The following is a 72,089-nucleotide window of genomic DNA, read 5'->3' on the forward strand; positions in this document are numbered from 1 at the left end:
ATTTTATTCTTATACAATCATTGTGTGTGTGTGTGTGTTGTATGTGTTTAGTTTCCTTTTACTGCATCATATTGTCACTTATCTTCACTTATTTTTACAAGGTTCCCAGAGTTTCCATGTGTTAATATTCCAATATGATGATGATAATAATCCATACTGTCATCACAATGGCAATGATTAGATACAGGGCCTGTGGTTCCCTTTCTCTAAAACTATTCTCTGTTAGTCAGTTTTCTATTGCTGTGACCAAAATACCTGACAAGAACAACTTAGAGGAGGAAAAGTTTAGTTTGTGCTCATGGTTTCAAAGTTTCAGTCCATGACCAGGTAACTCCATTGCTGTGGGCCTGAGGTAAGGCAGACATTTTGGTGGAAGGGTGTGGTAGAGGAAAGCTTTTGGCTCATGGTGGCCAGGAAGCAGAGAAAGAAAGAGATGATGGGGGAGGGGGTGTGGAGGAACCAAGGATAAAATGTAATCCCCAAGGGCACACTCCCAATGACCTACTTCCTTTAGTCATGCCCCACCTACCTACAATTACTACCACTCATCCTTTCAAATTGTTAATTCACCAAAAGGATTAATCCACAGATTAGTTTATGGTTCTTATAATCTAATCATCACACCTATGAACATTCCTGCATTGTCTATCATAGTTGTTGGGGGACATCTCATATTCAAATCATAGCATTCCTTTTTTATCTTCAAATGACAGATTCTTTAGCCCTTGCTACTTTTAAGCCCTGCAGGGAGGGTAAGGAGCTAGAGGACATGAAGCTAGGTGTTGTAGAGAGGAAAGTACAATGATCCACTCTCCCAATAGATGCATAATGATATCTAAAGGCAGATGATGGGAGACTGGTGAGCAGTTGACCAAAGTGGCACAAGGAAAGTAAGGGAAGTCAGTGGATTAAACTTGGGATTATGAGTCTCTGAAGTCAGAAATGAGCATGGGAATGAAAGCAGTAAGAAAAATCAAGGGAAGAGAGAGGCTAGGACCTGATTGGTCCTTTCTACTTGGCTTCCTCTTTCCCTCTACACTGCTTCAACCTTCAAAACCAGTTGTAAGACTATTTAGCTCAAAGAGACATCTCAGCACATTTCAAAAGTCAGAATTCCAAGGCCAACATTTTTATTTCACAGATAAAAGATTTAGCCTGCAGGGAGATTTAGCCTGAATGAGAGGGTCAAGGAAATCAGTAATACAATATCCGTCCTTGTGTGGACAGAACAGTATCTGGAAGTCTGAGGGACACTGATGATGGCCTACAGAGGAGGCAAGTGGTTAGGAGAGATATGGGGATGGGGGTGGGGGGATAAAAGTGACAGAAACTGAAGTTGAACTTGTATTCTGTTAATTAACCAAACTGTGCATGGACTCATGACAGATTCTTAAGTCAGGCACAAACATTGTTCCTGGAAAACTATGAAAACACCAGGGTCAGAGCAGCACTGTTGTAGAGCAGCCAGGCAAGGGCTCATGTACGTGGAGCAGAAGGTGCCCCAGGAGATGGGTGGGAAGCAGGAGGCAAGGGATGGCCAAAGTGATGTGAAGGCACAGAGACATTGACCCCAAATTCCCCTTCTCCTCATTTTTTAACCTTCCAGTTCCTAATTACAAAGTATTTCAATGGGATTTCCAAACTGCAATCCAATAATTCCAATATTCCTGCACAAAGGGAAATATTTTAATGGGAAAAGTTATTTAAAAGGGAATTATTTAAAAAGGAAAAGTCAAAGATGAAACTCTTTTACTTTCTGTATTTCTATTATTTGAACTTTTATCATTTATATCTACTAAATTTAAATATGTAGACTAGAATTCATTTTCTCTCCTCTCAAGCATAGTGATTATGTAGCCCTCTACAGTACCTTCTAGCATGCCACCAACTATTGATGTGAGGCTCATTTTTAAAAATAATGAATAATAACCAGAAAATGAGTTCAGCTTGTTTTTGCCTTCATGTGAACATTACTGCAGTACATTTTAACATATTAATCACAAAGAAAAATCTAATTATTTAGTATTTGCCAGAAGCAACCAAAAGCATTTATGATCCTATTTTTCAAATCTCTCTTCGTTTTTTGTTCTATCTATATTTTTGTCAGGATTTTAAAGGAGTCAGACTTACATAGGTGTTTTTTAAATGATGCATAATTTTGGTTCCCACATATTCTTGTATTTTTTCTGGAGAAAAATCTACCAAGTTTGCAAAAAAATATTTCCTATATTGTTTACTTTGTATTGATTTATATGAGAACTATACTCTTCAAGGATTTAAAAAAATACAGTGTTTCTGCATTGAGATATACTTTTTTATTTGTTGTTTTTAGACATATATGACTGTAGAGTGTATTTCATCAATACATTATGATGGTGTCTTTATATGTGGTCATTTACAATGTTCATATTCATATAGAAAAAAATGATAAGGATCACAGAAAAATATTCAAATGAATAATAAATTTTCAATGTCCTTTAAAAAGAATACCTAAATATGATGCATGGGTCACAAATAAAAATCAATGAGAATTATCAGGAGACATTAAAAAGAAAATTCATAAGCCAAATTAATGACAATATTTTCAATAATTCTTATCAGATATTTAAACATAATTCAATTTTATTGTATGTCTTTCAAGGTCCTTAATACTATGGAGACCACAGAAAGTATAACATATATTTTTTTTCCCTCCTAATACTTACTATATCTTTAGAGAAACAAATCTAACAAGAAATAAGTCAAAGAAAACATAACACTGAATTCTATGCTATTAGGTCTAGTCATCAACATAAGATTAAATGACTTTCAGAGACAGTTTAAAAAAAAGACATAAAAATAATAATTTTCTCCTAAGAAACTGAATAAACCCTCAGAACTCTTCCAATAGATCTCCAGTCTTGTGTTCCAGAGGCACATCTGCTGGGTTGTTGTCTGCATCAACCGTGCATCCCATTTTCATCTCCTCTTCAATTTTTAAATGAGAAACATAAAATAAAAGAATCACAATAACATTAAAAATAAGAAATTTATCTATACAGTGCTACTATAGATCTAAGGTTGATTAACAAAAAAGTACCATTAGAATGAATTTTAGCTCCATGTAACAGATTCAAAGTAACAATGTTTTTCTAAAAATAGAAGTTTGTTTCACTCTAAACCCAAATCCCAAAGGTTTAAGAGCTTATGAATCTGCTCTATATGGTTTTCAGAGACCCAGGCTATCTCCAGTTTGCAGCCTACCATCTCCATGGGGGACTCTGTCCCCATGGTTCAAGCAGTCACAAGTCTAGGGAGTTTCAAGGGGTTTGAAAAAGAGATCCCACCTCCTGGTGGGTAGATTGACAAATAATTTAGGTATCTTTAATCTTCCACACTGTAAAGAAGGCTAAATACTGAAATTAGTTGAGTCTTGTCAGCATTATTCATGAAAACCCAAGACTTTTTAAAAAGTTTTACTTGGAGCAAGAAGACAAAGTAAGACACTATTTGATTGATTTGGATTAATGGCATGAATTAGTATGAATGACAGAAAGAAAGTAAAATATTTCAAATCCTATTTTGCATCCATCTTCCCTGTCAAGAAGAAATGCTAATTTTGGAGGCAAAATTAACAGTGATTTGAGGGAACTACAGCCCAAGTTAAGCAAACAGACACAGAGAGGAAGAATTTAACTGCTTTGAATGACATTTCCCCTATCTTGAATGACTCAACTTTTAAGGCTTTGTATGCAACCAACCAACATTTATTTAGCACATTATATGTGTTAAATAGACACTAGGGGTTAGAGAGAGAAAGAGAAAGGGAGGAGAGGAAGTGTGTTGTCTCAGACCTCAGAGATCTTAGAGGTTAATAGATACTGAGAGAACATGCAAATTTCCTGAGCAGTCAGTATATTTGATGTCTGAGGATCACACATAATAGAAACCAGGCTTAGCTGGATTGTTTAGAGATCAAGTTGATCCCAACAGAAATCGAAATTATACGGTCCACTTAGGAGAATGAAATTTCACAGTAATAAGTAGGTTTTAAAAGCACAAATAAAGGATATAAAAAATTACTAAATAACTACCTGTGTGGGAAAGGGTAAAGGGTTTTAGCTTATTTCAAGTGCAGTTTGATTCATGAAATAATAGAAGCAGAAAAACAAGCAATGAATTCCTAAATTACATTTAGATGTAAATAGAATCTGGAAATGGAAGAAGACAATCCTCCTCTTCTTGAATATGATCAGAACAGCCGTAACATAGTATTCAATGTCAAAGCCTCACATTAAGTTCATTGCCCATATCCTGGACAGATCTTTTGGAGGTGAACTTAGGAAAAGATGATAAGTTCAGAAAAGCACTACTTAAGAAGGGGATAAAATCTTTTTAGTCTGGGGGAAAGAAACTTTCCATCAGCCATGTTTATAATCTTCAAAGCTTAAAAAAGTTTTATGACTTTGACTAACATTAGGAGGAACTTTCTAATATTTAGAGCTATTTGATAAATAAATGTATTATTTATTTTAAAAAATCTATAGGTTTTAAGTCTCCTGATTAGTTCTCTTGTAGGTTAAACCAGAATAAATTTGACAAGGAGAGAAACAGAGACTAGAAAAAAAAATTGTAGAGATAAAACATTTAAAAATTGGTGCACTTCATAAGAACTGCAATGCAGATTGTCAGTGCTGAAGACTAGATCAGTGAATCTAAAAATGTAAGAATAGAAGCTATTGTAGAGAAAGTGATAAATGAAAACAAACTAACGGTCTATTGATAACCTCTAAGTCAATATCAAAGAGCAAAATATAAATGTAATTATAATGGAAAAGAGAGAAGGAAGATGGGAATAGAAAAAAATACTTAAATTAATAATGGCTAAAAATTTTCCAAATGTCTTAAAAAATAGTAAATCCAATCATCATAAAGCCAATGAATGTCAAGCTAAGAAACATGAGAAAGACCATATTATCATAATCATATTTCTAAAAATCAGTGACTTAAACTGACTGGAAAAAAGACACTATGCACAGAGGAGAAAAGACAATAGAAGTCTTACTAGGAGCTACTTGAATCAGGAGATGATACAGCAAGACTTTAAGTTTTGAAAAAAAACCAAAAACCCTACTGACTGAGAATTTTACACATACTGAAAAATGTCTTTCAAAATATGAAAGCAAAATATTTTTTCAGACAAAATCTGAGCAAATACATTGAAACTGAAAACTATGTGTTACCAAAGATTTGGATCTACATAGCAGAATTATAAATGAATGAGTAAATATGAAATTTCTGCATGTACACTAACATATATAGAAGTAAAATATAACAATGAAAGCACAAAGGATGGGAGGGGAGGTAGAAGTATATTGTTGTAAAGTTCTTAGATTATATGCCTAGTGATATAAAATTACTTGAACATACATTATGCTAAGTTGAATATATATATCATAAACCCTAAAGCAACAACTCAAAATATTAAATCAGACAGAAATGGATAATTGGCAATTAAGAGATGAAATAAGCTCTCTCTGTTTCCCATCTGCCTTGAATGGAGCAGCTTTTCTCCATCAGGCCCTTCTGCCATGATATTCAGCCTTACCACAGGCCCACAGCAGTGGAAATGGCAATCATGGTCTGAACGAATGATCCATGAGCACAAAATAACACAGAAACTGGTACTGAGAAGTATGGCTGTTGTTGTGATTAACCTGACCAGAATGAAGAAATGTTGATTTGTAAACAGAGGTTAATGGACAATTCTGGTGTGAGCTCAGAAGGCCAGTAGGGATGCAGACAATAAAGATTACTGATGAGATTTCAGAGGGAAATGGGGCCCTTGTTGGGAATTGGACTAGATGCCATTATGTTACTTTTGGGTCTACATTTTGCCCATGTACTAAGACTTTGTGTGAGGCTGAATTTAAAAGTGTTGCACTAATTAATCTGATAGAAGAAATTTCAAGGCAGCACAATATTCAGGTGGTGGCGTGGGTATTGCTACTGGATTTTAGCCAGATTTACTGTGAGAATTGGATCTGAAAGAAGAGAAGATTTTTAAAACTTGTAGTTTGATCAGAGAATCACAGGTAAAATCAGGACCAAGGAAGTTGTGGTTGTTGAAAAGATTACTGTCACTAAAGAGAAGCTAAGTGCTTTGCACAAAGACAATAGGAAAAATGTCTTCAGTAATCAACAAGATGACACCCTCTTCAGATTCAAGGATATAAAAATGGAAGCTCGTTTAAGAGAACTTGGGGGCAGCCTGCTCACCCCAGGAGGCCTGGAAAGTTGTTTTCTCAAGATTATTTCAGCATGTTCAGCTTCCCAGGCACTTAGAGGCCTCTATAGTTATGGTTCAAAAAGGTCTGGCTGCTGCCTGAGCTGGCAGCATACTTTGGTGACATCCACATGCTGTCTATCTAGCAATGAGGGATTCTGGAGTTAGGGGATCACAGAGGCTTCCACTAAGATTTCAAAGGAAGGCCCCAGAAGCCAGACAAAGTGTAGCAGGGACAGAATCCCTGTGGACAGCCCCCAAGAGGGAAATGCATGAAACTATGAGAAGGAATCCAAAGTTTCAGTGGAACATCTACTGAGGAAAGTTGCTGGCTGCAGACTGAACCAGTCTAAGAATCAAGCCATGTGAGCTCTAACCAGCAAAGCCATGGTAGAGTTGAAGGGCTGCCCAAGCCCTTTAGGATGCACATCTCATTGTCATGTGCCCCAGAAACTGTGATGTAGAGCTATAGGACTTGTTTGTCCAGCTGGATTTCAGTCTTCTAATCCTACCTTTCTCTATGCCCCTATTTCTCCCTTTTGAAATAGGAATATTTACTCAGTGTCAATATATGTTGGATATATGTAACTTGAATTTCATTTTTACAGGGGCTTACAGTTAAGAGTTTGCCTTGTGTCTGAGATGAGATTTTGGACTTGGACTTTTGGGAAATGCTGGAACTGGTTAAGACTGTGGGGACTCTTGGAGATGGACTAAATGTATTTCACATTGTGAGATGGGCCTGTGGTTGAAGATGGGAGCAGAATGTTATGGATTGGCTATGAGACACCCCCCACCCCCGCCAAAAGCTCATATGACAATGTAGGTGCAGAGGTGAAATGATTAGATTATGAGAACAGTAACCTAATCATTGGATTGATCCATTTGATGGATTAATAATTTGAATGAATTGCTAGGTGGTAACTATAAGCAGATAGGGTGTAGCTGGAGGAAGCAGGCCACTAGAGGTATTCCCTTGTGGACTACATTTTGTCCTTGGCTCTTTGTGCATGCAAGCATGAGAGAGTGCACTCTCTCTTCTCTTTTCTCATCCTCCTCCTCCTCCTCCTCCTCCTCCTCCTCCTTCTTCTTCTTCTTCTTCTTCTTCTTCTTCTCTCTCTCTCTCTCTCTCTCTCTCTCTCTCTCTCTCTCTCTCTCTCTCTCTCTCTCTCCTGGCTGCCTGAGCAGACCAGCTTTCTTCCACCCTGGCTTTATGCCATAATTCTCTGTCTCACCTCAGGTCCACAGCAATACAGACAACCATGGACTGAAACAATCAAATCATGAACCCCCAAATAAACTTTTCCTTCTCTAACTTGTTCTAATCAGGTATTTTGTTCTCATTGATGAATGGCTGATGAACACAAGTTTAAAAGTGAAATGAAAGCCCTGCTTATATAATAAGATGTTGCTTAAACTTTATTTGACCATGAACCATTGAGTTCAGAGGTTATTATTATGGTTTCTAATTTTAAACTAGAGTCTGCTTGTTTTATTCTTTATATATGTTTAAAAGGCTTACTTTGATTAAATCGAATAAGAGTTCTAAGTGGGAAAAAAAAGTAAAATAAAATCATAAGAAAAAGTGTTTACTTGATCCAAAAATACCCAGGAAATTAAAAACTTATTAGGTAAAACAAACAAACAAACAAAAACAAATAGCAAGATGGTAGATACAAACCCAACCATAAAATAATTATATTAAATTTAAATGGAATAAAACTCTGATTAAATTAAGGTGATTGATTTAAACTTCAATTGAAAGTCAGAAATCATAACATTAGATAAAAATAAGGTACAGCTATGGGTTGTCTGTAAGAAGTCAACTTATAAAGAGAGATAGAATCAATATAAAAGGGTAGAAAAGGAAAACCATAAAGACACTAATCAAAGCAAAATAGAAATGACTATATTGATATCATCCAAATTAGATTTCAAGAAAAAGACTTATAACTGAGTTAAAGATATTTCATAATGATTAAGGTGTCTATTCACCAAAAGAATATAGCAATCTTGGCCTAAAGTCATGGTAATTAGTTGTAGTTCAAGCAACTGGGGTGACCGAGGCAAAGGATCAGAAATTTGAGACTAGCCTGACCAACTTATTAAAAAATAAAAGAAATAAAAGAAAAAAGAACTCGGGGTGTAACTCAGTGGTAGAGCACCTCTGTGTTCAATCTCCAGTAATAGGGAGAGAGAGAAAAAAAAAGAGGAAGAGAAAGAGAAAAAAATAGAATATAACAATCTTAACTAAGTATAAACCTAATAACAAGAAACTTATATAACAGAAAACTTTACCAACAAAATTAGACATTTTAACACTCCATTCTCAGAATGTATAGAATAGGCAGACAGAAATTTTATTATAATTACAAAAGACCTCAAAAAACTATCAATGAACCTGACTTAGTCTTTGATTTTTGAATATTAAAACAACTTTGCATTCCTGGGATATGGATTTCTCATGATGTTGATTCCTTTGTATAATTCCTAGATTTGATTTGCTAAACCAAATTTTCTTAAGAATTTCTACTCTACCTGAAAATAGAAATGTATAGATTCTTCTCAAGTGTATGTGGAATACTCACCAAGATAGAACATATTCTGGGGAATAATACAAGTTTCAGTAATTTCAAATGTATTGAAATGTAGGTCAATAAATAAAATTAAACTAAAAATAACAGAAAATACCTTTAAAATACCCCCAAATGTTTGGAAATTAAGCCACATACTTCTAAATAACTCTTAGGTCAAGGAAAACATAAGAAAAGAATTTTAAAATACTGTTTAATTGAATAAAAATTAAAAACAAATGTATTAAAGTTCATGGAATATAGATAAAACAGTGCTCAGAAATAAATGTATACTATTAAATTCTTACATTAGAAAAGAAGACAGACCAAGCTCAATGAAATAAACTTCCTCCAAAACTAAAATGAAAAGAGCAAATTAACCCCATTGCAAGCAGAAGGAAGAATATAATAAAGGCTAGAAAAAAATTGGTGAATAGAAAACCAAAAAGTAATACAGGAAGTCAGCAAAGATAGAAGATAGATCTTTGGAAAGATAACAGAAATTGCTAATCCTCCAATTAGAATTGAAAGTGGGGAGAGGGAGGGAGGGGGGATAGAGAAATTACTAATGTCAGGAATCAAGGAGGGACGTCACTAAAGATTATACAGACATTAAAAGAATAATAAGATGTTATAAACACTCTTGTGTCCATGAAATCAAGACTTCTGAAATAAACAAATACTTAAATTACATGAGCTACAAAAGCTCACTGAAGAAACAGGTAACTTGAGTAACTCTCTACATATTGAATAACTTGAATTCATAGTTTAAAAACCTTTCTGTAGAGAAAACTTGAGGTTCAGATGGCTTCCCCAACCAGTCCTATGGAAAGTAGGTTAATGGTTGGAACCTGGGGAGATTGTAGGAGACGGACTGTGGACGGTCTAAACCAGAAAAATCTCAAAAATGACTTCTAAAACATAACACTGAAGTTTCACTGCTTTTTTTTTTTTAAGTTTAAATTGAGTTAATTTGGCAGCATCATGGTTCCCAACCTTACCCAGCCACCTGGTTGCTTTGCCAAGTGCATTTTCAAAACCACTAGGCAATATGCTGAATAGTTTAGCAATTATAACTTTAAAATGTAGGTTATAGAGAAACAGAAATACTTTAGACTACAGCTGAGATACAGTATCCCAAGAACATATGTGAGATTCCCAGATGGCCCAGTCCCAAAGGAACATATGTAGACCTACACTTATTATGAACCGTCAGAAAGCCTTAAAGATTAATCAGTTTTCAGACACAGGGAGGGAGGGAGGGAGAAAGAGAGGCAGAGAGTATACTGAGCTCTAACTGTTCAATATGCCCCTTTAAAGCCCTATTTTCTGTATCTTAATGATTGCATGAGGATCAAAATTATTTTGCAGCTTGTGTTACACTCACTATGTGACTTTAAGGAACTAAAGTTTTTTTTTTTTGTTTCAGTGGGAGATTGAAGGGAATGTTTTCTCTAAAGTTTTGTGTTGAAAGGACTCTGAATTTAAATTCAAGGAATATGTAAGCAGATGAGTAAGAAAGACACTTCCGTGATCTTTCTTGATTTACCTTTTCTGGTGTAAATATCTTCCCTTATCTCTTGTTTCTTCAGGCCCTCCTAAAATTCTTTTTATTTTCATTATTCATCATGGTTTCAGTGATATATAACCTGTAGAAAATTCACTCTCTGAAATCTGAAATTAAAGTTATAAACATCTATTTTACCAAAAATCTGGCTGAAGGATGAGTCTTTGTTTTCCTAATTGATTCATTTTTCATATCTTAGCTACTCAAATAGATTTCATGTTTCTTATATTTCCGTATCATTTAGCACAATGCAGGGGACTGAATTAATTTAATTTTAAAAATCTTTTCCCCACATTTCAACATTTCTGAAATAGAGGTATTCCTTACAGTTCATATGTTTGTTTCATTTATTGTGATATTTTTAATTTTTTAGAAAAATCTTTAGCATTCTCTCTCTCTCTCTCTCTCTCTCTCTCTCTCTCTCTCTCTCTCTCTCTCTCTCTCTCAGTACCTGGGGATTGAACCTAGGGTGTTTGAAACAGGGCCTTGCTAAATTGCTTTGGGTATCCCTAAATTGCTGAGGCTGGTCTTGAATTTTCGATTCTTCTGCTTCAGCCTCCCCTGTGGCTGGGGTTACAGGATGTGCCACCATGCCCACCTAATGTCATATTTCTAACATTTTCTGTGAAATCTAACAAAATTGGTGAACATCTTAGAATTGAATAAAGAGTATTTTCTGACTATATTTGCCATTCTCGGCAAAAAATGTACAGTTCATCCTATATAGAGTCAAAAACTTTATATTCATGTTCTTTGCTAAGAAGACATTAGTAGGAATAAAATAAAAATAAAAAATAAAAATAGTAGTAGCAAGCAGGCACATTCCCATTGTACTAAGCAAGTTTTCTTCTCCATTCCTAACTTTCCATCTCTCCTGTACCTGGTGTCACTAAATGCCATAGCCAGACTATGTCTGATTTTTCTGAGGGGTTGGAAACCCCCAGATGATTGCCTGTCCAATCACCCACCCCAGTGATTATACAAGAGGGGACAAACTGAGAAGTTATTTTCTTGGCAAATTAAAATATTCTAAGGCTGTCATAAATAATAAGTAAAAAGATACAGAGCTCATATTTCACAAATTTCTGATATCCTCCTGAGAACCATAATATGTCATAAATGTATGTTGTCAGTGACACTAGTGTGGGCTAACTATATTACTTCAGGACTAGAAGGATCTTAATCAAAACTGAATATGCAGTGAATGAATCTCATGTTTATAAAGCCAGGGTATTTGCAACAATGACTTGTCATGTTCCATGCAACAACTTAAGGACAGCAGATTTTGAGCCCATCAAACCTGTCTCTGTGTCTATTTAATTACAGTTTTGCATGCTATATAACTGGAAAACTTTATACAAGACAGAACAAAAATCATACAAATGCCTGGGGGAAAATGTTATTCAATATTAAAAAGAAATCAGATTTGTCTAATCATCCATCATGTTGCCAGAATCGCACTGTGCAAATATATACTTAAGAATTCAATGTTTATTTCTTACTCTTCCTGTCAGGTCTTTTTTTTTTAACACTTCAGTTTTATTTAATATCCAAACAAATTCCACTGAAGTCTGTAGGCTAACCCAGAGTATAACCTACTATGATACTTCCCAGATTATCTCGAGGAAAAACAAATAAACTAACTGAGGAAGACTTGGAGATTTGCCCTAAAAACCTCCACCAAAGTGCTTTATGACTCAAAGAATAATTTTTTCCACTATCTGTATTTTCCTCTTCAGACGAAGCCCCAGTGGCATTTTTTGAGCAGTCCTGTGTGGATGCCTCATTCCTACTCTTTGCATTTGTAATGGGCAAAAATGTCAAGAAGCAATGCATAAAAAACAAAACAACAACAACAACAACAACAACAAAAAAAAACCTCACCAGCCGAGACCGAATAGTTAGCAATACCCAATTTGAAGATGACTCCCATCCTGCTTTCTATGTAATTAGGACCTGTTACTTTTTTCTCTAGCTTTTCCCCCTTATGTTCCTCCCCTTGGTAGAGTTAGAGAGGGGAATAAGACAGAAGGTTGTCTTCTGAGTATCCAATTAAGTACAGTATGTTGCATTTTGAAGATATTCCTGTCTGCTTTTGTCCAAAGTAAACATTAATCCAATTTAAGGAAATGAACAGTTACGTAAATTTTTAGTTTGGATTTTTTTTTTCCTAATTCAGATATCACAGGAAACTTTAAAAAAAAAAAAACAGGTGTAACTGTTGAGATAATAAATGCCTTATAGGGATTTTTCTACCTGGAATGTTTTGAAAGTAACTCATTGAAATATTAATGGATTCCGAGGAAATGAAAAGAGGGAAAAGAGCAGAGGAGATTTCCAGGTACCCCGTGGGGCCAGATGAAAACAACTTCCTAGTCCTCTGATGAGAAAGGCAGCAGCTTCTGTAGACATGGCAGGACACAGCTGGAGGCAGAGACGGACTCCAACACAGGGGCAGAGGAAGGATAGACAGGTCAGAAAGAGAAGCCTTCAGGGATCCGTCATCACCCCCCTAGAAACGGGGGTTAGCACAGTCACCTCTTGGCAGGGGATCTGGTGGGACCTCTGCTCCAGGATGAGAAATGGACACACTGAGTATTGGAACATCTATGGAAACAAGAACTTGACATGGAAAACTGAAGCTTAAGGTAGCCGGCAGGTTGTCCCTGGTGGTGACAGGAGAGTGAAAGCTTCCATGGTGTCAATGGCCTTCATGGATCAGGAGTCCCCTGTTTTAAGGCTGCTTGTTTTAACATTGTCTTAGGAGGGAAAGTTATTAAGGAAAAATTAAACAGCTCTTGAATTTTTCACCCATTTTTTTTTTGAGAAGTATTTGGCATTTTCAGAAGGTTACAGTCATTTGAGGACTTCATGCCTAATTTTTCACCATTACTAGAAATGAGGCTCCTTTTCCTGTTTCCATGTCCCTTTCTGCCTGTGACCCTACACACCTGAAAAAGAAAAAGAGTCCCCAGAATATCCTGGCAGGGGTTGAAGATGGTTGATAAAGAGGAAGTATAGTGGCCAAAATAGTGTGTGAAGGCTGTGGTCTGTTTAACCTGGGACCTCAAAAGTACAGTGGAAAATGCTTGGACCCAAGAATCTACCTGCTTTTGTTTTTCTTCATGCTCAGAGTAGAGCTCTTGCTAGAAATGGTGATGCACAAAAGCTAAGCTATGCAACAAACCTAAGTGCCCTCCAAAAGATGAAAGGATAAAGAAAATGTGATATATATATATATATATATATATATATATATATATATATATATAATGAAATATTACTCAGCCATAAAAAGAATAAACTTATGAATTTTGCTGATAAATGGATGAATCTGAGACTATCATGCTAGATGAAATAAGCCAATTTCAAAAAACCAAAAATGAAATGTTCTCTCAGATATATAGATGTCAACACACAACAAGGGGGAAAAGGGAAGAATAGAAATTCAGTGGAGTAGACAAAGGGGAATGAAGGGAAGGGAGGAAAAATAGGAATAGGAAAGATAGTAGAATGAATCAGACATAACTTTTCTATGTTCATAGGTGAATTATATAACCAGTGAAACTCCACATCATATACAACCATAAGAAGGGGATCTTAATTAGAGTAAGTTATACTCCATGTGTGTATAATATGCCAAAATACACTCTACTATCATGCATGTCTAAAAAGCACAAATAAAAAGGAAAAAAATGGTGATGCAGTGACACATGGATGCGAGTAGACTGGAACATGTATGTGTCACTGACTATAAGTAGTTGCTAGTCTTTAGCATCAGAGAACTTCAAGGAAAACCCAGGCACAGACTAAATATCCCATTCCATTGTTACCACTGTTGACCGGTGACGAGTTCTTGCTTCCCAATGTTGAAGAATAACACCAAAGAAGCACGCCGAGGAAAGGTCAGAGTAGAAATTAGAAGTTTTTTAAAGGACAGCAGAAAAGACTTCTCCGGGAGGAAGAAGGGGACCCAAGAGGTGGAATCCGTGAAAGTGCGGTTGTTTCCCCTTTTTATAGTTTTGGTGATGGAATGTAGGTGGGAAGGCCCGAGGGGTGGGACACAGGTGGGCCAAAGAAGTAATCTGGTCAGGAAGGACTTCATTATCACTTCTTTGGAATGGACTTTGGCCTAGGGCCTTTTCAGGACTTCATTAACATTCCATGAGTTGTCCTGCGTTTCCTGGAATCATTCTCAGCATGGCCTCCATTTTAGATTTCACTAGGTATTAGACCCGATTTACCTAACTACACTGACTACCTAACTTTAAATCTGGCTTCACCATCAGGCTTGCTTCCTTGTCGTTATCTTGTCTTCCTTCTCCAGAGTGGAACCATTGAGCTCTTCCTCTATCCATTCTACCGTTCTCCTGTGTCTCCTATCTGACTCAGACCTTGCCACTGAATTTAAGGCAAGAAGAATTTTGCAACCTAAACGTTTACCTCTCCATGGGCTAATGGCTCACCCAGGGACACCTCAGTGTGGGGCCACTCTGTGAAATCCCTGGACCAACACAGTCTCCCACATTAGATCTCTTCTCCCTCCTTTGGCGCCAAGTCACAGAGCTGGATCCAACTGAGATAGATATTTAGTTTGTACCCAAAAGCTGATTAAGAGGATTTTTTTTTTTAAGGAAAATAATTTAAGAGCTATTCTCATTCTTCCCTAGTACTCAAAACTCTGTGAGTGGGTGAATGAAGACAGGTCCCAGGGAGGTTGACTACTTGGCTGTCCACTAATTCTCATGCCTATTCACAGAAACAGGTTTCCCAAGCATCATTCTGATATGACACTTTGGTCTTTTCTTTGTTTATGTCCCACCTATTTCTAAAAATAATTTGAGTTGGTCAGAAAAATGTTAATTACAAAAAACTAACAAAATGGAAACCAAAAGAGTCATGGGCTACGAGGTGCAAAGCAAATACAAAAGCCTCTACCATGGCTGAGAAAGAATATAAAATCCAACTTTAAGTTTCTTGGCAGCAAAGACAAAGAAGGAAATATAATAGTTGGAAGAAAAAGGCATACCAAATCTTCATAAGAGATAAAGTTGATCTTCCTGTCATATAGAGGAAAATTTTGTTTCTAGACATTGACTAAGAGGCAGGGATTGGGTCAGTGGATAATATCCTTAGCCAAAGCTTTGCAGAAAGGATGAAGGGGCTCAGAAAATCATTCACATAGTAACTTTTGGTAAAAATTCTGCAGAAGGCAAGAAGAAAAGAGCATTGAAGTAGAGTAGACGTAACTCCAACATCAGTGCCAAGTGAAATTTGACCAGGTAAAAAGGAGAGAACATGGATCATCTTGAAGCAAAAATATAAGATTCTGAAAGACAATTTTATTTTTATATCCTAGGAAGCACCAAGACTGTGACAATATTGGACTAGGACATAGGGAGCATAGGAAAGAGGGTAGCGAGGACCAGGACGCACATCTTAGGTCCCCTGTCCTTTGGTAGACTCTCTCCAGGTGTCTGTAAACCATGAACAGTGGTGTCTGTGACTCTTCCAGTAGATTTTTCTTCACCACTCCTAAGTCTTTGCTCAAATCTAAAGCCAACTCTGAGCAGCATGAGTCTTCTCGTGGGCTCCGCTCAGTGCCAGTGGAGACATTCTTTGATTTGTATTCCCCAATTTTTCAGATAAATTCCTGGTTTTCTTTGGTCTGTATGTCAAAAGATTGATGAGAAAGAGGACAACTGTTAATAAAATTGAGTTCCCTAGGGACACAGATAGCCACTCTAACAGCACAGCAGGGATTCTCAAAGACAACCTGACTTGAGATGCTGAACTTGACATAAATGGCTCCAGTGTGACTTGTTTCTTGAGAGGATTTGAACCAGACATTGGAAGCTGGGAAGCACTGGTCTGAAAATCAGACAATGTGTTTTATGTGGCTACAAGTTACGAGACCATCTTCACTAATGACCTAACAGAATGGACACGGCTTTGTGTCAGAGTTCTTATGAGGGAAATGGACTACCTTTAACAGCATCCTCTGTGTGGTTTTGTGATTGAAGTTAGTTCTGGATACACCCAGTATCATTAAGAATCTGAAAAGCGGAACCAACCCAAATGCCCTTCAATAGATGAATGGATAAAAAAAAAAGTGGCATTTATACACAATGGAGTATTATGCAGCACTAAAAAATGACAAAATCATGGAATTTGCAGGGAAATGGATGGCATTAGAGCAGATTATGCTAAGTGAAGCTAGCCAATCCCTAAAAAACAAATGCCAAATGTCTTATTTGATATAATAAGAGCAACTAAGAACAGAGCAGGAAGGAAGAGCAGGAAGAAAAGATTAATATTAAACAGAGACATGAGGTGGGAGGGAAAGGGAGAGAAAAGGGAAATTGCATGGAAATGGAGGGAGACCCTCATTGTTATACAAAATTACATATACGAGGTTGTGAGGGGAATGGGAAAATAAACAAGGAGAGAAATGAATTACAGTAGATGGGGTAGAGAGAGAAGATGGGAGGGGAAGGGAGGGAGGATAGTAGAGGATAGGAAAGGTAGCAGAATACAACAATTACTAATATGGCATTATGTAAAAATGTGGATGTGTAACCTATGTGATTCTGCAATTTGTATTTGGGGTAAAAATGGGAGTTCATAACCCATTTGAATCTAATGTATGAAATATGATATGTCAAGAGCTTTGTAATGTTTTGAACAACCAATAAAAAAAAGAAAAAAAGAATCTGAAAAGCACATCCATTAGAAAAAACTAGGAAATATTTCATCAGATTATTTCCCATCCTCATTAAGGCTTCCTCTCTGCTTATAATTAATTTTACAGAAACCAAGAAGGATGCAAGACTGTGAGCTCAGTCACAAAGAAGGCAATTTCAGTACTCCCATGAAAGTATTCCTGGGTTATCCTGAGCTTTCCTTTTCCATTCCTTTTGTGAACTTTCCTTTTCAATATAAAAATTCTGGGCTAGAATTGAAAATTCAATAACAGCATGCAATCGTCTAAAAAGGCTTGAAATTGTGACTGGTGAACGATGGCTCTGACTACTTCTCCAGGGTGAAATTCCCACAAATCACTTATTGATGAATCAATTGCCCAAATGCCAGTTACTATTACAAGATGTTACCAAGAGATATGCTAATTCCTCTCCAGAACACTATTGCTTTATGTCCATTGCTAATCATGGAAGGGAAAGCTGTGCAAATTTCTTAGATAAAAATAATCCCAAAGCTAGACATATAATAATCCTTGCCCTGTAAATTCCATTCTAACAGTCACTTGTGTTCATGATAATAGAGCTTGAAGACATATTTCAACCTGTCAAAGAGAATTCCAAACCACATGCATAAATATGAACTAAATATTCTGAGCTATTTCCTGAATATGTCAGAAACCTTTGAAGCAGAAATAATACTTTTAGAACCGCTGTGTCTGAATACAACGGTGCAGACTTAATGTAATGACTGGTGCTTGAGTAATCTGAAGAAATGATTGTGTCCTCCAAATTTATCCAAAGGTTGAGAAAAGTTTTGCAGTAGGAAACTCCATTTTAGCAGATAACATCTGTTAATAAAAGCCTAATTCAAACCATGGTTATATCCATAGGCTAAAAATAAATGCAAATGTCTTTGTCTAGTCTTAAGTATACTTGGACAGAGAAAGCAGCTCTCTGCATCATATTATTTGAGGGTTGTTTTCTTCAAAATTATTCACTATCTGAAATTGCCAAGAACTAAAACATGATATCCAGGAAATTCTTACGAATACATATCCTTGGGAGAGTGAACACTTATAAAGTATTAACATATGAGCATAAATTAGTTTGCAGAATAGTTACACTTTCATCTTTGGGTTCTTAACAATGTTATTGCCTGCACTGGCTTCTAAAAGTGATTGTGTTTTGTGTGTGTCTGTGTGTAAAAGCTAGGAGCTCCTCAAAGACTTTGAATGTCTTTATTTATCCCCTTGTCCTCTGTTCCTATCTCCTCTTGACCCCCTAGAGTGTGACAAAATGGAAAGCAAGTGGTGCTTAAGGGGTAGCTATTGAGCAAAAGAACTAATAAATAAATGTAGCAATATAATTCGTTGGTTCAAAAATTTAGGGGTAAAACTATGAGAGAGGTTTTTTTTTCTTTTTATAATTGAAAATATCAACTTTATTTTAAAATAAATTATTTCAGTATAAAATTATCCCTCAATGAAAGGTTAGGTTGTAATGGAAAAGAACTTATTGGAATGATCATAGAAGAGTTATGAAGTTTTATTTCTAGTCGTATGTGGTCCCTCCTGCCACTCTTCATCCATTCTACAATCCCTAGATATCTCCATTGTACACCATCTCTGCATTGAACACTTCCAGAAGGAAAACAAGAACCACATCCAGTCATTGCTTTGTACTTTAATATGATAGCCCTATTTCTGGAAATATTACTTTTCTTAGAATAATCACAGTTATTTCTAGACTTACAGAGCTAGAGCCAAAGAAACCTTTAATGTATGATTACTTGGTTTGTTGTTGTCATAATGAAAAGAAAAAAAATTCTCTGGAATATTTCAGTGTCCACATTATGGTCCAAGCCATCCAAGATAAACTCTACGTTTGTTGCCACTGTGGTTATACAAACTGTTTCGACATGTTTCTAAGTGAGTATACTACCGAGGTGAAACCAATGCATGTCTGGTTGAGGAAGAACAATAAACCGTACTTCGAGCTAGGATGGTTTAAATCTATGTACGCAATGGAATATGTTTAAACAGTAAGGAAATGTGCCGGCAGTGGTTAAAATAAATGATAGTTCAGAGGCAGGGAAGATTGAGGATTGGCATAACTTAGTGGATCCACTTTCTTTGCTCTTTGATTTCTTGTTTCTGAATATACCTACCATATGTTAGCCTCATCCTTAAGTAAAATCAAGGTGACCATAGCATTTCATATCTGTGCAGGACAATTGCAGGGGATAGCTGGATTCTTTCCTGAGATAGAGAAAATATTTCCCAGAAGTTTTTCAAACTTTATGTGCTTACTCCTGAACCAATCTCATACTTTGGAATATTCCATGCCCCCAAATTGAGGTCATCCACAGTCCTGGGGTTTCCTGACATGAAATGGGCATCAAGGAAACAGCTCTCATTTACAGCCACACCATCAGTGTGCCAGCACAATATAGCAAACTATTAAAAGGGTTATAGGTTATGCAATTTCCCCTGGTTTATAAATCTCTGCTTGCCCTCTTGAATGGGGGAGCCACAGCAAAGGAAAGCTCAGTGGTTATATTGGATTAGGGATTAGGGTGAAAAGGTCACTTGACCTCAGAGGTTATAGCCTTCCAAGTGTCTGCAGTGACCAAAGGAAATCCACAAGTTCCAGGGAAAGATCCTTCACGTTGCAGAGAAGGAGATGACAGTCTGACTCCAGCCAAAGCCTGAACGAAATCCTTTGTTTAGACAGAAAAGAAAAAAGGAAAAGGATGAAGGATGAACTCTCTCAAGAAATGTGTGAACCAATCAGCAGTAACAAGGAATTATTAATATTTATTCCATTGGGGCTGATATTGATATGTGAAGTTTTGATAGAAAGGCAAAGTCTGACATTTTTTTTAATCAAAATTTTAACTGAGCTGTCACTCTTCCCTGTTTCACTGATGGTACTTCTTTTCAAGGCCTGCACAGCTTTGCCTCAAACTCCCCCAACCACTTGATTAGAGGATTCCAGTCCTTGACAAGGCTTCCCTCATTGATTATTTCTGGAACCCACAAGGAATGCTTACAAGTTCCATAAGTTGTCCTGGCTGTCCCCTATGTCCTCCTGGCCCCTCACCTGCTCCCCTGTCTTCTCATAATGCTACCCTCTTGTTCTCACCACTTCCTTTAAGTGTGAACACAGAATATTATTTTTTTAGAGAAAATTTATATAATTTTTGTTTAAAATATTTTTTAAATATTTTTATATAATCATACAAGCATGGATGGAATATATTCCAATACTCCAAAGCCTAGACAAAACCAGACAGTTATATTGACCCAATTCTTACTGTCAACCTAGGAATCACAAAAGGGAATTCAAGTATACAAAAGTTTTTAAAAATTATATGAGGCTAGACCATGGTCCCCAGCTTATGCCCCACAGGGTTCCATATGGTGTCTCTCTATATAGGTCATTTTCTTCTTCCCAATGCCAGCTCCAGCCTGACCTTATCTCTACTACCTGGTCCAAGCCCCGTCACAATCCTCAGAGCCTCCTCTCTTCCCCCCAGGCTCAGAACTGCTTCTGCTAGGATATAGCTCTTCTCAGAAGGGAATACATTTGTGACTGAGCTATGAAGCTCATTGCCTCTTATACTTACCACTTAGCAAATTTTGGGCTTTATTTTTGTTTAGTCATAAAACTAAAATAGATGTTTTCCCAATACAAAAGGAGGTGGGGGGGACAATTTTCTCTAAAAATAAAACTCTAACAGAAGTTTGAGAATTTTATTCCCAACCTGTCGAAGATCATAGAGGGTGTGTGTGTGTGGGGGGGTTAGCACCTTGCCAAATGAGGTAGAAATAATACATTATTGACATTACCATAAATGTTATCATCACCATTGTTGGAATAAAAAAAAATAGTTGATCCTGTATATCAGATTTAAATAAAATGATGGTGTACTTCTCCCAGTATTCTCCTTTCTGGAAAGAAAAACCTCTGTGGGAGAGAATGTTGAATTTGTGATGATATTATGGAGTTATATCAAAAAAATAATAATTTAATAGCATAAGGGCAATTTTTTCCCTAACAAAAACATTAAAGCATGGTGTAAACACTGCTTGATCATAGAGTGGTCAGAGTTTTTTGGTTCGACCAACACAGCAGAGGAATTGGGACCCAGTTGCTTTCTAGGGGAAATCAGCACCACTTGAAACCAAAGTCTTTTGTTTAAAATTGTTACCTTGAAAACCTTTTGTTACCCAGCCTCATCTGACCTCTCCATTTTTCCCAAAGCCTTTAAATTATTAACCAATCAAAGACAGTGGAATGAAACCAAATAGTTTTCCTATGTACTTATATGAATCCCATCATCATGAATAATTACATCCATAAGAATAGGGTCTTAACTAGAATAAGATATATTCCAACCACACTTGTATGATTATATAAAAATGAATTCTACTGTCATGTATAATAAAAACAACCCATTTAAAAAAGAATATTGACTAAACCAAAGAAACAAGTAAAAATAATAAGAAAAATTAAAATCTTTTCCCATACTCTTTAATATATATATATCTTTGTGAGACATCTTTTCAAGTTTAGAAAATGGATACCAATAAATAGTACTATTATGGTCTTTAGACTAATTGTAACATTATGTTGTTTATAGATGGAGACTCATTTAGAAATGTTAGTCTAAAGACCATTATAATACTATTTATTTGTATGGATTTTTTAAATTGTAATTTTATTTCTCAAATAGATAATTTTTCTATATTAGTAACATTTGTATGTTGTAATTGATATTTTATTTTGTAATATTTTCAAAGGTACAGCACACTTACATGTTTAATGAATTGTCTATTGACAGTAAATCTTTGTAAAAACTTAAATAAATAAGCAATTATTTCTGTACCTTATGTTTCTTTTACTTTTTTAATGAAATGAGCTTGGAGCTGGTTTTGCCAATTTCATTCATGTGATTGTGTTTATTAATGATGTAAGTGACATCTTAGCCATCAGTAGTAAGTTATTTTCTCATGCTCCTAGGTTCCATTTCCCTTGTTGAGAAGGTCCTTTCTTTGTATTTACGTAACTCCTTCCACATATACCCTGACCTTTCTCTGTGGGGTTTTGCATCCCAACCTAGTCCCTCACAGCAAGGGTCACAGACCCCTGACTATTCACATAATCCCTTCTTTCTTTTTTGTGATATCCTCCCACCCTCCTCCTGCTTCCATGGTCACCTCACACTGCTGATTGTAACTATTCAGAGAGCTGAGAGTGTCAACATAGCCAGCAGACAGTGTGTCTGTAGCAATACAGCATCCAGAGCCATGACCTTCAGACTTTTGAAGTAATGAGGGGGTTTTACTTCCTTTTCATTAAAATGCTACAGAACGGCTTTCATTAGGTCTCTCACCCAATTTCTAACCTTAGCTGCACATTTGGCACACAATCTCATTGGGTTCAATGTATTTGCCTTTTAAATTCTGTCTTCTCATTTCAAATCATCACCCTTACTTAAGTTCAAAATTTTTATTCATTTTATTGCCATCTTAAATGTAGCATCCTCCTACATTGTGTTGGGTAAGAAGAGAACTGAGCTTAAAGTCAGAAAATCAGGGTTAAAATATACTGCCCACTATTCACATAATATTGTGAGGCTGAGTTGTTCAATTCACCTCCATATCTGTTTCCCCATCTTCAGAAGAAGGCTAGTACTGACCTCACGCAGACATGGTAAAGATTCAATGAAATCATTAGCCAAGCATACAAACTCCTCAGGTCTGTTGATTATATTTGGGCATATCTCATATGGCACTAGAAAGGTTTGTCAAAGCACTTTTTAGGTTAAAAATTTAATATGTGTTCAAGCAACAGCACATCCAACTCTTCAGCTGTCTCAGAGTTTGTAACACTCCTCCCACCAAGTCTTCATGTACCATTCAGTTCCTCTTGCTCATACAGTTTGTGCTACAAATTCCAACCATGTTCAAATCTAAAAGCACCATCATCATAATTTGTGAGAATCATAATATTTATACATTCACTATGTGCCAGGTATTGATTTTGGTGCAGTTGGAGTCAAGGAGTTTATATTTTAGGTGGAAACATAAGCAAGGAAACATAAATGCAATGTGAGAAACCAGTGGAGAAGATTAAGGGCAGTAGAGATTGCTGTGGGGTTTGGTGATTGGGGAAGAGAGTGCCAATTCCCCCTCCATCCCCAGTACCAAAATGTCCCCTTCTTCCTTTCAGTATTAAGACTTCTCAGCTCCCTGGCATGTAGGTGTGGGCATGTACATACTGCCCAACCAGATATGTTCTGGGCCAAGCATACCTTTCAAGTTGTACCCTTTGGAGAAAGCTGCTTTGTTCTCAGCTCTCTCTTTTGCCTTACAGCAGTGAAATGTGGACCTGCATATTTTGCCAATATCGGTGTTCTCACCACGAAAACAGAGTGTCAGGATAGATGATCTGAGGTCTCTCTTAAATAAGAGTAGCCTACCTATCCCAGTCTGCCTGCCTACCTGTAGACCATTACACAGTAGAAAATAAGTCTCTGTCTTATATGACTCTCTAAATACTTTGGTCTCTTTAGTGTAGTGGCTTAGTCTGTACAGTGGTAAAAGGGAAACTTCACAAAGAAATACCTTGAAGCATGTGTTATAATCTGATTCTAATCGATGTAGATTATAGATACATTAATAAGCAGAATAAGTAAATTAGGATAATAGAAATAAGTACTATGAGATGAGTAATGTTAAACTGCCCTAGTAATAAGTTAGAAGTAAGCATAAGAAATAGCAGGATAATCATATAACTGTAAGACATAGAATATAAGCTACAGGAAATAAGATATAAAACAATGTGAGGTGATAAGTATAAGTCAGTAGGCTAGTACAGTTATAGATAAATATAGGCTAGTAGGTTAATATAAAGATTAATAAGGTTAAATCAATATAGCTTGGTATAGCCAAAGTGACTCCATTTTAATGACTCCTGTGTGAAACTGACATATATTTTTAAGATGTTAAAAAAAATTGTTTTTCTGTACTTTATATGCCCATGGAGGTATCCGAACCCAGGATGTAGACCCACAAATGTGCTCTAACCCAGGATGTGGTTGTCTGCTTTTACTCTGCTGCTTTCTCAGTCCTTGTATCCTGCTTGCTTGCAACTTGCAGATTCCATAGGATATGGTTTTCTTCCTTAAATACTCTGGCTACAGACAATTCAGGGCTGTTCTCCCATAGGGTCATTGGACTCTGTGAAGGACAGACTCTGGCCAGATAATAAAAATTCTTAAATTGGCTAATTCGAACTTGAGTGTTTTCTGAGTGGCTGCCCCATAACATGTGGCTAGGATTGAGATTCAACAGAAAATGAAGAGTGAGAGTTAGAGGGAAAAAGAAAATGAGAATTCCCACCTAAAGAAAAAATAAAAGCAAAGATGCAGGCATAGCACATATGCTTGAAGGGGAATTGGATTTTGTTGAAACTTAAGATACACGAGGGTCTAAAAAGACAAAATCCAAGTTGAGTTTGGGCTACTACACTATGTGTTATGGTTTAGATGTGCAGTATCCCCCAAAAGCTCATGTGTGAGACAATACAAGAAAGTTTAGAGGTGTAATGACTGGATTATCAGGTTTTTAACCTAATTAGTAAATTAATGCCAATAGGGATTAACTGAGTAGTAACTATAGGCAAGGTAGGGTATGGCTGGACGAAATACGTTCCTAGGGGTGTGGCTTTAGGGCTTATATTTTGTCCTTGGTGAACATAGCTCTCTCATTTCTGGCATAATGTGCTGAACTGCTTTCCTCCACCACACTCTTCGGCCATGATTTTCTGCCTTACCTCAGGCCCGTCAAATGGAGTTGGCCATCTATAGACCAAGCCCCCAAATGTACTTTTCCTCCTCTAATTGTTCTTATCAGGTTTTTTGTTTATATCAAAAACAACAACAAAAAAAAAAAACTAAAACACTATCAATCTGTCAAAGAATAAAAGAAGCACTGAATGAAAGCTAAGTAAAATTCTTCACATAGAAAATGGAAACAATGTTTTCACCAGTGTTAAAATCTGTATTCAGGGGCACTGAATAGCCAGAGGCAGCTGGCAGAGAAATGATCTATGATGGTTAAGGACAGGTGAGCCCAAATTGGGATGGAAAGAATGGATTCTGGGGAGACCTTGCTGGCCTTGGTGATTACTTGCATACATAAGGATGAGGTTTTGATCGTGAATAATGGAGGGGGTACTATTTATTTATAATTAAAGAAAATTTCCATTTTATATATTCTGAGAGGATAGCTGTGCAACCATGAGGAAATATCCATTCAGCAGAAAACCAAAATTAAAGCTCTGAGGATCTGTTCAGATTGGAGATATATAATTAGAGGCATCCAAAGGAAAGATTGAAACCATAGGAAAAGAGATGTAGGTAGAAAACAGTGCTACTGAAGGTCAAAGAAGGATCTTCGATAAAATAGATGCTACTTGACATGGAAGTTGGTGAGAAGAGTCTTACTTGGCTGTGGGTTCGTGTTCTCTGTGCGTGCATATCCTCATATCTAGCTTTACTTAAAATATTTTTTCCCTTAAATCTGTTTTTAATTTCTTTCTGCTGCCAAGACACTCATCACATCCTGCCTTGATTTACACAAAACCCTTTTCACTGGCCTCTTTCTCATCAGTTCTCAACTCTAGTCTTTGCCAAATGCTACTGCCAAGTCCATCTTCCTTTCCTGCTGTTCAGTCTATGTTTCTCCCACTCTGCTGTGGCTTCTCTTCACCTTCCAGGATCCCACGACTCTGCATCTGCCTGTAACTCTTCCACACCCTTCCCACAGCCCCCATCCCACAGCCCATCCCCCTCTTCCTCTGACCCCCACTCCCCCATCACTTCTGGCATCATTAACCACCAAATTCAGGCTCTCAAAACTTCAGGCCAACACCCCACGTCATCCTCCCCTGCAGGACTCTCAACTGATGCACATGGACACGCTCCTAGTCCTGCAGCAAAGAAACCCAGTGTATTTGCTTCCTTTATGAAGGCATGTTAGTTCCAATGACTGTGAGCTGCATGTTGCTTTCCTCCAGAGTTTACAAAAGAGTATCACTTGCATTGTACTCTTTCTTGTCCCTAATACCTCTAGGGCCTTAAATTGTTTGTTCTGGAAGAACATGATTTTATTACTGTCAGATGATTTCTATTCCTTGTAAAGCACATATTCAAGTTACTTTGGGGTACTGCATAAATAATACAAATTTTACAATGGCTCTCTGATGAGAGGGCTTAACCCCAACTGGTTTGTCTAACAGTACCTTGAGTTTTTTCTCAGTAATGCCTGGAAGAAACCCATATCTCCCAGAAAAGGGAGAAAATCAATGTACAGAAGGAGAGCTGTGATGTTTCTATTATCCTCAACAAACAATGCTCGTGGAGAAAAAAAAAGAATGTATTTGAGTGAATAAGAAATCAGTGAGCATTATAGGTAGCTCTACACAAACTCCTTTCCAGCTAAGGAATATTCTCAAGGACATATTTTACTGTCATCATAGAAGGCAATAGTTTGCATTTCCACCTCTGAATCTTTTCTCATCCTAGATTCGTTTAGCAGATTAGTATAATGTACTTCATTTTTTAGTGAAAATACACATTAGAGAGCCAAAATGATTGATTTCAGGATAGTTATAAATAGGTACAAAGAATAATAAACTCATATGTAGGTCTCTAAGAGCATGATTTAAATAATTGTTGCTTAATTTTAACTTCTCAATAAGCAAAAATACTTGAATACCTACCATTTATTTAAATACACTTGATATTTTCACAAAATGTTAAAGTTGAGTATCAGAGAAAGGTTTCCTTTTTTCATTTTATTTCCTTTAAATGTTAATAAAACTTGATATTCAGCAACCAAGTTTTATTTTCAACAAGAATCAGAAAACTGTCAAAGACAAACTGTTTTCCATCATACAAACGACGTGATCACAGATAATAAAATTGCACAAACCTCAAAGCCTAAATAACCATGTAAATGGATTCTATGTTTTTTGAGACAGATGGTGGATCACAACAGTGATGGGTTATGAATTCCAAAAAGATTGTCCTCCAGAATGAAACAAAAATGCCTGAAGAAGCAGATTTAAAATATAAAGTGAAACCAAAATAGAAAAATGACATCAATTTTTAAAAGACCAAGAAGATAGAAACAGAGAACATATAGATTATATAGAAGCACTCTGGAGAGAAAATAATTTTGAATTGAAACATTATCATTATGTTAACAGAAGGAAATCTGAATGTATTTCAATAAGGTCAGTAATGTTATCTGGTTCATTCTACACCACATCCAAGACTACAGAAAATTGCAACCTGTGTCTGTCAACCACCTTATCACCTGATGTTGGCGCCTAAGGTATGCTCACCAATCTTGGTCATTGTTGGGAACTCTTGACTTCTTTATATAGTTCTTGGCTGCATAACATTAGAGTGAATTAACAACCATTATGGAAGAGAATTAAGTTCTCAATGATGGGTAATTTCCTTACACATACTATTTCTATAATATAGGAGGGAGGTGTAACATAAATGCCCACTTAAAATATCTTCTGCTTAGGTGTGCAAAGAGTTAATGGTAGCATCCTATAAATCTCATAATAATATCAATGATGTTGGCATAGAACTCATCTAAACAGAAAAAATTAAATCATTTTATGCTACTATCACAGCCTCTGAAAAGCAATTTCTGAAGTCTACTGAATCAAATTATCTAGTATCTGGGTATCTTGTGTAATAGTTGATCAAGACTTTGTCAGCACAAAAAGGCAGTTATCATGTTCTAAAATAAGTATCTTGGCTCTGAGATGTTATCAACCATACTAAGGGCAATGAAGGTACTTATCAGCAGTCATTCAATAGTCCTTAATTCACTGTTCCTGTGAGAAATACAGGTTGTTAAATTCATATTATTTCCTTAGCTACTTCCAAGTTCCTCTCTATTCTTTCTTAGATATTTCCTTTATACAACCATAATTAAATTATCTAATATTTACATAAAATGCCTTGAGCAATGCTTGGCACATAGTAGTCACTGCCTCAGTTGTCACTACCATTATTTCATGTCTTACAAGTGATGCTTTGTATATGTCAAATGCAGAGACTCTAAGGTGTGATTTGCTTTAGCAAGTTCAATCCAATGCACCCAAGGAGGAAAAACTCTAATATCCAAGGCATGTTTTATATTACAATTCTCTTATTTAGGATAGAAGGGCAAATAATTTAAAAAATTATCAAAGTGATTGAAAATATATATGTATATATATACATATATGTATATATATATATATATATACACACACACCTCTAGATAAACATCCCCAAAGCTATTACCTGAAATTGCAAATATTGAGAACAAATTAAAAGTAACTTTTGATAACTGTACCACAAATAAGTGTGCCAGTGATTAAAGAGCCTATCCTCACATTGAATTAGTTCCAGACTGTGGTAAATTTGTTGCAACGTTATAAAAGTATTTCAGTATATATTTTATTTTTATAATAATAAATCTGAGATTCTCTAATATCCTCTGGTTTGTCATATGTCATCCATGCATCATTCATTCCATTCACTTAAAGCATCATCTTCATGTCCATGTATTTCTGCTGGTGACTGGTCAAGAGAAGTTGAGTCTTTGTATCTCATAGAACTCAGCTCTGAGTGTATCTCAGTTGTAGAGGCTTTCGCCCCCCAGAAAGCTTTCACTGCTGCCCTAAGGGGAAAAAACAAGAACGAAACAAAAACCATAATATGAAGTGAAAACAAAAACTAAATGAGACTCCTATTTACATTTTCTATATATAGATGTGTCTTTTATTCACGGTTCAGTTTTAGTTTGTAATGCACCAGCTGCATTGGGCTAGTAGATGAATGCTTGTACTTACCAGGGTGTAATGCTCATACAGACATTAGATATATTTTCATATAAATGAATTGGTAGATTACAATAACCAAGTTTTAAAGTTGTGAGAACTACAATTGAACAACACAAATATTCATTAAATAATTTTTTAAGGAATTGCCTTATAAATTCCTAAGAATTGCATTTAAACGCTCTCTCATGGCTGGGAAGAAAGTCATAAGATCATTTTTAGAAGCATCCATATAAGAGATGGGATAGCCTGAACTAGCATTGTCACAGGAGGAATGAAGGGAGCTGGACAATTTCAAGACACATGCTGGAGACATCATGGCCAGGATTTTTCACTAGATGAGGGAAGGGAAGATGAGGAGGATGTCAATCAAAGGTGACAATGCATCCTGGGCATTCGCCTACCAATTAATAATTATGAAGATCAATACGAAGATCACAAATACACAGATAATGACTCCTATGGTCAGCACAAAAACTAGGACTGCATCAGTGTCTGGTCGGCTTGATCTTCTCATCTGCAATTCTAAAGAAAACACACACCTGATGATTATTTCTACTGGAAATAAACAAACAAAAAAAAGGAAATGAAAATCTAAATGGAAACTTTATATTTGAAAAAAAAAACAACTCTAAGAAAATACAAAAAGAATTAGTAGGAAGAAAATTGTTCATGAACTTTGTTTGGCATGTCTGAAATATGTATGTATAAAACATACAAAAAAGTTTGAAAGAACATACCAACAAACACCTATATTAGCACCACTTAAATAGTTTCAATAATATTTTTACTATTCCTTCATTCATTCATCCATCCATCCCACTATTAATCCATTAACTCATCTTACATTTTCATATATTTTAATGTAATTTGCAGGCATCAGCACAATTTCCCCCAAATTCTGCAGGTGGCCTATCAATAGCTAGAATTCAACATTTGCTTATATTTTTTCTTTGACGTAAAATTTATGTGTAATGAATTGCACAAAGATCTTAAATGTACATTTGCTTAGATTTGGAAAAGGCAAACACACTTATGTAATCAAATGCTGATGGAGACAAAGAATTCTCCTATATCCCAGAAAGTTCCCTCAAGCCCCTTTGGGTTAATTCCTGCCCCAGCCCCAGAAGCAAACAGTATTGCATCTGATCTTGTTTTCCACCAAGATTAGTTCTGTCTTTTCTATAACTTCATATGAATGGGCACATACACTATATAAAGCTTCTTTTCACTCAGCACAGTGTTGGAGATTCACCCCCACTGTTACATATGATGATGGTTTTTCTTTTTTATACAGAGTAGTCCTCCAATTTATTTATCCTGCCTCTAGTGAATACTTAGACTGCTCCAGTTTGAAGCCTATTATATAGTCCTGTGGACATTCTTGTAGAAGTCATTTTGTGAATATATATCAGTTCTGTTGGAAACTAAAGAATGGAATTGCTGGGTCATATAGGGTAGATGTGTACTTAGTTTTCTAAGTAACGATAAGGACTTTCTCAAACTGATTGTATTGGCTGTCCATGTCTTATGAGTTTCTCCCATATTTTAGCTTGGCTACTCAATCTCCAAGTGATTTTCTTTAAGTTAGCTCAAATTTTTAAATTTTAATGAAGTCTTAATACATTCATTATTTCCTTTTACTGTGATCATTCTGTGAATCATGTCTAAGAAACTTTTCCTACTACTGAATCACACAGATTTCCCTCTATGTTTTCTTCTTAAAGATTTATGGGTTTAGTTTTATGCTTAGGATTATGATACATCTCTAATTTTTAATATGTTAAAAATATAAAACTGAGGTTGAGGCTCATTGCTTTCTATACAAATATCCACACACTACTCTTAAATTAAGCCTTCTTTCCCATATGTGTCTGCTCTATCTGCAAATAAGGCTACTAAAGAAACAAAGCTAGTTTACAGTATGTGTGGGAGCACTGCTACATTGTAAACTGGTGAAAAGCCAATTTTTATCAAGGATTACTTGTTTTGTGAATTAAATCACTTTCTTATGGCTCTTTCTGTTCCCCAAATTCTAGAATCATTGGGAAAAAAAAAAGCTAAAAAGGACCATAGAAACCATCAGACCCAAATATCATTTTATACGGTTCAAGTAAAGCAAGGTCCAGAGAGATGTAATGTTTGCAAATGTTTGTTTTGACTATTTTGGTAAGTGCCAGTGTATCAGAAGTAGTCTCCTCTATGGAAAATCTCAATTATTTTTCTGAATATTTTTTTTCTGACCTTTAAACACCATGGATTATAACTCCCCATTTTCCCTAGTAATTCTAGAGTATAAACTCAATACAGTGATATTAAATAGCTCCAAGTATAATGGAAAAAATACATCCATGTTTGTATCCCAATTTTGGTAGATTTAAAAATCTTTTTATCGTGAAATAATGTTAGATATACAGAGTGAGGTTTTTTTTAAAAAAAAAAACTTAAAGTTAAAAAAACCTTTGAGAACTAAAACCTGAGGAGAAATGCAAAAATTAGTTTCCATTTATGTACTATCCTGTAACATTCGCCGAGAGAGAAGGTAGAGAATGAGGCATATAAAGATTTTAGTTCATTACAACAGTAATCTTCTCTCAAGGGTTACCTAGACTGCTTTTACATCTATTGAAATTTTCTAATGGAAAATAGGTCAAATTTCAATTCACTCACTTTTTAGATATAAACAAAGCTTACGTATGTGTTAATGTCTTCGGGACACCATAACAAAGTACCACAAACTATGTGACTTAAAAACAACAGAAATTTATTGTTTCATAGGTCTGGAGGCAAAAAAAAAATAAGGGGGGAATTGTGATGGTAGGACCATGATCCCTCTGAAGGGTCTAAGGGAGGATCCTGTGTTGCCTCTTCCAGCTTCTGGGAGCCCCGGATGTTCCTTGGTCTGTGGTAGCATACGTCCAATCTCTGTCTGTTTTCACGTGCCCGTCTCCTCATATGCCTATGTCTTCACACGGCATTCCTCTGCCTTTGTCTCTCTCCCCTCTTCAAATTCAGTCACATTGGGTTAAGGCCTATCCTACTCTACTAGGATCTCATCTTAACTAATTACATCTACAATGATGGTCTTTCCAATTATGGCCACATTCTGAGTACTGGGAAAGGCAAGACTTCAAAGTCTCTTTTCTGGGGAAAGGGCACACAAACCAAGCCATAACAAGGCCTATTTATGAAAGACAGCTCTTGTGGGAGTGAAAAATGTGATATATAAAATGGAAGCCAATACAATACTATGTGGACATTTCTAACCCAAACATTTGTTTGATGTCTAAACAGTCAAAAGGGTCTTTTACAGTAGTGTACCCAAATTGTAATTTTTGAAAGAATCTAATCGTGTTCTGAGAACATTTTGTTGTTCAGCTACTGCATGCACTAAGACAACAAAGCTACCCCACGACCCCTAGGCTGCAAAGTTAACTTCATCTCAATAAAGGACAGGCACATTTTGAGTTCTGTTCTCCAGCCCTTAACTTGCATCCTAGCAAATGCATTCTCCTTTCTAGTCATGAGAGGAGTATGTAGCATCTTGCAACATTAGCCAAGAGAAGGTGGAGAGTAGTTTAAACTACTCACTACTAACCAGTTCTCCCAGGGCCCAGGAAGTGAGGACAAGGGCCAAGAATGGTCCAGCGGCTTTTATAATATCATAAACTAAGGCTAGCTGAGATATTTTTTAGTTTGCTACTTTGGTCCTCTCTTCTGTCGTTTTTTAGTACTTTATTGAAATTATCCTCTTAGTGTTATTAGCTTTAACCATGAAGATTTTTTAAGTTGCTAAATAGCACATCAAAGGAAGTTTAAATAGTAAATAGTTTATTTTTTAGAATCACCCCCAAAACACTTTACCCTGTTCTCATTTGAATAAAGATACCACATTACATTATGTTTGGTATCTCTAGACAATAGCGGAAGCCATTTACCTGGGGTACAAAAATAGCTTCAGGAAATCCATAAGCTCTCTTAAAATTACATATAACTTTTGCCATGTTTGTATATTGAACATTTTTCTCTGAAGAAGATCCAGAGCCTTGATTGGATTCTCAAAAGAACTTGTGATCAAGTCCCCCACGCCTCTAACAAAAATGACAACATTATAAATGGTTAAGAGCACCTACATAAAAGGAAATGATTACCTGGATACAAAAGACATCATAGATTAAACTGAAAGGACATGAATGCAGATCCATCTCACAAGGGAAACAATGTACAACATGTAAAATTATGTTCAGGACAAGATTTGCCTTTTGTGACACAGAGACATGCATTACTGCATTATCAAAAAAATATTTTCTTCAAATAGATAATTTTTAAAGAAAAGTGCTCTGACTTCGTGTTTCTTAATTTTTTAAATTAATTTTATTATTTTTCTGTGCTAAGAGTTTTGTAAGCATTCATGAGAATTCCATTAATCCACTTTCACTTTTATGATGGAAGTAAATGCAAGAATATATATATTTCAAGTTAAAAGCCTGGTCTTAAAGGACCAGTTTCCCAAAGTGAGCCACATTTAATGCTACTTTGTGAAAAAGAAGTTAATTATTATCTGGTAGAAAAGCGTCAATGATATAAACCAGTGTTTCTCAGCACTGTGGACACCAGCAGCAACAGCATCACCTGGGAACTTGTCAGAAAGGCAAATTTGCATGCCATTTCTAGTCCAGACCTACTCAAACAGAAGCTCTGATTTGGACTGGATAGAGACTTGTATCTTAAAAAGCTCTCCAGGTGATTTTGATGCTTTTTGAAGTATAAGATATAAGCAAACCAAAATATTGCTGTGCACTTACCATTAGATGTATAGACTGTGAATTTAATAGATGCTACCATTTCAGAATTATCCATGGTGTCACACTGGAAAGCCAAGGGGTGGATATCTCTTTGTACATCCAGGATTGCTGAATCATTTGCAAGTATAACAGGTTGCTATTAAAACAAAACAAAACAAAACAAAACAAACAAACAAAAAACAAAGTATCAATGTTCTTCCCTACACTTAAGGTCAGAAAACCATTACTTCCTTCAAAAAAAAAAAAAAAAAGAGTCACTGACTCTTGGAGCCTAGTATGCTAATTAATTGTGTACATGGATTTTGGAGTCAGAAAATCCAGACTTCAAATCTCAATGCTACCACTTCCTATCTGTATGACTGTAGACAAGTTATTCTCTACACATCAATTACTTATCTATACAATGGTATAGCAACCGTAGGGTTGTTATATGCTTAAGAAGAGCGCGTTGATGCATGTTTGTAGTTCCAGCTACTAAAGGGGCTGAGGCAGGAGAATAACAAGTTGGAGGCCAGCCTCAGTGACATGGCAAGACCCTGAGCAACTTAGTGAAACCCTGTCTCAAAAAATACAAAGGGCTGGGGATGTGGCTCAGGGGTTAAGCTACTCTGGCAAAAATTCTTTAACTAGTGTTAGCTACTGCCATTAATATACAACTCCTTTAAAAATAAATAAAAACCTTACTTACAAAATAAAAATAGTTCATATTATATGGATGTTTAAAAGTTCTATTTCTAGTTGACTTTAAGACATATAGAATGTCTTAAATCTCACTGAATAGTGAAAAAAAATTGAATTCCAATAATATTTTCCTCTTTTGCAAAATGCTTTTAAAGAGAGTTTTCTGAGAGTTATCTAAACTGGGATACAAATTTTAACACTCACTAGGAAAGCACCAGATTACATATGTTCATTACTTACTTGGTCTGCCCTTAGAAGTTTCCACATATATTTGTAACGATTTACAGGAGATGTATGAACACATGCCAATCTAACACTTTCAAGACTTTCTGAAATTGGTTTACCCCCTGAACAAAAGAAAAATCAAATACATAAATATCATTGGGCATTATAAGTTGCTTTACATATGTCATTACTTTTAAAAGTCACTCCCAGTCATAAAAATCAATTAGATATTGCAAGTTACCAAATCTTAAAATTGGGAACTGGAATGTAGTGGGGTAAGGGAAGAGTGATGAGGACAACAATAAAGTCACCAAAAAAAGCAAGGGAGGAGACACAATGTCTCTCAGTTTTTTAATGCAGAATAAATTCTAGAGAAGAGGTAAGGGCAATCAGTGATCTGTTACACTGAACTTTGAGGTCTGCTCGTGGCTTCCAATTTACTGGTTAGGAAACCTTATTAGAGATATTAAAATGTCAGAATAGCATAATTGGATGCAAAACAGACCTCAAAGTTCCCCATTTAAGATTTATCAACCCACTGATAAAATGCCATGACCAAAACATCAAAAGTGTTCCACTTGAGGACAGACTCAACCACAGACCCCAAGTATAGAGAGAGGGTCCAGTATACAGCAGATAATATATCTTTAAATTTTAGATGTCACTGAAAAATGTAAAGCAAAAGCAGAAAGTTACTCACAGTTGTAAGTGTCTAGAGAATGGAAATTAAATTGTAGATTTCCTTTCAACGCATCCACTGGCTGTCTCCTTGTATTCAGTGGCAATCTGAGGTAAGGGTGTTTCCCTGAGGTGAACTCTTCCCCTCTGTCACCCGCCAATACTTACAGCCACAATCTGCTGGTCCACGGCATTCTTCTACTCGAACAATACACTTGGATTCACCTCCAGGGCATCCATTTGTTAATATAACTTCTCTAACACCAACACCTTAGGTAGAAAGAGATGGGCAAATGTTAAGAAAACAACGAATTGAAGAAGGTCTTTACTTTCTTACCCAGGTCTGGCTTATCTTTTCTTGCTTCCTTTTTAAAATTTATTAATTGTTTAAACTTTTCTCTTAATTTCAGAAAGTTAACTCCTAAATTCGCAGTGATAACATTTAGAATTTTCTTCAGCTCCTTGTTTGCAATAATTTCATAAAACAGTATTTTCTCAAATTAGTTACATAAAACACTAGTCATTCTACAATCATCTATGCATTTGAAAATGGTACATTAAATAAAATGAAAAGGACCTCTTTTTTCTTTTTCTATCTTATTGGCACATTATAATCATACATAGTAGTAGTTGAGTTCATTCTGACAAAACCATACATACGTGGAATTTGATTTCAGTTCCCATTCCCCAGATTTTCCCTCCCCTCCTTTCTCTCCATATACTCCTCCTTTCTCTTCTCTACTGATCTTCCTTTGTCTCATTTACTTATTTATTTTTGATTGGTTCTTTCTACTTATATGTAAAGGTGAAATTCCATGTGCTGTGTTTATATATGCACCTAACGTGATTTTGTTAAATTCATTCCACATTTCCTTCCTTTTTTATTGTCCCTCCTCCCTCCCTTTTGATCCTCTTCTACTCCATGGACTTTGTCTATATCTTTATAATATCCAATTCCCTCCTCCTTCTTTCCCTTGTTTTGTTCTAGCTTCTATCTATGAGAGAAATATTTAAATCTTGATTTTGTGAGAATGGCTAAGCACAATGTTCTTCATTTCCATCCGTTTACCAGACAATGCCATAATTTCATTCTTCTTCATAGCTGAGTAAGACTTCATTGTGTATAGATACTACATTTTCCTTGCCATTCATCTGCTGATGGATACCTGGGTTGATTCCATAAGTTGGCTATTGTGAATTGTGCTGCTATAAACATCAAGGTGGCTATATCACTATAGTATGCTGATTTTAATTCTTTTCAGTAAACACCAAGAAGTGGGATAGCTAAGTCATATGGTGGTTCCATTCCTAGTTTTTTGAGAAATCTCCACATTGCTTTCCAGAACGGTTGTATTCATCTATAGTTCTACCAACAATACACAGTGTACTTTTCCCCCATGTCTTTGCCATCATTTATTATTTTTGGTGTTCTTGATAACTGGCATTTTGACTGGTTCAAGATGAATTCTCAATGTAGTTTTGATTTGTATTGCCCCGATTGCTAGAGATGTTGAACATTTTATCATATATTTATTGGCTCTTTGTGCATCTTTTGAGAAATGTCTGTGTAGTTCTTTTGCTGGTTTATTGATTGGGATACTTGTTCTTTTTTCTTAATTTTTTTTGTAGTTGTAGATGGATAGCACAGCCTTATTTTGTTTATTTTATGTGGTGCTGATGATCAAACCCAGTGCCTCTCACATGAGAGGCAAGCGTTCTGCCACTGAGCTACAGTCCCAGCCAAGGATATTTGTTGTTTGTTTGTTGGGTGTTAGGTGGTTTTAGTTGTGCATATGTTTTGGATAGCAATCCCCAGTCAGAGGAACAGCTGACAAAGATTTCCTCCCATTCTGTACACTCTCTCTCTTCATGTGATGTCTTTACTACAGAAGTTTTTAGAAACTTTTAATATGCTAATAAATTAGTATGCTATTATATATAAATTCTTGTTAATCTAAGATGCAAAGATTTTACATGTTAACATCTTTGAAATCAGAATACATTAATATAACTGTGGTATGACAGCATTTTTTCTTTTTAGAATACATAAAATGTGCTTCTTACAGCAAATAAAATTAGGTTTGATGAAACACAGTAGTACACAGAATTTTCCAAACTTAATTTGACTGTGAACCTTTTCAGAGTGGGGGCATGGAACTTCTGGAGAAAAATCCAAAATCATATTTTACCATAAATGATACTTTTTAATATTTAGATTGATAGTCTCTGTGTTAAATATAGACAAGATAACTTATTAGTAACCAAATCTCCATTTCCAACAAGATAATTTTTGTTACAAGAAACCAAATCTTTTACTAACCAATCCTAGAATTCTGAGTCAAGCTTTAATTGAAATAATTGAGGGAGATGGTAAATTCTGAATCAGCAACACTGCTGAATACATTTGGTGTTAAGACTACAAGGTCACAAGCTAAGCAAGATTCCTTGATTTCCTTGTCTACCAGATTACCTCTTTCAGCCTCTACAAGGTATTAATCATAAAACCCATTCTCAAGGGATAGAAAAGTTGAAGATTAGAACAGTGGCTTACAATAGTGCTTCTCAAATTTAAGAGTACCTGCAAATCACATGGAGTTCTTACTAAAATGCAAATTTTGATTCAGTCTGTCTTGAGTATGTCTAAGATTATGCATTTTTAACAAGCTCCTTGGTGATGCTAATGTAGCCATTTTATGGACCACAGTCTGAGTAACGAGAGAGGACTTCCTATGGGACTGGAGGATGGAAGGTGAAAGTGTCTTTTGATTAGGAGGGAGCTGAATCAGGCACGATGGTGCATGCCTGTAATCCCAGAATCTTGGGAGGCTGAGGCAAGAGGATCATCAATTCAAGGCCAGCTTCAGCAATTTAGTGAGACTCTGCCTTTAAAAAAAATAAATAAATAAGGCTGGGGATGTAGCTTAGTAGCAGAACACTTGTCCAGCATGTATGAAACTTTAGGTTCAATCCCTAGTAATGGCAAAATAAATAAACAAATTAATTAAAAGAGATGGCTGAGAATGGCTTTCGTATGGCTCCACTTGAATTTACAATAGGTGCTTCTTTAGAGGCACAGTCTTATTCTGAAATGCACAAATATTTTCCAATCAGGTATTTTATATACTTATTTAAACACAGCTCACTGAGATATGTGGTAGGTATGCGATTTTCCAAGTAACACCTAAATATCTGCCAAAATATTGGAAAAAAGTGTCTAAGTGTTAAAATATTTTTTAGGAGTTAAATAGAATTTTCACTAAAACCTAAAACCTTTTTCTTTTCTATGTAGTTAATATAAACTGACAATACTTTTAACATTTTAGATCTGAAATATTACATTTTTGGTTTATTTTTTCTTTAGAACTTATAACCACCTAGTTTATCACTAACATATTATTTGTCTTGTCCTACTAAAATATACATTCTTTGAAGGTAAAAAGTTTTGTTTTGTTTTGTTTTTCACTATTTTATCCATAGTCCCTATAACAATGCCTGATACATAGTAACCAAAAAAAAAAAAAAAACTTGATTTAAAAAAATCAATTTTTGAGAGAATAAATATACAATTTTTAAAGCATGCCTTTAACAAATAAAAAACATTAATTGTTGGAGCTGTCATAAAAAATAATTTTTTTACCTGCAAAAATTTCAAGCAAGTAGCAAGAGAAAGATATAAGCTACAAATGAGTAATCATATGTTTATTACAGATTCCCCTAATTTTGACTCTTACTTATATAAAGTAAAAACCAGGTTTAAAACTACTTTAAGAGATTGAAAGAAGAGTAGTTGCCAGGAACTGGAAGAAGTGGAAAGTTAGTTTAAATGGGGGTGGGATTTTAGTTCATGGTGTTGACAAAGTTCAAAATGGATAGTGGTGATGGTTGTACAATAATATGAATATGCTTAAGGCCACTAGATTTTATATATATAAATGGTTAAAATAATAAATTTTATTTTGGATGTATTTTATCATAATTTTTTAAAAAGCTACCTCAAATAAAAACAATTCAGGTATAATTTTTGACCAAAAGTTTACTCCCAAAAATTCTGATCAAGATCTGCATGAATTTTTCTGTCTTCTTATCCTCTAGTTATTGTTCTCCCTTTCTTCTGGTCACTGTCACTTTGTCTACAGCAGACCACTTAAGATGAACTTAATTTCATTGTTAATTATCTAATGTTTCTCAGTGCCCTCATTTATGGCAGGGGTTATCAAAGGGTAGTCCTCTATTCAGCCATAAAGAGTGAAATTATGTCATTTGCAGGAAAATGGATGAAACTGAGGGCATTGTGTTAAGTAAAATAAGGCAAATTCAGAAAGTCAAGGGTTCTTATTTTTTCTCTCATTTGAAGAAACTAGAAAGAAAAATAAATAAATAAAGGTCGGGGTGGGGATCTCACGAAAACAGAAGGGGACCAGGAGGAAGGAAAAAAGGAGGAAATGGAGAAGAACTAGATGATGAGTTAATCAAATTATATTGTTTTATTGTATATATGTATAAACATTAAACAACAAATCCCACTATTATGTATAATTATAATGTGTGAATGAAAATACCTAGAAAAAATTAAAAGATGGACCTTTAACCATCAGGCTGAGCTTCATTGTCAGCTGAAATGCAAATTCTTAGGCCCATCCACAGGTCTAGGGAGTTGGAAACTATTGAGTAGGCCCCACAAACTGTTTTAATAAGCCTTTTAGGCACTTGGAATAGAGGTTTGAGAAACATTGACCTCTAATTGCATATAAGCCTTAATCCTACCCCTGTGTTAAGAGATTTTGTGTCCAATTTCCATCCATAGAATGATCAACATAAGTCTTATTCTTTTAACATCATCTTTCCCACAAAGCCAATACTTTTTTCCCAAAAAAAACATGACGTATAAATTGGAGAAATTGGAATAGATGATTACAAATAAGCATATTTCTTGATAGATTTGCCAGCACATTATGTGGGAAGACATCTGTGAGATGCATTGGAAAATCTCTCATCTTATGAACATCTGTGAAATGGAGAAGATTTCACTTTGGTGAAGACAGTTTATGTGCCAAAAAAATAATAGGGAGTTAGCTTAAAATAAAACTTGGGTGTTGCAAACTGGAAATATCTTGCGTTTTGAAGCAAATCAGCTGAGTTTTGTGTGTAAATTATAGTTGTTAGACATAGAAAGCAATGAGAGATGAATGAAAGTACACAAATTACAAGTAAACAATTACCACATTATCTGTTTTTACCTTCCCTCCCCCCAAAATTAGATTATTCTCCTGCTCTTTTCTACTTACCACACGTGACTGTGCACATTCCAAATTCAACTTCTTTGACTATTGTTTTATTCGGACCTAAATATAAAGTATAAAGATACAGTATTTAATCATATGAAGACTTTTCTAAGTGAAAAACTTCTTACTTGGGATGGGGGATACAAATACTTAACATATGGGCAGCAGGCAATTTAAAAAAAAAATTCTATTAAACCAGAGAAGCAAAGCCATTTCTCATGCATTTACTATTATTTAAATCAAAAGAAGCCTGAACTTTTAAGGAAGTTCATGAAACTAGGGAATAACCTGCAAAGAAGGTTTATATTTAAAACTTGTATATAACTTAAGGTTTTTTTTTTTCATCAGTTAATACATGGTGAGTTAAAAGTCTATTGAAAATCACAAAAATACAAAAGGCCTTAGAATTTTAAGAAATGAGAACAATTTTTTCTAATTAAAAGAAATAAATTTTTTTTCAAAAACTCACAAAAAACAGTGCATAATTTTCATCCAAAAAGAATTCTTATGCCAATTGTTCATTAAAGTTATAAGTGATGGATTGGTTTTACTCACTTTCCAGATTAAAATGGAAAATTTCAATAGTTCTAAGAACATATTTCAATGCTTTATTTAGCAGGATAATCACAACTCTGTGAGTATACAACTTTGAGAAGCTAAAAATTCTTGGTTCTAAATCACGTTCTCTTTTTCTAATCATTTGAAGAAGTTGGCATGAATTCCACTAAATATCTTATATAACCAATTCTTCATAGCTCAGATTAGGACTGAAATCTCTCTATAAAAAAACAAATGAGGTATAAGAAAAAAAATTATAAAAGGCAATGTATCTCAGGGCAACAAATCACATAGAAAAGTAGATTGAATTTCAAGTCCAAAAAGCTACTTCTAACACTAACAAGCTCTTTGAGTTTGGGCAAATTAATTAAATTCTGTCATACCTAGTTAGCCTTTGTTACATTTGGAAAGGAAACCCTGATTGATTTGATATTGTTGGAATTAAATAAGATAATGCACACAAAATAATTCTATAAATTGTTTAGCACTACAAATATGCCAAAGTTGTCATAATTATGCAAATTAAACTTGTTTTGTAGTTATTAATATCACATGGTATTGATATTTTTCCTATTTTGAATTATTGTAAAACCTCAATAGTTCCATAAGCTTTTCATTCTGTACAAGCATCAAATATTGTTACTTTGAATGCACAGTAGGTACTCAATACATATAAGTAAATCAGTTATTGACCTTGTTAAATAAATGAATTAGACTATCATAACTTATTAATTTTGAACTGACTTTTTATGCTTGAAATGCTTAAATACTTTCAACTTGCACATAATAAGAAATAAGTTAAAAGCTTAAGCCTGAACATAAAAAACATAGGTAAGAGAATGAGTACTAGACTACTCACAGCTTCTTTTCACAATCCATTACTCAATTAGCTCTACTATTTACCACCTATATTGCTTTGAGAAATTATTCAATTTCTTCTAACTTGAGCTTCTTTATAGGAAAAAAAATGAGATTGAATCACAGAAGCCTCTAAAGTTCTTTTTAGCTTTAATGTTCTTTGATGTATTAAATGTCCATTAGGTCACTTCAATTTTTTTTTTTTGTAACTATATGTATCTGGATTTCAGTGTGACATTTGTAAAAATTTCCCATTATACACCAGTGAATAAAAAGGGAAAATATGATCTGAATGTCAGCAAAGTTTGATGTATAATTGGCCAAACAGGATGATGCACAGATGCAAATTTGTCAGTTGGAGGGAATGTGGAAGAAGTGATGTGTCATGGGGCTCTGTCCTGTTCAACATTTTTATTAATGACCTGAAAAAAAAAGAACCCTGATATCATGCTGACTGAATCCAGAATTCTGCAAAGCTATGAAGGATAGCAAATGTGTTCAAATGTAAATCTGTATCTAAAAATGAAAGGGTGAAGAATGGGCAAATGCCAAAAAAAAAATTTTAGGAGAATAAAAAGTCCTATACCTAGAGCTCAAAAGTTAACTATCAGAAATATTGTATTGATTGTCTTAATTTGATAGAAAAAAAGGGTAAAAAAAATGAATAGAATCCAACAGTTCAATAAGAGGCAAGAATGTGGTGAGGCTTCTCCACTAACCACTGACCCACATTCCCTATCCCTTTTTTATTTTTAATTTTGAGACAAGAGTTTTGCTAATTTGCTTAGGGCTTTACCAAGTTGCTGAGGATGACTTTGAATTTGTGATCCTCCTGCCTCAGCCTCCCAAGTGCTGAGATTATAGGCATGTCCCACTGTGCCTAGCTTTTTGGACCCTTTGAAATCTAATGATACACACACACACACACACACACACACACACACACACTCATGGTATAAATATAATTTTAAAGATATATAAAAGGATAAAAGGCATAAGGATACAAACCTAATATCTTCATAATTTTCCTTTATTTTGAAACATTTTATTATTTTTTATCATCTGTAATGATGTTATTTTATCATCACTCATTAATTATTCACAACTATTTTTTAAAAAGACTAAAATAATAAAATTGAAGAAGGATTGGCATTGCCTAAACAAATGATGTAATTATGAAGTAAATCATAGCTATTGCATCAGTTTTCTTATTGCTTTGCCCAAAGCATCACGTTACCCCAGGAATATATGAAACAAGTCTAAAGACACTTTTCATGTAGGCTATTTCTGGTTTTCATTAAATAAAATACAAACTTTAGAATTTTTCATTTTTTGACCATAATGGTAGAGAAGAAAATTGATGGAGAAAAACATTTCTAAATTATTGAATGAGTCAGAAGATGAACACAGATAGCAGAACTTTAGATGAAAATGGTGATGGTGAAATTGATTTTTTTTTTTTTGTATAAGCTGAATCTCAGTGAGAGATGATAGTATCTTAGGTGACTATCCTGGATAATTTTTTTAAAAAAAACAAGGAGTGAGCATTGTATTTCTAAGAATGAAAGAAAATATGGTGTTCTCATCCAGTTATATTTTTGATAGGAAGAATTTGATCTTGAAATATTTTGTGACAACAAGACCATACTGTTTTCTAAAAGGATGTGGACAGTATTCTTTTTTTTTTTTGCACGATGTTTATGCACAAAGATTTACTTGACAAGATTTGAAAATGGACAAACTATGATGACACGTATAAATAAAGGTGACTGGAAGGAAATAGATAGGTTAGAAATGAATAAAACTCATTGAAGGGAGAGGGAGCATGGGAGGAATTGATGAACTCTAGGTAGGGCAGAGGGGTGGAAGGAGAAGGGTGGGGTCAGGGGGTTAGCAATGATGGAGGAATGTGATGGACACCATTATCTAAAGTACATCTATGTAGACATGAGTTGGTGTGAACATACTTTATATACAGAGATATCAAAACTTGTTCTATGAATGTAATAAGAATTGTGATGCATTCCACTGTCATGTATTTAAAAAATAAAACCAACAAAAAAGATAATGATCATGTGTTATACTAAATTAGTTTTGTTAAATAAAATTTTGCTAGTTTAAAAATAAAAAATAAAAAACTCATTGAATTAATCATTTCAATTGTTGTTTATAAACTGAAAATGAAAGTGTTCTGCAATTATGCAGCAAAAAGATGGCATTCATCTCTTTAACAAAATACGTACCGTCAAAGTTTTCAAAAGTATTGTGCTTTGACAATATAAGTGCAAAAAGAACCAGAGTAATAATAATCTAGACTTTATTAGAGATGTACTTGAAATCTGGAATCAGTATTTATATGATGGATATATTACAGGTTTATGGCTTAACAGTTTGAGCATTTAGTTTTATTCAAACTTCTTTCAAGTTAAGTTATGAATACCTTCAAAACTGTTAAGTTATGAATACCTTCAAAACTAAGATACAAGGAATAAAAATTGGGGTTTTGGTGTGTTTATATTTTTATTAAAATTTCTAACAAAGTTGTTTTCACTAACCCTTTATTCTTGCTTTTGGAAATTATTTGTAAAATTATTTAAAAGTGAAAAACATAATAGTTCACTGGATAGTAATGGTGATGCCTGATTTTACTGATCCTCCAGAATTAGAAGATCTGTGCAAATTTTAACAAGAGTCCTGAAAACTTTCTGGTTGTTTATAGTTCTAGATTCTCAATCTACCCAGATAAAACACATGCATGAAATTATACATCTCTCAAGTCCACAGATGAGGAAACTTAGACACTGAGAGAATAAGTAACTTACTTACACTTGAGTTTGAATGTAAGGCATTGTAACTTCATCACCTGGGTTTAACTTAATATTTATCATTTTACAGCTAGAAGTATACCTTCATTAGTTTAACACTAAAATCGTTCACTCAATTTTTTTGAAAAATATACTGAAGCAATAGCTACACTGCTTTAGAACATATGCTGCCCTTCTCATCTTTTTTTTTTTTTTCACATTTCCAAAGTCAAGGACCTTTTCAAACTCTCTATAATGTAATCAAGGCAGTTCAAGCCTGGATCCCACTATTAAACTCAGATAGTCAATTTCTTTCCATGCTGAGGGTCACTATCTATCATTGGGAAATGAAACAAAGGCTGATAGACACAGCACCCACTCTGTACATATAGATTGAGGAGACAAAAGAATGCTAAAGATACTAAAAGAATTTAGCATCAGCTGGGTCATTTATGGGGAAAGGGAATCATCCTTTTGAAGACTGCAAACCTGCAACTGACCTTTTACCCACCAGCATGTGAGTTACTAATCAATATAACATGTACAGCAGCTTGTCAAGTTTTATTGCTTAATGAGCCAACAGTATAAGGCAAATTTATGTACCAAGCACAGGCTCATTCTCCCTTGGTTAATACGTTATCATCTAACAATGCCATTAGTTGAATCCCTTGATAAATGTTTTCTACTGCCACCATTCCTTTGTTGAAACTAAACATACAAATAAAACACTACAACAATGTGGAAGTGCTCAGTGGTAAGGGGCTGCACAAAGGTGACATGGCCTATACATGGGCAGTTTTGTGGGCTATCTAGATGTGTCACAGTAAAGGGAATTATAAATTCCATTGAGTTCCCACCCTAAGGGGAAATGTGGAAAGAAAGAGGGCTACCAGCAATTTCTAACTTTAAAAACAACAACAAAAACTACAATGGGGAGGGGAAATTATTGCAACAAGAGTCAAAACCAAGATTTCCTCTTGGTAGGAAGCTACCTTCACCCCTTTTAAAAAAAGTTTTTCTTTCTCCAAAGCAATATTGAAAACTATTTCTTAAGTGGCTTCTTCATATGCTTATTTGGTTATCTTGCTTGGACAATCAGTACATCCTTCTTCAAAGCTATAAGATGCACAAAATGGATAAACGCAGGGCTGTTATATGCAAGAAAGCTCTACAAATGGTAACAAAGGTGATTCTCATTATTATTCGGCAAATAAAGAGGCAGCTTTTTGCCCTCAACAGGTGCCTCTGGACGCCTGTCAAGGAGCCTCCTGCTCTCACCAGCTTCCTCGTTATCAGGCAGAGGGCCCTCGTTGTTGTCCCCTTCGCTTTCGTTGTTGTCACCGGTGTCGTCCTCGCTGTCGCTGTCGCTGTCGCTATCGCCTTCGCTTTCGCCCTCGTGGGCCTCGTGGGCCTCGTGGGCCTCGGGGCCCTCGTGGGGATCGTGGGCCTCGTGGACCTCGTGGATCTCGTGGACCTCGTGGGTCTCGTGGACCAAGGGGGGTTCCTGAATGGCGGTGACATTGGTCCCACACGAGGACTGGAAGCCCGCCAGGAGCAGCCAGCCCACGGTCAGTAGCAGCCCTGCGGAGCAGCCCGCGCCCCCGGGGCTCATGGTTCTCGGCCCCGACGGCCGCCCAATGCACGCTCACAGCCCCGGCTCCAAAGGAGAGGCGCTTCGAAGAGACCTGCCACGCCGCACTCGACCGAACCCCTGCGTCGCGCCCAGGCAACCATTGAGTCGTCACGGCTCGTCACCGCCATCCCGGTGGGGCCGCGCCCGCGCCGGGGCAGACGCCTGGAACCGCGCAGAGCCATGCGGTGCAGCTGGTCACCCGCGCGCCGCCGGGGTGCGGGGATGCGGGGTGCTGAGGGCCCTTGCTGCCAGCCTCTTCGCACAGCTTGCTTGCTTGCTTGCTTGCTTGCTTCTAAGACATTCCCTTTGCGTGCTTCCTATGTTTACTCTCTCCAAACTGGACTCCTTAGACCCTCAAGCGCTATTCATGTGATGTGGCTGCAAAATTACCTATCCAAAATCTCCAACTAGGGACGACGTGACAAGAAGGATTCGCCACAGCCTTATTAAGTATGGTGCCCTTAACTAGATCCATAACTGCAGGTGAGGTTCGCTTTGTAGAAAATATAAGGGAGCATTTTGTTTCTTCGTTTTGTGCACTATTGTGCCTGCAATGCAATCACGTATTCACCTTTTAAGATTTTGTGCAGCACCATCAGCTCCATGTAGAACGTCATTGAGTGAGACTGGGATGATGGGGAGGTGCTCATGCAAGTTTTCAAGCAATTTTGTCCTCATTCTTTTTATTGGTGGGGAGTAGGTGATAAGTTTGGGGGGTACCAAGTGTGAGGCACAGGATTTAACCTTCATTCCTGGTAACTTCCATCTTCTTGGTTTGGATTTTGTGGGTTGTCTGTTTGGTTTGGTTGATTGGTTGGTTTTTATTTGATTGGCTTTTTTTTAATTCATTGAGAGATTCTTTCAAATCCTCCTGATTTTTAATTCTGTTGTCTTAACCCATTAAATATGCTTCCTAAGTTTGATTTGGAAAATATGTCTCCTTCAGTTCACTGTCAAAAATGTTAAAAGTTCAACAGGTCAAGAATGGAGCCTTGTGAGGCTACGCTCTATGTTCCACTAATTTGTATGTTGGTTTAAACCAAGACTCTCTTCTTTTTACCAAAAAGGAATTATATCTTTTACTAAGGTTGAATCAGGCTAGAAGAAAGAATACCTTAATATCTTAGCATTTCCATTTGAATCAGTAGGAAATCTTAAAGCTTAGGTGTAACTCCTCACTGCCTTATTCAGTATCAATATGTCCAATTATGTTATAGAAAGAAATGAAATTTAGTTAAGTTCCCTCTATTGAAAGAGAGAATTTCATGGTCTAATTAATTCAGATTTTTCTTTAGGAATAGAATCATAGCATTGAGTCAAACAAACTTAGATATCATCTAAATGCTTCAAACCTCTTATTATTAAATGAGATAGAGAACTGGAGAGAGTAAATGACAGACCCAAGATTATTCAGCAAATTATTTGCAAAGCTGGATCTCATAACCAGATCGCCTGACTGCTCATTCAGTGCATAGTGATTCTTACAATGCAAAGTTGACAATGAATATGTATTTAGTGGAGTGATTGGGAGTCAAGAGTTCAGGAACTAAAAAAGCAAGTTAAGATTAACTTTTTAAAAATTTTGTTATTGCAAATTTGATTTTAATGTGGTAGTTTGTGATTTTTATGATTGTTTTTAAAAAGACATAGAGGGTGTCATCCTTTAAGGCTCAGTGTTTAAATTCCTATGACATCCAGGATGGGCAGTCACACTACAAGCTGAATTTGAGGCATAAACTCTGGCCTTTGGAGCATTTGTTTATCCAGTCTCAGCAGAGTAACTGGTAAGCTGATAACTCAAATTCTTCAGGACCATTTATTTGTAACAAAAGTAGATTATGTGAAGCAAAAGTAGACTTTTTTTTTGCATTTTTCTCTCACAAAGTCTTCTAGTATTGAAAAGACAAGAACTGCAAAAAAAGTGATCAGCATTAAAATTTGAGTTGGTATTGGTAGGCAGTCTCTGGGAATATTTTATATGAATTCAAAAACCCTAAAGTACTGTGGCATCTGACAAGATCATGAGGGACATTAAAATGAGAAATTTTTTATTCTTGGCAAGAATAAAAAAATAATTTTTTTGAATGCTGAGAATAAGTAAAAAAAATCATGCTTTCAAACATGAACTTTAAAAGGAAGTTCTGAACTACTGTCAAGGGCAAATTTTTTTATTGAGCGTTTTTAGGGCCTCTAAACCCTAAATAATTCAATTGAATTCAAGGAAACTTAATGGCCTAATATATAAGCATCTCCAAAGAGCATCCAAATGGATCTTGAAGGGGAACTGAAATATATGACTCTGAAATAATGAAATAGAATTATATCTACAATATCAACAAAACAAATATGCCTTTTTATAATAATTTGTATAAGGAAAAACTTAGTATATGTCCTCAAGAAACTTATACACTGTCTAGGTGAAGCCACAGTAAGTGAAAAGAAAATTTTTAGCCAAGGTATCCAAGACCCTGCTCTGACCTGGGGATACCAAGGAACAGGAATTACAGCTTCAGTCCTCCTTTCCCTTGGGTCACTAAGTATCTCTGTTCTCTGTTCCAGTTTCTAAGAGGCAGAGAGGAGAGCCACTCCACCCATCCCACCCCCTCCATCCTGAGCTGCCTTGCTGGCACTCACTTGATATGCCTAGGGGCAGGAAAGTCATCCCTTTCTCCTGTCTCCACTCTACCCACACAGGAGGACTCCATGCTCTGAAAAGGAAGAACAGTTTGAAGTTTTTATAATATGCACACAAGACAATCAAGGCCTGATTATAGGATCACCATAAAAATTTTAAAAGGAAAAAATATGAGAGAAATTACAAAGGAAGGATTGATAAAGTGGAGTAACTGGCTGTCTTAGTGAGATGAAGGAGAGGAGCAAATGAAGGGAATTGCAAAAGTTGGTAAATATTTTGGCTAATGGGGTTAAGTTACAGGTGTAAACAGAAGTCAAGTGGTAATATCCAACAGACAGCACACATAGAATCAGAAAATGAAACCATTGACACATTCTAAACTCATAAAAATAATATGTGTACATCGAGTTAATAGAATGTTCTAAGTCCTGTTGTAATATTAGAAACTTTATAGCAGTGTTTATGAAAATAGCTGCCCAGGAGAGAAAACTTACTTAGGCTTTAATATGCTTAACCTAGTCCAAATCATTCCCCATAGTCATCACCATTGAGAAGGCTCTCACACTACTTTTGTGATATATCCACATTTTAGAGAAAAATAATTTTTTCTTCTCAGGAGCAGGATTTCTCCTGTCTATACTTCTCCTCCTCCTCCCCACCCCACTCCTATTTCTCCCCCTTCCCCTTGGCACTCTTATCCCAGGTGGGTCTTCTCTATCCATTCTCTGTCAGTTAAAACCATTGCTATACAATGGAAGAATTTTGTGATAGAAATCAGGAAATCTCCAGTTTTTTAATGTAAGAATAGTAGTTTTAAAGAGTCATAGTATATCCTCTTCATCCATTTCATGGTCAGTAGCTTCTTGCTCTTATTCTAGCCCTATCCTCTCCTACCCTTGTATTTTCTCATCTAATGCAGCTACCCACAAAGGCTGTCCTCTCTGTAGGCATTCTTAGGACTATAAGAATTTACTAAGTGTTAAAGAAAGAACATATTAAACTCTCTATTAAAACTTCTATTTTAATAGGAAGAGTTGAAAAGCCATCAAAATTAAATAATATTCTAGAGAAATATGGTCAGCATTTTGTAACAGCAATAAATAGCACGTTGTGCATGAGTTTTGATAGAAGGCACATAGCATTCTCAAATTCCTCTCTTCACAGGGTGGTATAAACCATATTTTTTACGTTTGAATAAGGTACCCTATCTGTGGTTATGCAAGTTATAAACGCCCAGCCTCACTCAGCTACATGTGCTGAGTGAGATTGGTATGTAAAACAAAATTTAGTATTTATGCAGGTCATTGGGTTCCCCCTAAAATTTTTGTGATCCTAGTTTACTTATTTTATCTTTGAGTCTATAATAAGCATACCAAATAAATACTCTTATTTTCTTGGTTACTAAGGAACAAGTACAAAGTCCCATTCCAGTACTTCTCTACCCACACCCACTCCAAACCCAACTTAACTGTTTTCTTCTTTCTTTCATCTGATTTCCCCCAAACAGGTGTGCCCCTCACCCTGCTTTCTAAACATGAATTCCCAGGAAATAACTCTATTGCTATCCTAATTTCTGAATTCAGTTACTTCTGAAATCTCCAGTTTCTTTATAACTCTCTTTCTAATTTTACTCCCTGCCACCATCACTATCTAACCCTGCAGATGTGACAACTCACATGGTTTCAGGATATATATTAATAACATGGCTACATAAAAGTATACCACCTTTTGATATATTTAAGCCCAGTTATCTTTTTCCTAAAGGAATATATGTTCTTTCTTTAACACTTGGTAAATTCTTATAGCCCTAAGGTTGAGAATCAAAGAACTGGATATCTTTAGTCTTTAGGAAATCTTCCCTGGTACCATAAACATCATAAATACCTAAAATAACCTCAGATTTCCACTTTACTTTCAACTAGCTAAAAGCACAAGATGGGCATTCTGAAGAAGAGTGCTTCAGATGTAGGTAAAAATAAAAACCTTGCACTTCCCCAAACTCATACTCACTTTTAAAATATTCTGGGTGCTTTGATATGCAAGTAAAGATTTGTGCCCCCAAATGAGATTTTTTAAAAAGTTAGCATTATTGAGATACAGTGTCATACAAGAAATTGAACATATCTAAAGTGTGCATTTTGGGAAGTTTTGACATGCAAGTGTGCACCTGTGAAACATCACCACAATCAATAACAATGAACATGTCCATCACTGCAGGAAGTTTGCTCGCCCCTTTTTACTGAAACCACTGATCTCTGTCACCGACAGATTAATTTTTTTTTTTTTGAGTACCAGAGATTGAACTCAGGGGCACTCAACCATTGAGTCTTTTACATTTTGTCTACTCTAATAGGCACAATGGTGTGTAGAAGGTATACGGAAGTATCTTAGTACAGTTTTAACCTGCACTGTTCTGATGCCTAATGATGTTGAGCATCTTCTCATGTGCCTATCTGCCATTTGTATACTTCTATGCAATGTGTGTTCAAGTCTCTTGCCCAATTTTTCTTGCCCATTTTTAATTGTCTCCATCTGTATTTTGGTTCTTTATTCTTCTAATGTTGTCTTTTCTAGAACAAAGATTTTACATTTCTGTTTTAGTCCACTTTGTCCATTTGTTCTTTTATGGGTGGGCTTGGGTTTTTTGTCCTATCTACAAGATCCTTGTGAGGTTGTTAAGATTTTCTCATGTTTCCTTCTAGAAATTTAAGGATTTATATTTAGGTTTATGATCCATGTTGAGTTAATTTTTGTATATGGGCAGATATATGGATTGAGGTTAATTTTTAGACATGGATATTTAGCTATACCAGCATTTGTTGAAGAATAATTTCTCCACTGACATGCCCTTGCACCATTAACACAAATCAATTGTTCAGATATTTGTATCTGTTTCAGGACTCTATTCTGTCCCATTAATCTAATTTTATTCTTTTATTTTATTGTTTTGATTCATGTAGCTTTATTATATATCTTGAAATCAGGTAGTTTACATCCCATCTTTGCTCTGATTCTCAAAATTATTTTGGCAATTCTAAGTCTTTGCATTTCCACATGAGTCTTAGAGTCTATATGTCAGTTCTGAGAAAAAAAAAAAAAGAAAGAAAGTCTCCTGACATTTTGAAGGGGTTTGCATGAGTTTATAGGTTAATTCAGGAACAGTAGACTTACCTGTACTAGCAAGTGTTTGGACTCAAAGGTAAATACCTTTAGGTATTATTTAATACTTCTCAGAAAATATTGTCATTTTTAGCACACAGATCCTTTACAGCTTTTGTCAAAATTATCCCCTAAGTAGTTCACACATAGTAGTTTGATCATTGGTATTGTTTTTATACAAATATCTGATTATTTGTTGCTACTATATAAAACAGGGTAAACTTTTGTATATAGTGTATCCTGCAATTTTGTTAAAAATATTTATTAGCTCTAATAGATTTTTTGATAACTTTTTAATTGTTTCCATAGATAATCAGTGTCATCTGTTAATAAAGAAGTTTTTACTTCTCTTTCAGTGAGGATGCAGTTTATTTATTTATTTTTTTACTTACTACAATGACCAAAACTCCCTGGTGGGTGGGTGAGGGCACTGTCTTTTTTTCTTATCTAAGAGGGAAAGCAGTCATTCTTTCACCATTAAGTACATTAACTTTAGGTATTTTGTAGTTGCCCTTTATCTGACTGAGGAGTTCTGTTTCATTCCTAGTTTGCTAGGGGAAAAAAAATAATCAGAAATAGATGTTGGATTCTGTCAAACATCAATAATGTGATACATTTTATTGATTGATTTTCTGATGCTAACTCAACTTTACATTCCTAAGGGGAAAAATCCACTTACTTCTGATGTATTATATGCTATTGTATTCAACTGAATATTGTGTGTAGAATTTTCATATCTGTATCCATAAAGAATATTGGTTTGTAGTTTTTCTTTTCTTGTAATATCTTTGTCTGGTTTAGGTATCACTGCAATGCTGGCCTCACAGAATTAGTTGAGGGTTACTTTTTCTTGTGTTTTGGAAAAGTTTGTATAGAATTAACATTATTGTTCTTTTTGTTATGCATGACAGTAGAATGTATTTTGGCAGATTATACATACATAGCATGTAATGTATTTAATTTAGGATTTCACCCTGTAGTTGTATGTGATGTGGAGTTACTCTGGTTATGTATATAAATACAAGGCTAGGAAAGTTATGACTGATTAATTCTCCTGTATTTGCTATTCTCCTACCCCCTCCCTTTCCTTCATTTCCCTTTGTCTAATCCAATGGATTTCTATTTTTCCCCTCACCAACCTCCCTTGTTTTGGATTAGCATTCACAAATCAGAGAGAATATTTGGCCTTTGGTTTTTGTGGGTTTGGCTTATTTCACTTAGCATGATAGTCTCCAGCAAATGCCTTAATTTCATACTTTTTTATGGCTGAAAATGTTCCATTGTGTCTTTATCCATTCAACCATTGAAGGATATTGAGGGATACCTAGGTTTTTTCCATAGCTTGGCTATTGTTAATTAAGTTGCTATAAACATGGCTGCATCACTGTAGTATGCCATTTTTAAGTTCTTTGCATATATGTACCGAGGAGTGGGGATAACTGGGTCAAATGGTCATTCCATTCCAGATGTTATAAGGAATCTCCATATTGCTTTCCATAGTGGTTGCACCAATTTGCAGCCCCACCAACGATGTATGAGAGTATCTTTATCCCCACATCCTCGCCAACATTTACTGTTACTTGTATTCTTTATAATTGCCATTCTGACTTTTGTTCTACCTACTTTAGACTTAACTTTCTCTTCTTTTTCTAATGCCTTAGAAGATGAAGTCATGACTTGAGATCTTCTTATTTTTTAAATGTGGTCATTCAATATTATAAATTTCAACCTAAATATTGCCCTAGCTCTAGCCCACAGTTTCTGATATATGTGATTTCATTTTCACCTGCACAAATAATTTCTAATTTTCATTTTGATTTCTTCTTTGATTCAGATTGTTTAAAAATATAGCATTTACTTTCCAAGTATTTGGTAATTTTTTTGATCATTAAGTTTCTAATTTAATTGTATTATTGTCAGAAAACATACTTTATATGAGTTGTATTCTTTTAAATCTATTGAAATTAATTTTATGGCCTAGAACATGGCTTAAATTGGTAAGTATTCCATGTGCATTGAAAACAATATAATTTTGCTCTTGTTGAGCAAAAGGTTCTATAAATACCAGTTAGGTCAAGTTGGTCGATAAAATTCATTAAGTCAACTGTATCTTACTGATTGTATTTTCCCTTGTTCTATCAATTTTTGAACTAAGGGTACTGAAATCTCTAACTATAATTGTGGATTTGTCTTTTGCTCCTTCCAGCTCTATCAATTTTTACTTCATGTATCTTGAAACTCTGTTATTTAGGGGCATAAATATTCAGGATTTTTATGTTCTCAAGATTAATGAGCCTTCTGTCTTCTTTTTTTAAGAATTTTTTTTAAGAAAGAGAGAAGAGAGAGAGAGAAAGAGAGAGAATTTTTTAGTATTTATTTTTCAGTTTTCGGTGGACACCACATCTTTATTATATTTTTATGTGGTGCTGAGGATCGAACTCAGTGCCCCGCACACGCCAGGTGAGTGCGTTACTGCCTGAGCCACATGCCCAGCCCATGAAACTTCTGTCTTCTTAAATAACCTTTTTTATCCTTGATAATAATCCTTTCTCTGAAATCTAATATCTGGGATTAGAGTAGCCAATCCAACTTCCTTTATGGTTTAGTAGGCAACACGTAGTTGTTATTTATTAAGTTAAATTTTTTTATTCTGAGACAACTGTCGATGTAGTTGTAAGAAGTAGTACAGAGAAGTCTTCTGTGTCCTTTTCCTGGTTTTCCCCAATGGTATCATCATGAAAAAATATAATAATATATCATACAGGCTGGATATGGTGGTGCATACCTGTAATCCTAGTGACTTCAGAGGATGATGCAGGAGGATGACAAATTTAAAGCCAGCCTAATCAACTTAGTGAGACCCCATCTCAAAAAAAAAAAAAAAAAAAAAAAAGACAGAGAATGTAATTCAGCACTAGAATATGCCTGGGTTAAATCACTAGTGACACAAAGAAAGAAAAGGAGGGAAGAAGGGAGGCAGGAAAGAAGGAGTCATCCAGGATCTTGACACTGGAATAACCAAGATACAGAGCCTTTGTGTTCCTTGGGAACCCCTCTTGTTGCCTTTTTATAGCCACAACCACTTCTTTGCTGCTTCAGCCTCTTCCTCGAACCCTGGCAACCACCAATCTATTGTCCATAGATATTACTTTGTCAATTCAAGAATGCTGTATTAATGGAATCATATAGTATGTGACCTTTTGGGATTAGTTTTTCTTTTTCTTTTCTTTAACTCTGTACCGTTCTCAGTGTAATGTGTGTATCCATAGGTTTTTTTTTTTTATTTTTATTGCTGAGTAGTATTCCATAGTATGAATGTAGTAGAGTTTGTTTAACATCCACATGTTGAAGCACATTTGATTCGTTTCAATTTCCAGTTGTTAGAAGTCAAGTCGCTGTGAACATATACAGATTTTTGAGTGAACATACATTTTTATTCTTCCCAGATAAATGTTAGGAGCACAACAACTGGCTTATGTGATAAGTGCATCTTTAGTTTTTAAAGAAACTGCCAAACTCTTTTCTAGAGTAGCTGTACCATTTTACATTCCTATCATCAATGTATATGTGATCCAGTTTCTCCACATCCTTACCAAGTATTTTTTTTTTATTTTTACTCATTCTGGTGGTTATGTTTTATATGCTAAGTACTAGTCCTTTATCAGACTTGCGGTTGGCAAATATTTTCTCCCACATTGCAACTTGTATTTTCAGCCTCTTTACAGGTACTTCACAGGCCTCTGAAATGTGTTGGGAAGTGTTTCCCTTCTCTGTTTTTTTGGAAGGGATGATGTAGAATTGGTGTTAATTCTTCAAATATTTGTTAGAATTCTCCAGTGAAATCATTTGGACCTGAATATGTCTTTTGGAAAAACTTTTAAATTTCATAGTGAATTTCCTAAGTAATTATAGAGCTATTCAAATGCTCCATCCATGATGGGTGCTTTATGATAGTTCACATTTTTTGAGGGATTGGTCCATTTTGTATGTTGTTAATTTTATGGATATAGAGTTCTTTTGTAGCATATCTTTATTATCTTTTGATATCTGCAGCATTTTTAGCGATATCCCCTTTCATTGCTGATATTGATAATTTGTGTCTTCTTCTTTTTTGTCAGCCTTGCTGGAGATTTCTCAATTTTTAAAATCTTTTCAGAGTGTGATTTTTGTTTCATTAATTTTCTATTTTCAGTTTCTTTGAATTCCACTCTTGATTATTTCTTTCCTTCATCTTGCTTTGCATTTATTTTACTCTTTTTCCTTCTATGTCCTTAAGGTAGGAGCTTAGATTCTTGATTTTGAGACTTTCTCTTTCCTAGTGTATTTAGTGCTATAAATATCCCTTTCAGAGATACTTAAGGTGTGTCCCTTAGATTTTTGACATGTTATATTTTCCATCTCATTTAGTTCAAAGTATTTTTATTTCCTTTGAGATTTGCTCTTTGACTCATGGATCAGGGTCTGTTTAGTTTTCATGGGTTTGGAGAAATTTCCCCTAGTTCTGTTATTGAGTTACAGTCTGAGTCCATTGTGGTCAGAGAACACATTCTTCATGATTTCAGTTTTCTTAAATTTGTTAAGATTTGTATTATGGTCCAGAATATGATATGCCTTTGTACATGTTCCACTGACACTTGGAAAGAAACTGTATTCTGCTGTTGCTGGGTTGCATATTTAATAGATATCAATTAGATACTATTGGTTGATAGTGCTGTTGAGTTCTTTTATATCCTTGCTTGTGTTTTACTCTAGTGATTCTGTCTATTGCTGAGAAAGCAATGTTGAAGGCTCCAACTTTAACTTAAGATTGTCTATTTCTCCTTTTAGTTCTTTAAGTTTTTACTTCATGTATTTTACAACTCTATTGTTTAATCCATACACATTTAATATTGCTATATCTTCTTGGTGGGTGGATATGTTTATCATCACTTAATGTCAACTCTGTCCCCTCAACTCAGAAAATATACCATATGCTTCCTGGCTTCATCTTCCCTACACAACCTGGAAACTATCAAGGGAATATGTGGAGGCACTTATAGGTGCACCTCATTTGTTTTCTGCTTCTTAGAGATCACTGTACTTCATTGCAAACTGTTATTACATACCTTCTTTTCTTGCTTTTTTTTGGGGGGCGGGGAGGGAGGGCAGGAGGGCAAGTTGCTAGCCATGCAGGGTAAAACCAGTTCCTTTTCTTCCATCTTTGACATAAGCCAAAGTCTCCATATGGGTATTCAATGGTATTCAATGTAATGGACTCTTTTCCTGTGCTCCTGTTTTCATAAATGAAAATCTAGAAAATTCAGATCTTCAGAAAGATCCAGTTGAATGGCACAGATAGAGAGTTAGTCTAACTTTGTGTGTTATGAAATGATGAGGTTAGAGCTCATGGAGAAGACACTGGAACATTCTTTTAAGGACCAAGTTTTGCAGCTGCTCTAAGTCCACATTTTCTACACCTCAAATACAACTTTTGATTCAGTGACTAGAATCTTTCTGAACATTTATCATTAATATATTAGTAGGTAGAGTAGGTAGAATATTTTCCTTTTAGGACCCAAGGTTTTAGGAGGAAGTAGCTAATAGATACTATAACTAGAGATTATTATTAGATACCATTAATAAACATTAGATGACCTTCCCAAGGGATCAGAAATAGATGGGAAAAATCTGTACCTTTCATTCAATGTTTCTGTAAATCTGAAACTACTCCCCAAATAAAGTATATTAACTTTTAAAGGGTTTAGTTGTTATTTTGTTTGTTTGTTTGGTGCTGAAGATCAAACTCAGGGCCTTTTCTATGCTAGGAATGTACTGTGATTTTTAAGCAAACAGTACACAGAGTTTCCATATACTCTATACACCCTGTCCCACCCTTCCAGCTCTCCCTTGTTTGAGTCAGGTGTTTTTTGTTTGTTTGTTTGTTTTTTGCCACTGTGACCAAAAGACCTGACAAGAACAGTTTTAGAGGAAGAAACATTGATTTGGTACTCACCGTTTTAGAAGTCTCAGTCCATGGACGGCTAAATCCATTGCTCTGTGTCCAAGTAAGGCAAAATATCATGGTAGAAGGTTGTGACAGAGGAAAGCAATTTATAGGAACTATATGCAGTATATGCAAATAAGGAAGCAGAGAGATCTCTGCTAACCAGGAACAACATGTCTATTCCATGGGCACGCCCACAGTGACCTGCCTCTCCAACCACACTCTACAGTTACCATCCAGTTAATGCATTAAGGTGGATTCATGCACTGATTAGGTCAAGGCTGTCATAACCCAGTCATTTCACCTCTAAACTTTTCTTGCATTGTCTCACACATTAGCTTTTCGGGGACCTCTTATATCTAAACCTTAACACCCCTATTATTAACATCTTGCATTAGTGTGATCAATTTTTTACAACTGATGAGCTACTATGGGTATATTACTATTAACTAAAGTCTATAGTTTACATTCAAATTCACTCTGTCTTATACTAATGATCCCATGTATCCAACATTATAGTATTATACAAAATAATTTTACTGTCCCCCAAATCACCTATACTCTACTTATTGATCCTTCCCTTGCCATCCTCTCCTGAGTCCCTGGAAACCAGTGGTCTTTTACCATCTCCACATTTTTGCCTTTTCCAGAGTATCATATAGATGTAACCACATAGTGTATATGGTTTCAGATTGGCTTCTCTGACTTACAAATTTTCTACACATTTTTTCATAGCTTGATAGTTCATTTCTTTTTATTGCTGAGTAATATTTCAGTGCATGGATGTATGACAGTTCATCCATTCATCTATATTTGATGATTTCAAATTTTGGCCATTATGAGGAACATGCTATGAACATTTGTGTGCAGGTTTTTGTGATACATAGTTTTTTTTATTTTTTGCACATAAAATGTAATGTAATAGAGGTTTCTTTTTTTTTATTGGTTGTTCAAAACCTTACAAGGCTCTTGACATATTTCAGACATTAGTTTCAAGTGAGTTATGAACTCCCATTTTTACCCCAAATACAGATTGCAGAATCACATCAGTTACACATTCACCTTTTTACATAATGCCCTATTAGTAACTGTTGTATTCTGCTACCTTTCCTATCCTCTACTATCCCCCCTCCCTTCCCCTCCCATCTTCTCTCTCTATCCCATCTACTGTAATTCATTTCTCTCCTTGTTTTTTCTTCCAATTCCCCTCACAACCTCTTTTATGTAGTTTTTTATAACAATGAGGGTCTCTTTCCATTTCCATGCAATTCCCCTTTTCTCTCTCTTTCCCTCCCATCTCGTGTCTCTGTTTAATATCAATCTTTTCTTCCTGCTCTTCCTCCCTGCTCTATTCTTAGTTGCTCTCATTATATCAAAGAAGACATTTGGTATTTGTTTTTTAGGGATTGGCTGGCTTCACTAAGCATAATCTGCTCTAGTGCCATCCATTTCCCTGCAAATTCCATGAATTTGTCATTTTTTAGAGCTGCGTAATACTCCATGGTGTATAACTGCCACATTTTTTTAATCCATTCATGTGATACATAGTTTTAAACTCTTTTGAGGAATACAACTTCTTAATCATATAATGAGTATATTTAGCTTTGTAAATATTGCCAAACTATTTTCCAAAATGGCCATGTCATTTTTCACTTCTGCCAACAATGGTTGAGCGTTTCTGTTGCTCCACATCCTCACCAACATTTGGTGTTCCAGTATTTTGAATTTAATGTGTATTGTAGTATATCATTGTTGTTTTAATTTGTAATTAGCTAATGATATGTTGTTGATCATCTTTTCATATGTTCATTTGCCATCTGCAAATATTCTTTGATGAGGTGTCTGTTCAGAACTTTTGCCCATTTTTAAGTTGTTTGTTTCCTATTGTTGAGTTTTAAGTTTTTTGTTGAGTTCTTTCAATACAGTTCTTTATCAGATATGTGTTTTGCAAATATTTTCTCATAGTCTATGTCTTATCTTTCCATTTTCTTAGTAATATCTTTTGGAGGCCAGAAGTTTTTAATTTTAATGAAACCTACCTTATCAGGGTATTTTCTTTCTTTCTTTCTTTCTTTTGCTATCATATCATGTCTAAGAAATCATCACCAAAGCCAAGATCCTAGATTTTCTCCAATTTTATCTTATAGGAGTTTTGTAGGTTTGCATTCTACATTTGGGTCTATCATCTATTTTTAATCAATATTTGTGAAATACAAAAGGCCTGAGTCTAGATTTTTTTGCATATAGATGAGCATTTGTTCAAAAGACTTTTTTTTTCTCTATTAGATTGTCTTTGCCTCTCTGTCAAAGATCAGTTAACTATATTTGCTTGAGTCTATTTATGGGCTCTTTTTTCTGTTCTATTGAATTATTTGTCTGTTTTTTCATAGTGCCTTCATTACTGTAGCTTTATATTAAATCTTAATTTCAGGTAGTATCAGTCCCTGACTGTTATTTTCCTTTAAATACTTTGTTTGCTATTCTGAGTCTGTTGTCTTTACATGTAACTATAAAATCACTTATCAATATCTATAAAGTAATTTGCAGGGATTCCTATTGGGATTGCATTGAATCTACATATAAATTTGATAACCATTGACATCTTGAAAACACCAAGTTTTTCTGTCTCTATAAATAGAATCTTTCCATGTATTTAGATATTCATTGAGTTCTTTCATCAGTCTTATATGGTTTTCTTCATATAGATCTCGTATATATTTCATTAAATTTATATTTATTGCTTTTTTCTTACTGCTAATACAAATTACATTGTTTTTATATTAAATTTTAATTTTTCATTGCTTGTATATAAGGAAGCACTCTTCTATATATTAACCTTGTATCATGCAACTTTATAATGACTTTTGTGTTCCAGGGATTATTGTAGTTGTTGATTATTTGAAATTTTCTACATACACAATCATGTTTTTTCTATGAACAAAGGTAGTTTTATGTCTTCCTTCAATGTATGTATACCATTTATTTTCTTATCTTATTGTACTAAGATTTCTAGAACCGTGTTGTGCAGGGGCAGTAAGAGCAGACATCCTTCCCTTGTTTCTATCTGATCCATTAAGGATCAGATAAGTATCTGATTAAGTATGCACCACACAAATGAAACATGTTAATATTAATAATAGTGGAAACAAGGCAGTGGATTGGGGTTAAAGGACTGTGTGGGAACTCTGTTCTTTTGGCTCAATTTTTCTGTAAATCTAAATATTAAGTATATTAATTTTTTTTAAAGATAGAGTGAGAGAGGGGGAGAGAGAGAGAGAGAGAGAGAATTTTTTTTAATATTTATTTTTTAGTCTTTGGCGGACACAACATCTTTGTTTGTATGTGGTGCTGAGGATCGAACCCGGGCCGCGTGCATGCTAGGCGAGCGCGCTACCACTTGAGCCACATCCCCAGCCCAAGTATATTAATTTTTAAAAGAAGTGTGTTAGGATTAATTTTAGGCTTACAGCAAAATTGAGCAATAGGTACACATATTTCTGATATGTATTATACCCCACACATGTATAGCATCCCCCACTAGAGTGCATTTATTACAATTGATGAATCTGCATTGACACATAATTGTTTCTCAGAGTCCACAGATTTCATTAGAAATTAGCATGAGTGGTATATAGTCAATGGATTTGGCTACAGTGACATGTATATAGCCTTACACTTTCAAACAGAGTATTTTCTAAGCCATAAACTTTTAAAAATAATTTAAATTAAATTTATTTTTCCACTGATATATTAAAAAAGCAAAAATTGTACATATTAATGGGATGCTATGTGATTCAATACATGTATACATTATACAATGTTTAAATCAGATTTGGTTAAACACATCTATCTCTTCAAACATTTATCATTTCTTTATAATGCAAGTATTCATAATCCTTTTTCCCGTTTTTTGAAATACTCAGGACATTTTTGTTTTCTGTAGACATCCTACTGTACAATAATACTTCAAAACATCTTGCTCCTCTCTAACTGTAACTCAGTGCCCATCAATAAATGTTTTCCTGTTCCTTCATCCCTAGCCTACAAATTTTAATGAATCTTTTTTCAAAAAAGAAAGCCAAAGTACTGAAAATAGTGATTCTAAGCCTGCCCCCAAATTTACTGACCTATTCATGGTGGAGAGTGACCATCTAGAAGCTTTAGTTAACTCCAACCCTACTCAGAAGACCATGGAATGCAATGTCTCAGTACCTCAGCTGCCAAGTTGCAAACTAGGCAACAGAAGATCTCTTGGGAAATTTTGCTTTGAAAAAGTGCATTTTAATTATAGTTTCAATTATTTCTCATTATGTAAAAGTCATAAGCTATATACTGATGAATAAATAAATTTGGAAATAATCATTTATATTGCAAGATGTGATGAAACCAGAATTATCTTAATGTAAGATTCAGAATTAATCTGAAACACCTTATCCATAATTTTTCATATACTTATATGTGCACTGTGAAAACAATTCCCTCTACTTCAATGCATTAATTCTGTTAATTGGTAAATTTTGCTATAGAAATGAATTTAATAGATTAAACTATTGTGCAAAAATATTTATTACTACATTATTTATAATGGCAAAACATGAAAACAATCTAAATATCTATATAATAGCAAAATGATTAAATAATATTTGTGCAGCAACACAATGAGATTTGATGCAGCTACTACAAATCATGATTAGGAAGTTTGATTGTAGTTGGAATTATTGTTACTAGTTAATCATGATTATAGTGAGCTCAATATGGCACTTTCCAAAAAAAGAATGAATATAAAAGCTTCAAACATCACATGCTTCCCATCTAACTTCCACAGCTTTGTCCATCCTCACCCCTTAACTTGGAATAAATGAATCAGTGTACAAATAGAACTATTTAAACGTTTGACCATTTCAATGGTGGGGCATTGAAGTTGAAAGCCATATGATGGGATTTAAGATTTTATTTTTAAGTTTTAAATTTCTAGTGTTGTTTATATAGTAATTTATATCTAAATAATGAGCTGTCCTTGGTCTTTCCCAATTTGTCGGTGACTTAAGAGACATGAGTGATTACTCTTGGGCAGTCATCATGAAAGTTCCTATGCTGGAAAAAAAATCTGAGAATTGAGGTACTTATCCAGATAATTCAACATCCTGACCATTCCTTCCTCTACCTTCCAAATAATCACTTTTTAAAAATCACATAGATGATTAAAACAGCTATTCCCTCCTGTGTCAACTTGGCTGGTTGGAATCTGTTAAAGTAATGCTTCTCAAACTTGAATTACATATGAATTATCTGTGGATCTTGTTAAAAGATAGATTTTAATCTGGTAGATTTGAGGTGAACCTGAGATTCTTCATTTCTAATAACCTCCCAGGTAATGCTGATGCTGATGGTTCAAGGACCATATTTAACTAACAAATTTGAGTAATCCATATATCTAGTGAGTCCAGATTATTCATATGCTGATATGCTTGTGTGCACATATATAATTCATATATCTACATGTGTATATATGTAATTAATATATGTATATGTACATACATACACACATATAAGTGTGTATGTATGTAAATTTTACATATATATACATATAAGTGTATTTATATGGACACTTTACATATATATACATATATACACACATATAAGTGTATGTATATATGAATACTAAATATATATAAAGTGTTCTGTCAGGTTTGGCCATCAAGTTGAAACAACTTCTGGAAAATGCCCAGTTTACACTGCAACTTGTGCTATATAGTCTAGTTTCCTTAGTTTTCTCATTTTTTGAAACACAGATAATAAACAGTAGTTAACTTACCTATCATTTCTCGATTCTGTGGGGAAAAAAGCAAAGAAATGAAATGTTGTTGAGTAAGGTCATGCTTCGCAGAGGCTTGGCTTGTTGAGCAATAAAAGCACAATCTGGTTGTAAATGTTTTAAAAGCATCCATAAACTCTAGTAACTCTTGCTGATAGAATTGACAACAAGCAGCCTTCTTTCTCTTAGACTATACTCAGTAAATATTTGCTCTGTAAATGCCACATGAACAAATTCATGAACACCTACAACCACATCTTAGTAATGTAACCTATGCAGCAATTTCAGCTACTGGCTAAAAATATTCTTTTTTTTACATTGGTTTTTTTTTCAAATGGTAACCTGATTGACTCCAAGTATGATTAAAGTATTCATTTTTGTGGAAAGTCTTAAATCAAGGAGATGCTATTTTATCTGGCATAGTATTTGAATAGATGATATCTTCCGGAGTCAGTGAGTAACTCTCAACAGATTTTTATTTTCCAGACATTGTCCTCTGCAAAAATAATGCTGAGAGGTCAGTGCACATCTGTCTGCAAGGTATAAAAAGCATTATCTGAAATACTCTTTTCTTACATCTTTCTTTGCATAGATAATGCATTTCTTTCCCCCACTGAATGGGGACTGTTGCCATAGTAATGTTTTAAGAATACTAATAGATCAATGTTAGAACTGTAGAAAGTATCTGAGATATCCTATGCAATTTGTGAGTCTAATGCTATACCCCCACTGTTGTTTATTTGCTCAACTGTAGAATAAAGCTTCCAGCAATGCCTTACAACTGGGCAGTTCTGGACTGTGAAGAATTAGTCAATCAACCAACAAGTTCCCTGTGACTTCTTTCCAGCCAAAGACTATGCTAGACACTAAACAATAACAACAATGTCAAATGCAGAGACTGTGTGTCTGCCAATCTGGAAAGAAGTGCAGTGCTGAATGCACCCGGGTGCCAGGATCCCAGCTGTCTCTTGAAATCTGCACTCTGCTTTTTTTCCATATTATACCCCCAAAGTTTACCTAAGAAAATGAAATAGCTCTCTCCTTTCGTTATCCTATTCATCTTGGTCTTCCCATCATAATTCCCAACTTACCCATATAAACACTATCTCAGTACTACACACACCCTGCACAAAATATGAGAAATGAGTTGCAATTTCCTCCATTACAGAATAATTAGAAACAATTCAGATGGTTTTGAATCAAAATCTAGAGGGAAAACAAAGATATATATAAAAAGATGTGTATGTGTGTGTGTATACCAATTATGTGTCTGCTTCCTTCTGTAACAAAGCCACACACTCACAGGTACTTATTATGCCTAGATATAAACATTTATTCCAAGAGAGCCCATTATCTTCAAGCGCTGTTGCACAGGGCTCTTCAAGTTATCCCAATAATCCGTTTACTTTTTCTGAGGAGCTGGGTGAGGAGAGGCCTGGGTTCCAGCTGCTGCTCTGCTTCGATCTGCAGGTCCCTGAGCAAGTCATTTCACCTTTCCTGAGTCTAGTTTCACATGTGTGAAAAAGACAGGGCTGAACTTGACCGATGCATTTTCATCTGACTATGAAACCACATGGATCCATGAAATAGAACTAAAGTAAGGGATTCTTTCATTTCTCTTTAGTCGTTAGTTCCCCTTTTATATCCCTTGCTGATATCGTGCAATACTCTTATCTCTTCTCCCTGAACTTTCCAGTAAACACATCCTGTCGTCAAAAATATTTAACCATGTTTTCCCAATCATGAATATTATTAGAAATGGATTCAAGGATTCTGGGAGGCTGAGGATAGACTTATTATTTCATATTCAAATATACGTATATATAAATATGTTAGATATCTAAAAGATGAGCTTTACCAATCATTGGTCCATTTGCCATAATATTTCAAACATCCATATTTAGAAATAAAATAATACTCTGATATAAATGGCTTCTATCTATGTGTCCTAAGTTCTTCCTCCATTGTGACCTTGACTGAAATTACATGAATTAGTCCATTGACTGTAAAATCATATTTGGCCTTTAAACTGCAAACTATTCCCAGTGTAAATAATTCTTTCTTTTAACTAGTTGTAATGATCATTTTAGTGATATGAAAGGTGCTAAAAGTGTGGATTCAGAATGCTAAATTATAATTTAAATTTAAACATTATTTGGCACACAGTTGACTCTTACTTGGTATATTCCTGATTATCTGTATTATTGCAAAGTGCCATGTGCTCAAATGACTGAAAATTAACTCTTATTTTCGTTAGTCAAAATTTTTCCTTGGTCTCATTTTTTTTTCTCCCAGGTATCTCTTTACAATTGAGCTTTTCCTCACCAGAATCTATTTCTGTAGTTGGAAAAATTCTGAAACAACCTAATGTGCAAAAATCCAAGGTATATACACGTTAGAAAAGTAGTGATATTACATAGTAGGTGAATCCAGGACCTATTTGCTTAAAGTAAGTGGAATTAATAATTATGACAACTTCTATAATTAAACAGAACTTTATTCTGTCCTATAACTGTCAAGCAACATGGCAGAATGAGCTGGCATAAGCAGGTTCCCTCTCAGCACCACTGCCCTTTCACCCAACTCCTAAAACATAGAAACACTGGAGAAAATAGGACGACAGCACAATACCATTTTAATACCAGCTAAGCACAAAAGAAAGGCAAAAAGTACAGGAGGTTAAAGCCAGAGCAGGGCAACATGCAGTGATGGCATGACACCATGATGGCCTAGAGGGTGAACAGGATGGAAGCCTTTGGCACTGCTGATTCAAGAGCAGGAAGTTCGGCCTGGGCTCCACAGGAGGCTGGAAATCAAACTGGGCACTGGGCATGAAGGTCAGAGCTGCCTCTTCTAGAGAAAAGGAGTCAGGAACACTCTCCACCTATTCAGGCAAGGCCTGAGGAAGATTGACCCTGTGGAGCCAGGGATTGGAAAATAGCCACCAAAAATCAAAACCCCAGTTATGTAGCATAACTGGTGAATTCTTTTCTGTGCCTGCATGATGAAAGAATCCTGGGCCAATAAACAAGCCCAGGATCATTGGGACTCTGAGACCCAGATGAAGGAAGTCTTAGGGGGGATCTGGAAAGGTTTTTTAGCCAAAGTGGGGCTTGAAAGAGAATTGCAATATACAGAATTAGTGGAGAAGTGTCCTAGATGGCGATCTACTTATGCTAAGACACATGAGGAAATAAGTGGCATAAGATTCAAAGTTCATGAAGTGGATAGAGTGACAAAAAAGGCTGAAGGAGGGGGTAGATTAGAGGGACAATTGCATGTCATCATGTATGAAACTAGTAACTAGGGCTTTTCTGTTCTGCCATGTAATGAGAAATATAAACAGTGAATGGCATGAGTGAGGGAAAGGGTTATTTCATGCCAGCTAACCACCTCTGTGTTCACTTGGACAAATTGTTTCCTGTCATCAGATAAATAAATCGTTGGTGCTGCTCCCCTACAGTTTGCTATAGAGAAGGCCAAATGAGAAGCAGCTCCTTTCTCCTGTAGTTTGGAGCATTAGTCCTTGTTATTTTCAATTTGGGACTCCTAGTGGCAACCATTGTATGTCAGGTACATTTCACTCGACCATAAACAGTCTCTCACTGAATCTTAGTTGCAGCTACTTTGGGAGATTCCTAACTATCTCTTCAGATTTCCCTTGGGATCTCCCTAAGGTATAGTTTGCATAGCTTCATAGCTTACTCTTATAGTCAAATCATACCAAAGAATCTCTAGATTAGGAGGACATACAGCTTGATGTTTTGCATGACGTGGTATCACATAGAAACAACTTATTAATATAAATCAGGCATAGGTAAGTTTTTTTTTTCAATAAAGAACCAGATGGTAAATATTTTAGGCTTTGTTGACCACATACAGTGTCTATCACATAGTCTTCTTTGTGTTTTGTTTGCTTTTATAATACCTAAAAAGTGAGGGGAAAGAAGTCTCTGCTCACTGGCCATACAAAAACAAGCCAGGGCCCAGATATGGCCTACCGGCTTCAGCGTGCAAGCCCTGATATTGATTAACCCAAGGAATACAGCATTTTGGGCACTTAATTACAAAGAAGCATGGAGCTAACATGAGTAAATGACTGAGACCCTGAGGGATGACTGTTGGAATGCTGAGACCAGCTGAAGAGAATGTTAAAAACACAAGACCATGCTTGCCTGAACAACCAGAGCATCCATCAAAAGGAAATCATTTTCAGAGTGAAATCAAGCTTGCATGACGAACAGCAGAATATCAATCCAAACAGATGTGTAGGAGGCAATGGAAAATCAGAACCATGGAACAGTAGATTATTTAAAGCAAATGAAGTCAAATGTTAGAGAATGGAAGTTTAAGGAAGACCCTATGTCAAAATGTAACAATTGTACCATACTGCAATGCCTTTCAATTTCAAGTCATTTAAGACTATCTGTATTTTACCTATGTATAATTATGAACTCATACATAAAATATAAAGCTATTATTCTGGGGGCAAAAGGAAGAAAGATGAGAAAATGGAAATAAAGGAAAAGGAGGAAGGTCTGACGAGTCAACTTGGATGGGTCACAAGATGCCCAGATAGCTCATAAAACAATTTTTGATTGTGACTGTGAGTATTTTTCCAGAAGAGGTTAGTATTTGAATTGGTAGAATAAAGACCATTCTCACTAATGTGGTTAGGCATCGTTCAATCAGTTGAGAGCCCCCATAGAACAAAAAGGAAGAGGAAGGGTGAATTCATTCTGTGCTTGAACTGGGTATGTCTTCTTCTGCCCTCAGACATTGGTGCTCCTGGTTTTCAGGCCTTCAGACTTGGACTAGAACACTACCACCAGCTCTTCTGGACTTCAGCTTGCAGATGTTAGATTGTGGAACTTCTTAGCCTCTGTGATTGTGTGAGTCCGTCTCTTATAATAAATCTCTGTGTATCTATATTTATTCTACTGGTTCAGGTTTTCTGGAGAACCCTGACTAATACATAAGGGAAAGGAAAGGAGGAGAGAGAAAGAAAAGGAAAAGGAATGAGTGAAGGACAATAATATTATAAATCTTTAAGTATAAAGTGACAATTAGCTTTGGTTAAGCCTAAATATTCTGAAAAGGGAGGAAGGGAAGAAGTAAAGAAGGAAGGAAGGGAGGGAGGGAGAGAGGTGAGGTGAGGGGAGGGGAGGGGAAGGGAGGGGAGGGAAAGGGAGGGAAGAGGAGGGGAGGGGAGGAAAGGGGAGGGAGGAAGAAAGGAAAAAAAATTTTTTTCTTCTTTTATTTCCCACAAGGCATTGTTTGTTAAGGTCTGTAGACAAGTCAAAATAATACCTGGTATTTTGCCAGAGAAATGTTAGAGTTAGTAAACAAGTCTGGATGGTGCCTGGCAAAATGCCAGAGGGAGTGGTTTGAGAAGTAACAAAAGCATGCCATTAAGTGTGGAGATTCCTTATTGGTTGACTGATGTATCTAGTTTATGCTAATTAAGATAAGCTGTGTAAAATGTATAAATACCTCTGTTGTCCTACAGAAAAGGGCTCCTACTCCTGCTGTATCAATCTACACAAGTTGTTCATCACCCCCCCACCCCCCCCACCCCTGTTATTTTGCCCAGCCAGCCGGGCTGCGGCAATTGTTGACAACTTTTTTTCTAGGGTTAATCACATGGTCACAACCCCAGCTGCAAGGACGCAGGGAAACCTATTGTAGCTAAACACATTGCCTTCTCTGATATATCAGTAGAAAATAGGCAATAATGTTGGGGTAGGCCATGGCAGATAATTAACCCAGGGAGCTAATCTGATGCTTTCACTTTACTGTGTTGTTTGGAATTTCACTCAAGACAGGGATATAAAACCACAGAATTTAAGAAGCATTCAGAGCCACAGGTATGTGACTGACTAAAGTATTATGGTCAATGAACATTAGTAAACATTAGTGCATTAAATGAGCAATAGAAATGCATTCTCATAAAATGCCTTACTTTTTTAAGGTACTCAAAAGGAAGTGGTATGAACCTTGAAAGAACATGAATATGTATAGCTCAGAATCTCAAAAACATCCACAAATAATCCAAGGGTCTATCAACAGGTGAATTAGTAATCAAATTATAGTATATATCCACAATAAAATCTTATGCAGCAGAAAAAAAATGAAAACTACTGCAACTCAACAACATAGATGAATCTCAAGAACATTTTCCTATACAAAAGAAGCCGGATACATAAAAGTACTGATGATTCATTTTATACCTTTCCAGAATAGTCACAGCTATTCAACAAGAACAAGAGCAGATCGTAGTTTTCTAGATTGGAGGTGGTAGTGGTAAATTAAGAGGTTCAATGTGGCAATACAGCCCAGGGAACTTTTGGAGAGATTAGAAAAGTTCTGTATGTTTTTTTTTTTTTTTCCTTTTCTTTTTGGTACCAGGGATTTAACCCAGGAGCACTTAACCACTGATTCACATTCGCCAGCCCTTTATTTTATTTAGAGACAGGGTCCCACTTAGTTGCTTAGGGCCTTGCTAGGTTGCTGAGGCTGGCTTTGAACTTGTGATCCTCCTGCCTCAGTCTCCAGAGCCACTGGGATTACAAGCGTGCACTACCACACCCTGCAGCATCTATATCCTGATTGTGGTGATAATTCATCAAAGCATATATACTTAAATTATTTCACTTTATGTAAACTATATCCAAATAAATTGATTTTAAAGAAGCATTGATGCTGCTGGATTGTAATCTGAAGGTAAAAGCTGTATTTATATAATGAAAAACTACATAAAATCTTGGAACATGGTTCATTCATTCATTCATCAAACACGTGTCCATCAAACAACTGCTATGTGGTAAAAATTGTCTTAGGTACAAAGGGTAATCAAAGGAAGGAATGCCACATTTGCTTGATGTTGTTAGAGAAAGTCTCATCATAAAAACATGCTTTCGATGGGCTTTGTAAGATGAGGATGAGTTTCTCAGAATTATGTTGAAGGAGTGTTCTGTCCCTACACAGAAGCATATGAAGAGCATACAGATGAGAAATGACTTGGTGCAATAAAGCCCTGGGGTTGATCAGTCTGAACTTTATCTTACATGAGCTGAGCAACAAATGAAAGGCTTTAAACAAGAGAGTGATGTAGTCACATTTGCAATTCTGACAAAATAGATAAACGGGTTAGAGGGCAATAAATCTAAAATGAGATTCAATGTGGTTAACTTATTAGCGAGCTGGACTCAGATGTTAGTAAAAAACCTTAGAAAAAACAATTTACTTTATCAGAGCCTACAGTGCTCCACGTGACCCAGCCATTGCCCACCTCTCCAGTGTAATTTCACCCCACTCCCACTTCCTTCTTACTCACTGTCCTCTAGTTGCAATGGTTTTCAACCTTTCCTCAGACCTTCCCAGATCATTCCTGCCTTGGGACTTTGAATTCATTTTTGTCTCCCTTTTTCTCTCTGATTCATTCTTATTATACTCGTCTTCATTCAAATGTCCTCTTCCAGCATCAAGAACCATGAGATTCTATCTTACTTGCAAATGAAGAATTTAGATTGGCAGGTGGTCTCATGGATGCTGATAGAAGATGCAGAATTCCGGGTCAAAGACAAAGGACCTTGTTACTCAAAGTACAATAAGCAGCATGAACTTTATGTTTGTATCAATATTTCTTGTTTGGCAAGTTCCAGAGGTGAAAAGGATGGTCCAGATAGATATTGCACACACAGTGAGTTATGTCATAGCCAGGGAACCCAGAAATTTGGGAAGCTGATTCTTTTATATTGGATTCAGCTTCTTCATATTCAAGTAAGAAAATAGACCTAACCATTTCTCTAGAGGGAGATTATTTTTAGTGAACTAACTGGTATATAAGTTTATCCCCTGTTCCAGACAAAATAATTCCTTTATTATTCAAGGTTGTTTGCTATGCAGACATGCTTACGAAGATAGTCTAGAACAAAAGGGCTGT

At 35.5% G+C, this 72,089-nt stretch overlaps 1 protein-coding gene across 1 annotated transcript; it reads right to left on the reverse strand.

Annotated features, from left to right (window-relative positions):
- Positions 1 to 28,711: 28,711 nt before the first annotated feature.
- On the reverse strand, positions 28,712 to 46,531 carry Spaca1 (sperm acrosome associated 1). Its single transcript, XM_026410360.1, has 8 exons — positions 46,412 to 46,531; positions 46,198 to 46,321; positions 40,703 to 40,759; positions 35,586 to 35,687; positions 34,755 to 34,861; positions 33,834 to 33,969; positions 29,433 to 29,553; positions 28,712 to 28,868 (listed from the first exon to the last, which is right to left on the reverse strand). The coding sequence occupies exons 1-8, from the start codon at positions 46,529 to 46,531 to the stop codon at positions 28,712 to 28,714; spliced, it is 924 nt and encodes a 307-aa protein (XP_026266145.1).
- Between the last annotated feature and the right edge of the window lie 25,558 nt (positions 46,532 to 72,089).

The sequence above is a fragment of the Urocitellus parryii genome, chromosome 8, assembly GCF_045843805.1.
Source record: "Urocitellus parryii isolate mUroPar1 chromosome 8, mUroPar1.hap1, whole genome shotgun sequence".
In the NCBI taxonomy this organism is placed as follows: Eukaryota; Metazoa; Chordata; class Mammalia; order Rodentia; family Sciuridae; genus Urocitellus; species Urocitellus parryii.

Coding starts and splice junctions, on each gene's coding strand:
- Spaca1 (XM_026410360.1), bottom strand. CDS start 46,531: ATGAGCCCCGGGGGCGCGGGCTGCTCCGCAGGGCTGCTACTGACCGTG. Junction 34,862..35,585: donor TGGACCAGCAGATTGTGGCT/GTAAGTATTGGC, acceptor TCTTTTGTTCAG/GGGGTAAACCAATTTCAGAA. Junction 33,970..34,754: donor AACTTCTAAGGGCAGACCAA/GTAAGTAATGAA, acceptor TTGTTTTAATAG/CAACCTGTTATACTTGCAAA.